Genomic DNA, 72,089 nt, shown 5'->3' with positions numbered 1-72,089 from the left:
AGCTACTACTGGTTTTCAAGGAAAAATGTTATGAATATCGTCTCTCATGGTTTCAGTGTTGGTAGCAGGTAAATGTAGATGTTCTCCTATAAAATGCTTCTATAACTAATATTTTTAAAGATAACTACTAATATAAACTGATCTGAAGTAGTATTTGTCAATTTGGAAGTAAGAAGTTTTGCAGTCACCCTGCTAAACAGTCTACAGATCATTTTGGATGAAGTCATTTACAAATTAATGTGGCCCTCAACATTTCCTTCATCCTCCCCTAGTCCACTTATACACTTAATTTTTCCTATAATATTCACCTCCTTTTATTTTCTAAGCTAAAAGAATTTAGCTCTCCCCCTTCATAAACACTAATCTAAATAGACATTTCTCCAAAGAAGACATACAGATGGCCCAAAAGCACATAAAATGATGCTCAACATATCTAATTATTAGAGAAATGCAAATCAGAACTACAATGAGGTATCACCTCACACCAGTCAGAATGACCAACATCAAAAAAATAAATGCTGGAGAGGGTGTGAAGAAAAGGAAACCCTCCTACACTGTTGGTGGGAATGTAAATTGGTACAACCATTATGGAGTTTCATTAAAAAACTAAATACAGAACTACCGTATGATCCAGCAATCCTACTCCAGAGCATATATCTGGAGAAAGACATAATTTGAAAAGATACATGCACCACAATGTTCAATGCAGCACTATTTACAATAGCCAAGGCATGGAAACAACCTAAATGTCCATAGACAGAGGAGTGGATAAAGAAGATGTGGTACAGGTATACTATGATTACTCAGCCATTAAAAAAGAATGAAATAATGCCATTTGCAGCAACATGGATGGACCTAGAGATTGTCATACTGTCACCTCTGTCAGACAGAGTAAAACAAATATCATATGATATCACTCATATGTGGAATCTAAAACAATGGTACAAATGAACTTATTTGCAAAACAGAAATAGAGTCACAGATGTAGAAAACAAACTTATGGTTACCGAGGGGAAGAGTGGGAGGGATAAATTGGGAGATCAGGATTGACATTTACACACCACTATACATAAAATAGATAACTAATAAGGACATACTTTATAGCACAGGGAACTCTACTCAATGCTCTATAATGAACTATATGGGGTAAGAATCTGAAAAATAGTAGATATATGTATATGTATAACTGATTCACTTTGCTGTACACCTGAAACCAACACAACAATGTAAATCAACTCTACTCCAATAAAAATTATTTTTTAAATAGTGGGGAAAAAATAGATCTATTACACTCCACATACCCCCTCAATCTCATTGTTTTGCAGAATCAAGGCACACCTAAAGAGTGATAGGAAAAAAATATTTTTTTTAAGTAAAAACTTCTTCCTGATCTCTATGGGCAACATCCTGGATGTTAGACTATTTTCATACTGATTCAGAACAAATACATGAGGCCATATGTATTTTCATACTGATTCAGAACAAATACATGAGGCCATATGTATTTACCTGTAATACTGGGGAGTCTGATTTGGTAAAAAAAAACACAAGAATCCAGAAGTGTCTAAATCTAATGTCAATTCTGGGATAAATTGATCTCAAATTCCCACATTTTTCACATTTAAAACTTGAAGTAGGGTGACTTGGAGGCAGCCCATAAAAACCATAGTAAGTAATTCTGTAAGTATAATAGGAAAGAAACAAGAATGCAAAACAACGCCAAACTTATTTGATTTCATACTCCCAAAAATTTTTAAGATTTTCTTGTTATAGCTTTCTCAGATTCTTTTCTTTTAGAGAAAATTTAAGGTTAATGTGTTAAATAACACATGAAGAGCGATGAGAATAGGTGCCCAAGGTGCAAACTGCACATGACACAAATCACCTCATTTGGCATTTAAAGATCATTAAACAGCATCACCTCATAGCCACATCACACATTAAAGGTAAAAAGACATCCTAGGCTGTCTGAAATAAACCCATACATGTATACAGAAGGGTTGACAGCAGAATAAGGGAGGAAATGGGAGAAATGAAGGAGCACCTACATTTGCTGAGTGCCTTTCACAGGCTATGTGCTCTGTAATCCTCACCACAGCACCCCGTATTCACACCAGTCTTAGCACTGCTCACAGGAGTGGTGGTTGTTTACTTATCTGTCTTCGCCACTAGATTGTAAATTCACTGAGGATAAGATAAAATATTATTTAATATCTACTTGTGACAAAACATTACCTACAGTGACCAGCACAAAACAGGCAATCAATACAGATTTGTTGACTGAATGAATAAGGCCATGTTCTAACAATTAATATTCCCAGGAGATGAAGAAGGAGACAAAGGCTGAGAGCAATTAAGTAATTTACCCAGTAATTTACAGAGATCAGACAATTTAGTAAGTAGCTGAAAAGGGTACAAATCCAAGCCTGTTTGACTTCAGAGAACCAAGCTTTCTATGACACCATGCTGCTTCACAGAAACCAAAGTAGGACCAAGCCTCAGAGAAAGGTCTCAGATTTTTGATGGAAAGATGGCAGTAGGAGAAAAAAGTTATACATCCCTGCCTGAAACTGAAAAATTTCAGAGAAGTAAAAGTGGATAATATTTTCTGGGTATAGTCCACACTAGGATAAAATCAGAGCATCAGGGTGGGGAGATTCTTGTATTTTTGTCCTGGTAGCTTCTTCAATAATATCTTTTCCTCTCCAACTGCTCATGTTAGTTTCCTTTTCTTTGTTTCTCTTCTCCCTCTCTCATCACAGCTTCTTTCCTTGCGTGGTTCAAAATCCCAGGTAGACAACTCTATTCAAGAGTCAGAAGAAGCAGTCAAGAGGTCATGGATGATAGCACAGACTATGGAGTACAGCTGCCAAAGTTCCATTCCAACTCAGCCTTATTCTAACCAGGTGACATTGGGCAAATTATTTAATCTCTCACTGTCTCAGTTGCTTCATCTGGGGAATGAGGCTCTTAGTAATACAACCTAGCTATTGTTATAGGAACTAAAAGAGTTAACACATATCAGTTGCTTAGCACAGTATCTGACACAAGGTAGGAACTTAATTAAGGGTAGCTATTACCATGCTCTTATCCCTTAATTCAAGAGCAGAGCCAGCTGCATGCATACTACAGCCCATTAATCCCCAAATATATCTGTCATATTCCAGATTAAGATTGATTCATAGGATCCAACAGCAGCTCTTCTCTCAAAGGCAGCAGTGAAGTGTCTCTGGAAGTAAATGAAATAAATCTGAATCATTTCTTCTATCTTCTGATTTAAGTGGCCAGTGGTTTGGGACATTGGCAGGTGTAGTTGGGGGTCTTTTCCTCCATACAAATCACTACATGCAAAAGCCTCTCCTGTGTCTGGATAGAGAAACAAAAAGAACAGTCTTTCTTTGTTGTTCTCTGAGCATGTGCCTTTCTAATAGTATCACAAGTTCATTTCAATCCAAGAATGAATCCCCCCACCCTTCAATCTGGAGAGCTGAGGACTAGAGGTAAGGGAGAGTGCCAATAGACAGGAAACCAGCCACATTTATTTGGAGCCATTTTCTTAGCTATGAGTCATCATCAACTAGAGCAATGGTTAGGGCAGGAGAGGGGCTAGACTAACTAAACAGAAGCTAATTTTTCTAATGTAACAACGTCCAGAGGTATGCAGTCCAGGCTTTGTGCAACTGCAATTCCAGTTATTGGGTTAAAGATCACAGAAGAATAAGTGAGGGAAAATGGTAGAGGACAGAAGGTTGTAAAAACAAGCAAGCACAACATATCTCCTAAAAGGGAACCCTCCTGCACTGTTGGTGGGAATGTAAATTGATAAAACCACTATGGAGAACAGTATGGAGGTTCCTTAGAAAACTAAAAATAGAACTACCATATGACCCAGCAATCCCACTACTGGGTGTATACCCTGAGAAAATAATGATTCAAAAAGATACATGTACCACAATGTTCATTGAAGCACTATTTACAATAGCCAGGACATGGAAGCAACCTAAATGTCCATCGACAGGTGAATGGATAAAGAAGATATGACACATATATACAATGGAATATTACTCAGCCATAAAAAAGGAATGAAATTGAGTTGTTAGTCATGAGGTGGATGGACCTAGAGACTGTCATACAGAGTGAAATAAGTCAGAAAGAGAAAAACAAATACCATATGCTAACACATATACATGGAATCTAAAAAAGTGGTATTGATGAACCTAGTGGAAGGGCAGGAATAAAGATGCAGATGGAGAGAATGGACTTGAGAACACAGAGTGGGAAGGGGAAGCTGGGACAAAGTGAGATAGTAGCATTGACATATATACACTACCAAATGTAAAATGGATGGCTAGTGGGAAGCAGTTGCATAGCACAGGGAGATCAGCTTGATGCTTTGTGATCAATTAGGGGAGTGGGGTAGGTAGGGTAGGAAGGAGGCTCAAGAGGGAGGGGATATGGTGATATATGTATACATATAGCTAATTCACTTTATTGTACAGCAGAAACTAACACAACATTGTAAAGCAATTATATTCCAATACAGATATAAAAAAATATTAGGTTTGGTCACATAATTATTGTTCATAATCAATTATGCTTACATATAAAAAAAATATAGTATATGATTCAACCTAATGTGGCATATGGCAACCACTAGCTGCAAGAGAGGCTGGGAGAAAGGGCGTTTATCTGGACCTATTGCCCCTCTGAACAGAATCAAAGTTCTGTTAATGAGTGAATGGCTAAACAAATACTAAGTAAGTAACTAGCAGTGTCTCCCATGTTCACCAAAGAGAAAGTCTGTATATTGAATGCATTTCCTAATCAGAATTTTTCTAAAATAGCCGAGACACTATGACTTAGGAGAACAATGATGAAATGTATTCCCTCAATGGAATAGAATAATCCTGCATTTTAGCAGAGCATGTGCCCAGAGACAGGGTAAAAATAAATGAATTAATAAACACAAATATAAGCCTACAAAAGCAGAGTCCTATTACAGCAATGACTTGTGCTGCCAGCTTCCTATCCTTTCATCTCCACTTGCCAAAGATGGCTAATACAAACTTACCTTACTACTTGGGTTCCAAAGAAAAGATTCAAAAGATTCCCAAGGAAAAAGTGATAGTACTCAAAGAGAATCAACCTGCAATTATTTTTCAGCAACAACATAAAAGAAAATGCAGATTCCACTGAGTGAAAGAGAGAGAGAGAGGGAGGGAGGGAGACATGATGAGATTACATACAAGAGTTTTAGGGAAAGGCAAATGGGCAACACAGCAAAGATAAGCTGAAAGAGACAAAGAAAGGAATTCGAAAAATCACTGTAGAAAGGTAATAAGTAAGATGGATAATGGGATTTAGCAACTCACACAAAAGGATCATGGAAAAGGGAAGAAAGGCAATCGAACACAAATGATAGACATGAAAGTTATTTCATGAGATGAAACATAAAAATAATTGCTATGTATAAAAAACAGTCACAAAAACTAACTCTTTAAGAAATATTTCTACTTGAGGTAATATTGAGAACTATATTTCCTTAAAAAAATCTCAGTACTAAAAAATTATAAATTCAGAATAAAATATGATTTTTTTAAAAACTTATAAATATGGAGCTGAAGTAGCAAAACCATAAAGGAAATTCTCAAACACCAAAATAAGTAGATGATACAGAGAGGGAGAGAGAGAGATGTCTAAGCAATAAAAATGAAATAGAATGAGGGGTTTAAACTAGAATAAAGCTTCAGTTGTCCTGAAGTCATTGACAGGTATCTAGGATGGCAGAGTCTGAGTTTTAATGATCCAGAGGACAAATATAAGGTATTAGATATGAGAAAAGTGAAATTCTTTTAACTCCTGAATTAATTGGGAAAAAAGGAAATAAATAATAAAAGAGAAATTAGGACAATAGAAAACATAAATGAAACTATAGAAATAAATTTTAAAATATATCCACATTTGGCAAATGAACTGGTTTCATTTCTAGAGTCTACCTTATAAGAGATAAACCTAAAATACACAGAAAAAATTTAAAGTAATAGAAAAATATTATAGCAAAATATCTTTTAAAATAAATCTATATTAATCAGAAAAAAATGGACTGTAAAACAGAAAACATTCTTTAGGACAAGGAGGACTTGGCATAATGATAATAAGTGCAATTAATAAGAATGCATTGAAAAACATAGGTTCAAAATATATAAAGCTCTGTTAACACAAAAACATGAAAATATTGATAAGCTCACCTTCAAAGTGGGAAATTTCTACATATTTTCTCAGTAATTGATACAATAAGCTGACAAAAAATAAGCAACACAATTAGTAAACTGGATCCATGGATAATATGCCAAACTCTGTTCCCAAGAGAGGACTCATTTTCTCTCAAGCACTGGAATATTTCAGAAAATGAAACAGGTTGAGCCATGAAACTCATCTCAATATATATCAAAGAATTAATATACACAGTCCATTTCTCTGATAGATGCAATTAAGTTGGAAATTAATTTTAAAAAGAAATCACTTTTAAAATATATATAGAGAGAGAAATTAATGCATTCCTTAAAAACTCAGGGATTAAAGATGAAATCACAATATAATTAGAAAACACTTATAATTAAATGATACCAAATATGATACATATCCTATATAGTGGTATATAGCCAAAGTGGTACATAGAGTAAAAATTATAACCTTAATTACATCTATTAGAAAATGGAAATGAAAAATTAGACAGCAAAACACTAAGCTTAAGTTACAAAAAAACACAGAAAAACTTAAGGAAATAAGAGAGATAAAAGTAAAAATTAATGTTTTAAAGAAATATTGTTTGAAACATGGGAGACCAATGTTACTATTGAATATTTGAAGACACATAAAATACTCAATCTGTCAAAATTGATCATGAAAAATAGGATAGAAGGTAAAATTAAATATTAGAAAGGGAAAAGGGACATATTATAGATAGAGTAGGTATTCAAGCAAATAAGAATACTATGCACAATTTTATGCTATCCAAATTGAACATGCAACTGAAAATCACCACCTCCTAGAAAAATGGTACTTATAAAACTGAATGTAAGAAGAAATAAAAAACTTTAAAAGATCTCTAATCATTTTAAAATATAAAATGATAGTTCAGAATCTACACACACACACACACACACACACACACACACACACACACACACAAAGCCCAGACAGTTTCACAGATGAATTCTACCAAACATTAAAGAACAAATAATTCCCATCATAGAGAAACTCTTAAAGACAATAAAAATGAAAAAAAAAAAAACATTCCTTTTATGAAGTTAAAATTTTGTGACATTAACATAATCATAGTTTCAAAATCTAACTGGAAATAAAATTAAAATCCAGTATGATTACCATAGAAACACTAAAAGCTTACTTGAAATTAGTGGACATGAAGTTAAAGTGAAATCACCCCTCATGGTTTTGTGTTTTCCCAGCCACATTCAGTTTCAGGAATGCAGGTGCAAAGCATGTCGAGCGTTAAATTTAACCAGGCTGGTGGTTTTGCCAAACACACTGGAAGGAGCAAAAGGAGGAAAGGAGTTGAGAGCACATGAAAGGGAGTCATTATAATGACAGGTCACAGAATTTTTCTGAATAAGAAAGAAAGAACGTCAACATATGAGGGATGGTTAAAAAGGCCTAGGAGCAATGAACTGTAGTCCCTGATGGAAATTAAAAATTAACTTTATCCATAATCCTCACAAGTGGGAAAGGCAATATAATAATCACATTCATTCATGATGAACCTGAGACTCAGGTATGTTAATGGACTTTTCTAAAGTAAGTATAACCTGAATACTCTCGCTCAAGGTCACTTTCCTGGTCCTATTCCATTATTCTTCAGCCCTATCCTACACTGGCTTGCAGATCTTCCTGATCTTCCTAGTTATTGCTATTTCTCAGGGGTTAATTCTCCCCTAGGGTTAACTCAGGATTCCCACATCATCAGATATTGTTAAGGTTCAGACTTTATTGTTATTTTACCAGTGTTTTAAATTCTAATTTTACAAAATAAATATTTACTTTCAGAAGAGAAGAAACATCTTTTTAAAAAATAAAATTAGTTCTATTGCCATAAAATGTTAACTTCATAATGGATAAGAATGGAAATTGCAAGCCAACATTGTCAAAATCCATTCATATTCTATTACAATTTAATTTTCCTTCAATCTTTCTCCTCCATTCACAGGGTCATTTTGCTCCTTTCTGGAATGTTAAATTTTGAACACACTATTTACTACTGACAGTTTTGTTGTTTCTTGGTTCTGTATAGCTGTTTGACTAAAAGTGCCAAGAATTTTCTTCCCTAGGTGCCTATAAATCTCATCATAATGTCTATTTTTTTGGCAACCTTCCTCTGCCTTGCTAATCTTACCAAGAATTCCTTCAAGGTCATCAAACTTGAAATATGCATTTGTAATCACTATGTAATAAGATCTTAAGAAAGGGGGGACTTGTTTGGACATTTTTGTTTTTTTTACAAACTGACATTTATTCTTCTGCCAGTATCAATAAATAAGAACAGGTGCAATTTATGTGTGTGTCATCATTCAGAAAATTGATAAAAATGACTAGAGAGTTGTCTCTTAAGTAAACCAGTTATAATTTAGTGTCTGGGTCAGAAAATGTATAGTGGTTACATTGATTTATCTTCTACTGTTGTGTGCCAGCTTCTTTGTATCATCTGTTTCCTAAGTGTAACCTATCAACTTTGAGAGACACACTTTCAGGCTCAACAAAAACAGCAATGTGTTAACATCTTTGAGGGCGTTCATCAGATAGGTAAAAATCAAGAGTAAATTCCTTCCAATATTATGTTTCTAAAATATTATTGTAAAGGAACAAAAAGTGCTCTAGAGAAATAAAAGCAAAATACATTTTATAATTGGAAAGCAGAATTCTGACTGTCCTCACTGTCCAACTGGAGGTTCTAAGAAGAATCTGTGTTTATAAAACACGGTTGTTATCTTGATATTTTCTCCTTTTTTTATCACTCTTAAAAGGCCTTATTTGCTTCTTATTTTCATTTATCCTCCCTATTCCACCATATAATTTTTTCTTACACTTACTTACTTTTGATTTCTCAGTACTTTACTCTACTTGATTTTCTATACAATATTAAATCCCTACCAGTTCTGTAAAACTCATTTCATATTGCTTTAATGTGTGATTTTTCTCAAACCCCAGATGCAGTCAATGTGAAACACTGTGCCATGTGGAAATTCCAGTCTCTACATTTGTGTGTTTAAGACAACATAAATGCTTGCAGAGGCAGCTCCACTTTCATCTAGGAAAACAAGTTCATTGATCATTGTAAGGTGAGAGCAAAAGAGAAATAATCCATCAACTGTCTGCCAGTGGCTTTTCATAGTACCTCTCACTGTCAGGGAGTCAATGCTGGAGGGAGGGGTTGTCAAAGAGAGTGAGAATGAAGAATTGACAACTAATGTTCCTATGAAATTATTGCTGAAACAGAGGTAGAAAAATACTATCAAGCAAATGTTTCAAATAGGAGACAGCTGCACACAAGAGACAGCTCTGAGAGCTTTTGTCACAATAAAATGTATTTAAAAAGAGGAGAGTGTTTCTTAGAATTCTGAGCTTCTAGAGGGATCAAATCAAAGAGATCTGAAAAGCTGTGACTAAAGCAGAAAAGCAATTTGACATTGCCCAAGATTTACCAAAAAAATTTTTAACATATACGTTGTTTTGAAAATTCATTACCCTTCTTCTCTAACTCAGAAATGTATATGGTGTATTTAGGAGAAGACAAACGTTACAAGGTGAGAAGCAGCTGAGTGTAATCCCAACCAAACCACATGGCAGTTCCACAGTTTTGAGGAAGCATGAAATGGATGTTGGTGAGCGAATCCCAATGTCCACTACAACCCTATATCTACAGATCATCTGCAGATGTATAGGAGTTTGGGGAAGTAAAGGGAACAGCAAGAGAAATCTTAGGGAAACGGGATGTCTACTTTGGGGAAATAATATATTTTGATGTCCCCTAAGCTTTACTTCCACTGAAGGGCATGCTCAAAAGAGACCATAGTGCTTAGATGGGTAATACTGGCAAGAATTCTGCTGCCAGGCAAGGTAGCATATGCCTTTGAGCAGTCCCTAAGGATACTGTTTATTTCTACCATTTGATGGGACCTGTGAGGGCCTGGAATATTACAGCTCCCTTTTGAGGGTGAAGTACATGAAAAATTAATCAAGGAGAATGCAGAAATTCTCCTGTCTAAATTGAGCTGATAATAGGTAGCAGTTTGTAGAGCTGTTCACTGGACACTGGACAAACATCCTTGAAAATATCAAAATAAACGGCATCCAGTGACTAACTTTGCAAACGAGTAGGAACACAAAATATCATGGAGAATTGTTTCCCAAAACTGCCTTTCACTAATGGATGTCCAGGAGATTAATTCTCTTCCAAAAATATTCATAGACCAAAGCGAGAACACCCCACCACACTTTCTACCCTCAGAAAGAGGTTGTCTAAAAACATATTCAAATGCACTTTTCAGGACCTGATGTAATTGTTATCTCCTCATGCTCTTATCTACCATTTCACAATAACTGAGTAACTCTATTTCATAGTAAAATGCTCCATAATATTTACTGGATCTTTTTATATGCCAGGCATCTTGCCAAGCATGCTACATGCCTTATATCATTTAAAGCTTGCAATGAACTTATAACTGAAATATTATTATCCCTATCTTATAAATAAAGAAACAAGACTTCCAGTCAAGATTGCATGGTAAATTCTCTGTGAGCTACATACACTTACACACACATGCACACATACACACATACACATAGGCAAACATTCATGCACATACACGTGCAGTAAACATACACATATTCAGCCAGCTGCTACTGATATTCCAAAAAGAGCTGAAAAAATTTAAAAAGAAACATTATAAATATGTAACCTTTCTAAAATACAAAATTAATACCTTTATATACCTGGAGGGTAACAGAAATAAAAAGCAGTAGTTAGAGGTAAAGACAACTTCTTGGGTTCCACATCTGAAAGTAGGCAATGAAATTTAACTCCTGAAGGGGATTGGAACTAAAATTACTCCCAAACATGGTGAGGTTCCAGAGCCAAATTCATTATTTAAAATAAGGTCCATTCTTTGAGAAGACAAAAAAAAATTAATAAACCATTAGCCAGACTAATCAAGAAAAAAAGGGAGAAGACTCAAATAAACAGAATTAGAAACAAAAAAGGAGAAGTAAGAACTTACACTGCAGAAATACATAGGATCATGAGAGACTACTACAAGGAACTATATGCCAATAAAATGGACAACATGGAAGAAATGCACAAATTCTTAGATAAGGACAACCTCCCAAGACTGAGTGAGGAAGAAATAGAAAACATGAACAGACCAAACACAAGCACTGAAATTGAAACTGTGACTAAAATTCTTCCAACAAACAAAAGTCCAGGACAGATGGCATCATTGGTGAATTATATCAAACATTTAGAGAAGAGCTAACACTCACCCTTCTCAAACTCTTCCAAAATATTGCAGAGGGAGGAACACTCCCATACTCATTCTATGAGGTCACAACCACCCTGACACCAAAACAAGACAAAGATGTCACAAAAAAGAAAATTACAAGCCAATAACCCTGATGAATATAGATGTAAAAATCCTCAACAAAATACTAGCAAACAGAATCCAACAACACATTTAAAGGGTCATACACTATGATCAAGTGGGACTTATCCCAGGAATGCAAGGATTCATCAAACTATGCAAAGTAATCAATGTGATACACCATATTAACAAACTGAAGGACAAAAACCACATGATCATCTCAACAGATGCAGAAAAAGCTTTTCACAAAATTCAACACCCATTTATGACAAAAACCCTCCAGAAAGTGGGCATAAAGGGAACCTACTGCAACATAATAAAAGCCATATATGACAAACCCACAGCCAACATCATTCTCAATGGTGAAAAAGAGAAAGCATTTGTTCTAGGATTGGGAGCAATACACGGGTGCCCACTATCACCACTATTATTCAGCATAGTTTTGGAAATTTTAGTCTCGGCAGTCAGAAAAGAAAAAGAATATAAATTGGAAAAGTAGAAGTAAAACTTTCACTGTCTGCAGATGACATGATACTATACATAGAAAATCCTAAAGATGCCATCAGAAAACTGCTAGAGCTAATCAATGAATTTGGTAAGGTAGCAGGATACAAAGTTAATGCACAGGAATCACTTGCATTCCTATACACTAACAAAGAAAAATCAGAAAGAGAAATTAAAGAAACACTCCAATTTACCATTGCAACAAAAAGAATAAAATACCTAGGAATAAACCGACCTGAGGAGACAAAAGACCTGTATGCAGAAAACTATAAGACACTGACGAAAGAAACCAAAGATGAAACAAACAGATGGAAAGATAAACTATGCTCTTGGACTAGAAGAGTCAACACTGTGAAAAAGACTATACTAGTCAAAGCAACTACAGATTCAATGCAATTCCTATCAAATGACCAATGACATTTTTCACAGAACTAGAACAAAAAAATTTACAATTTGTTTGGAAACACAAAAGACCCCAAATATCAAAAACAATCTTGAGAAAGAAAAACAGAGCAGGAGGAAGCAGGTTCCCTGATTTCAGACTATACTACAAAGCTACAGTAATCAATACAGTACAGTACTGGCACAAAAGCACAAATATAGATCAATGGAACAGGATAGAAAGCCCAGAGATAAACCCACACACATATGGTCACCTTATTTTTGACAAAGGAGGCAAGAATATACAATAGAGAAAAGACAGCCTCTTCAATAAGTGGTGCTGGGAAAATTGGACAGCTACATGTAAAATAATTAAATTACAACACTTCCTAACACTATACACAAAAATAAACTCAAAATGGATTAAAGACCTAAATGTAAGGTTAGACACTATAAAACTCTTAGAGGAAAACATAGGCAGAACACTCTTTGACATAAATCAATGCAAGATCTTTTTTGACCTACCTCCTAGAGTAATGGAAATAAATTCAAAAATAAACAAATGGGACCTAATGAAACTTAAAACCTTTTGCACAGCAAAGGAAACCCTAAACAAGACCAAAAGACCACCCTCAGAATGCGAGAAAATATTTGCAAATGAAGCAACTGACAAAGGATTAATCTCCAAAATCTATAAGCAGCACATGCAGCTCAATATCAAAAAAAAAAAAAAACCCAATCCAAAAATGGGCAGAAGACCTAAATAGACATTTCTCCAAGAAGATATACAGATTGCCAACAAACACATGAAAGAATGCTCAACATCATTAATCATTAGAGAAATGTTAATCAAAACTCCAATGAGGGGCTTCCCTGGTGGCTCAGTGGTTGAGAGTCCGCCTGCTGATGCAGGGGACATAGGTTCATGCCCCGGTCCAGGAAGATCCCACATACCATGGAGTGGCTAGGCCCATGAGCCATGGTCGCTGAGCCTGCGCATCTGGTGCTTGTGCTCCACAACAGGAGAGACCACAACAGTGAGAGACCCACGTACCACAAAAAAAAAAAAAAAAAAAAAAATTACAATGAGATATCATCTCACACTGGTCAGAATGGCCATCATCAAAAAATCTAGAAACAATAAATGCTGGAGAGGGTGTGGAGAAAAGGGAACACTCTTGCACTGCTGGTGGGAATGTAAATTGATACAGCCACTATGGAAAACAGTATGAGGTTCCTTAAAAAACTACAAATAGAACTACCATATGACCCAGCAATCCCACTACTGGGCATATACCCTGAGAAAACCATAATTCAAAAAGAGTTATATACCAAAATGTTCATTGCAGCTCTATTTACAATAGCCAGGAGATGGAAGCAACGTAAGTGTCCATCATCAGATGAATGGATAAAGAAGATGTGCACATATATACAATGGAATATTACTCAGCCATAAAAAGAAATGAAATTGAGTTATTTGTAGTGAGGTGGATGGACCTAGAGTCTGTCATACAGAGTGAAGTAAGTCAGAAAGAGAAAAACAAATACCATATGCTAACACATATATATGGAATCTAAGGGGGAAAAAAAGTCATGAAGAACCTAGGGGTAAGATGGGAATAAAGACACAGACCTACTAGAGAATGGAATTAAGGATATGGGGAGGGGGAAGGGTAAGCTGTGACAAAGTGAGAGAGTGTCATGGACATGTATACATTACCAAACGTAAAATAGGTAGCTAGTGGGAAACAGTCGCATGGCACAGGGAGATCAGCTTGGTGCTTTGTGACCACCTAGAGGGGTGGGATAGGGAGGGTGAGAGGGAGGGAGACACAAGAGGGAAGAGATATGGGAACATATGTATATGTATAACTGATTCACTTTGTTATAAAGCAGAAACTAACACACCATTGTAAAGCAATTATACTCCATTGAAGATTAAAAAAAAAAAGTCCAATCCAAAAATGGGAGAAGACCTAAATAGACATTTCACCAAAGAAGACATACAGATGGCCAAGAGACACATGAGAAGATGCTCAACATCACTAATCATCAGCAAAATGCAAATCAAAACTACAATCAGGTATCACCTCACACTGGTCAAAATGGCCATCATCAAAAAATCTACAAACAATAAATGCTGGAAAGGGTGTGGATAAAAGGGAACCTCCTGCGTGGTGCATGGAAATGTAAATTGATACAACCACTATGGAGAAGAGTATGGAGGTTCCTTAAAAAACTGAAAATAGAGCTACCATATGACCTAGCAGTCCCACTACTGGGCATATACCCTGAAAAAAACATAATTCAAAAAGATACATGTACCACAATGTTCATTGCAGCATTATTTACAGTAGTCAGGACATAGAAGCAACCTAAATGCCCATTGACCGAAGAATAGGTAAAGAAGATGTGGCACATATCTATATTGGAATATTACTCTGCCATAAAAAGGAACGACATTTAGTGATTTGTAATGAGGTAGATAGACATAGAGTCTGTCACACAGAGTGAAATAAGTCAGAAAGAGAAATACCGTATGCTAACACACAAATATGGAATCTGAAAAACAGTACTGATGAACCTAGCGGCAGGGCAGGAATAAAGATGCAGACGGAGAAAGGACTTGAGGACACAGATGGGGAAGGGGAAGCTGGGACAAAGTGAGAGAGTAGCATTGACATATATACACTACCAAATGTAAAATAGACAGCTAGTGGGAAGCTGCTGCATAGCACAGGGAGATCAGCTTGGTGCTTTGTGACCACCTAGAGGGGTGAGATAGGGAGGGTGGGAGGGAGGCTCAAGAGGGAGGGGATATGGGGATATATATATACATATAGCTGATTCACTTTGTTTGTTTTACAGTAGAAACTAACAACATTGTGAAGCAATTATACTCCAATAAAGATATATTTTTTTAAAATAGGGGTCCAGTATAAATCTACCAGACTGGTAAAAGAGGACCATAAAAACAGACCATTGTCACAGAAGAAAATGTAGATACAAGTTACATTTTGACAGAAATATAAGAGAAAAAATGCCTACCAAGAACCTGGGCTTAGTTGCCCAGTGGTTCAGTGACTATTCTGTGATATGCATTATAACTACAGGGGCCAAGAGCTTGGTACGTATAAAACATAGTTCTAAAACTGGAAGTCTCAGAGTGATGACTGGTGAAAATAAATAAAAACCTGAATATGAGGTGGGGGGAAAGAATAACAAGTAGGAAACTAAAACAGAGTGATGGACTTAAACCCAAACAGATCCATAAGTATACTAAATTTTAATACAATAAACACTTCAAATAGAAGGCACAGATTTTCAGAATGGATTTTTTAAAAACCCAACTACATACTGTTTACAAGAAACTTATCTTAAGTATAAAGACACAGATGGGTTAAAAGAAAAAATGGAAATACATATACTATTAAAACACTATTCAAAATAAAACTTGTATGATTCAATTAATACAGGCAGGGGAGACTTTAAAACAAAGAATATATTTTCCTCAAGATGGCAGAGTAGAAGGACTTGCTCTCACTCCCTCTTGTGAGAATACCGGAATCACAACTAACTGCTGAACAGTCATCAACAAGAAGACACTGGAACTCACCAAAACAGATACCCCACATCCAAACACAAAGGAGAAGCCACAGTGGGATGGTAGGAGGGGTGCAATCACAATAAAATCAAATCCCATAACTGCTGGGTGGGTGACTCACAAACTGGAGAACACTTATACCACAGATGTCCACCCACTGGAGTAATGTTCTGAGCCGTACATCAGGCTTCTGAACCTGGGGCTCCTGAAATGGGCAGAGGAATTCCTAGAGAATCAGACTTTGAAGCCTAGTGGATTTGATTGCAGGACTTCGACAGGACTGGGGGAAACAGAGACTCCACACTTGGAGGGCACACACAAAGTAGTATGTGCATCGGGACCCAGGGGAAGGAGCAGTGATCCCATAGGAGACTGAACCAGACCTACCTGCTAGTGTTGCAGGGTCTCCTGCACAGGCAGGGGGTGACTCTGTCTCACCTTGAGGACAAGAACACTGGCAGCAGAAGTTCTGGGAAGTACTCCTTTGTGTAAGCCACCCCAGAATCTGCCATTAGCCCCACCCAAGAACACGGGTAGGCTCCAGTGTTGGGTTGCCTCAAGCCAAACAACCAACAGGGAGGGAACCCAGCCTCACCCATCAGCAGTCAAGCGGATTAAAGTTTTACTGATCTCTTCCCACCAGAACAACAGCCAGCTCTACCAACCACCAGGTCCTCCCATTAGGAAACTTGCACAAGCCTCTTAGATAGCCTCATCCAACAGAGAGCAGACAGCAGAAGCAAGAAGAACTACAATTTTGCAGCCTGTGGAACAAAAACCACATTTACAAAAAGATAGACAAGATGAAAAGGTAGAGGGCTATGTATCAGATGAAGGAACAAGATAAAACTCCAGAAAAACAACTAAACAAAGTGGAGATAGGCAACCTACCAGAAAAAGAATTCAGAATAATGATAGTGAAGATGATCCAGGATCTTGGAAAAAGAATGGAGGCAAAGATCAAGAAGATGCAAAAAAATGTTTAACAAAGATCTAGAAGAATTAAAGAACAAACAAACAGAGATGAACAATACAATAACTGAAATGAAAAATACACTACAAGGAATCAATAGCCGAATAACTGAGGTAGAAGAACGGATAAGTGACCTGGAAGACAGAATGATGGAATTCACTGCGTGGAACAGAATAAAGAAAAAAGAATAAAAAGAAATGAAGACAGCCTAAGAGACCTCTGGGACAACATTAAACAAAACAACATTTGCATTATACTGGTCCCAGAAGAAGAGAGAGAGAAAGGACCTGAGAAAATATTTGAAGAGATTATAGTCAAAAAATTCCCTAACATGGGAAATGAAATAGCCACTCAAGTCCAGGAAGCTCAGAGAGTCCCATACAGGGTAAACCTAAGGAGAAACACGCCAAGACACATAGTAATCAAATTGGCAAAAATTAAAGGCAAAGAAAAATTATTGAAAGCAGCATGGAAAAAATGACAAAAAATGTACAAGGGAACTCCCATAAGGTTAATAGCTGATTTCTCAGCAGAAACCCAACAAGCCAGAAGGGAATGTCATGATATGCTTAAAGTGATGAAAGGGAAGAATGTACAACCAAGATTACTCTACCAGGCAAGTATCTCATTCAGATTCAATGGAGAAATCAAAAACCTTACAGACAAGCAAAAGCTAAGAGAAATCAGCACCACCAAACCAGCTCTACAACAAATGCCAAAGGAACTTCTCTAAGTGGGAAACAAAACAGAAGAAAAGGACCTACAAAAACAAACCCAAAACAATTAAGAAAATGGAAATAGGGACATACATATCAATAATTACCTTAAACCTGAATGGATTAAATGCTCCAACCAAACGATGCAGGCTTGCTGAATGGATACAAAAACAAGACCCATATATATGCTGTCTAAAAGAGACCCACTTCAGACCTAGGGACACATACACACTGAAAGTGAGGGGTTGGAAAAAGATATTCCATGCAAATGGAAGTCTAAAGAAAGCTGGAGTAGCAATACTCATATCAGGTAAAATAGACTTTAAAATAAAGAATGTTACAAGAGACAAGGAATGACACTACATAATGATCAAGGGATCAATCAAAGAAGAAGATATAACAATTATAAATATAAATGCACCCAACATAGGAGCACCTCAATATATAAGGCAACTGCTGAAAGCTCTAAAAGAGGAAATTGACAGTAACACAATAATAGTGGGGGACTTTAACACCTCACTTACACCAATGGACAGATCACCCAAAATGAAAATAAATAAGGAAACAAAAGCTTTATATGACACAATAGACCAGATAGATTTAAGTGATATTTATAGGACATTCCATTCAAAAACAGCAGATTACACTTTCTCCTCAAGTTTGCACGGAACATTCTCCAGGATAGATCACATCTTGGGTCACAAATCAAGCCTCAGTAAGTTTAAGAAAATTGAAATCATATCAAGCATCTTTTCTGACCAGACGTGATGAGATTAGAAATCAATTACAGAGAAAATACCCCATAAAATACACAAACATATGGAGGCTAAACAACACGTTCCTAACTAACAAAGAGATCACTGAAGAAATAAAAGAGGAAATCAAAAGATACCTAGACATAAATGACAATGAAAACACTATGATTCAAAACCTATGAGATGCAGCAAAAGCAGTTCTAAGAGGGAAATTTATAGCTGTACAAACCTACCTCAAGAAAGAAGAAAAATCTCAAATAAACAATCTAACATTACACCTAAAGGAACTAGAGAAGGAAGAACAAAGAAAACCAAAACTTAGCAGAAGGAAAGAAATCATAAAGATCAGAGCAGAAATAAATGAAATAGAAACAAAGAAAACAGTAGCAAAGATCAAAAAAACTAAAAGCTGGTTCTTTGAAAAGATAAACAAAATTGATAAACCGTTAGCCAGATTCATCAAGCAAAAGAGAGAGAGGCTCAAATCAATAAAATTAGAAATGAAAATGGAGAAGTGACAACAGACACCACAGTAATACAAAGCATCCTAAGAGACTACTACAAGGAACTCTATGCCAATAAAATGGACAAACTAGAAGAAATGGATAAATTCTTAGAAAGGTATAACCTTCCAAGACTGAAGCAGGAATAAGTAGAAAATATGAACAGACCAATCACAAGTAATGAAATTGGAACTGTGATTAAAAATCTTCCAACAGGGCTTCCCTGGTGGCGCAGTGATGGAGAATCTTCCTGCTGATGCAGGGGACACGGGTTTGTGCCCCGGTCCGGGAAGATCCCACATGCCACGGAGCAGCTGGGCCCGTGAACCATGGCCGCTGAGCCTGCATTTCCAGAGCCTTTACTCCACAATGGGAGAGGCCACAACAGTGAGAGGTCCGCATACCACAAAAAAAAAAAAAAAAAAAAAATCTTCCAACAAACAAAAGTCCAGAACCAGATGGTGTCACAGGTGAAATCTACCAAACCTTTAAAGAAGAGCTAACACCCACACTTCTCAAACTCTTCCAAAAAATTGCAGAGGAAGGAATACTCCCAAACTCTATCTTTGAGGTCACCTTCACCCTGATACCATAACCACACAAAGATAGTACAAAAAAAGACAATTACAGACCAGTATCACTGATGAATATAGATGCAAAAATCCTCAACAAAATACTAGCATACAGAAACCCACAACACATTAAAAAGATCATACACCATGATCAAGTGGGATTTATCCCACGGATGCAAGGATTCTTCACTATATGCAAATCAATCAATGTGATATACCATATTAACAAACTGAAGAAGAAAAAACATATCATCTTAATAGATGCAGAAAAAGCTTTTGACAAAATACAACACCCATTTATGATAAAAACTCCCCAGAATGTGGGCATAGAGGGAACCAACCTCAACATAATACAGGCCATATATGACAAACCCACAGGAAACATCATTCTCAATGGTGAAAAAATGAAAGCATTTCCTCTAAATCAGGAACAAGACAAGGATGTCCACTCTCACCACAATTATTCAACATAGTTTTGGAAGCCCTAAACACGACAATCACAGAAGAAAAAGAAATAAAAGGAATACAAATTGGAAAAGAAGAAGTAAAACTGTCACTGTTTGCAGATGACATGATTCTATACATACAGAATCCTGAATATGCCACCAGAAAACTACTAAAGCTAATCAATGAATTTGGTAAAGTTGCCAGATTCAAAATTAATGCACAGAAATCTCTTGTATTCCTATACACTATTGATGAAAAATCTGAAAGAGAAATTAAGGAAACACTCGCATTTACCATCGCAACAAAAATAATAAAATACCTAGGAATGAACCTACCTAGGGAGACAAAAGACCTGTATGCCAAAAACTATAAGACACTGATGAAAGAAATTAAAGATGACACCAACAGATGGAGAGTTATACCATGTTCTTGGATTGGAAGAATCAATATTGTGAAAATGACTCTACTACCCAAAGCAATCTACAGATTGAATGCAATCCCTATCAAATTACCAATGGTAGTTTTTACAGACCTAGAACAAAAAACCTTAAAATTTGTATGGAGACACAAAATACCCCGAATAGCCAAGGCAATCTTGAGGGAAAAAAGCAGAGCTGGAGGAATCAGACTCCCTGACTTCAGACTATACTACAAAGATACAGTAATCAAGACAATATTGTATTGGCACAAAAACAGAAATATAGATCAATGGAACAAGATAGAAAGTCCAGAGATAAACCGACACACCTATGGTCAACTAATGCATGACAAAGGAGGCAAGGATATACAATGGAGAAAAGACAGCCTCTTCAATAAGTGGTGCTGGGAAAACTGGGCAGCTACATGTAAAAGAATGAAATTAGAACACGCCTTAACACCATACACAAAAATAAACTCAAAATGGATTAGAGACCTAAATGTAAGATCAGACAGTATAAAACTCTTAGAGGAAAACATAGGAAGAACACTCTTTGACATAATTCACAGCAAGATGTTTTTTGATCCACCTCCTACAGTAATGGAAGTAAAAACAAAAATAAACAAATGGGACCTAATGAAATTTAAAAGCTTTTGCACAGCAAAGGAAACCATAATTGAGACGAAAAGACAACCCTCAGAATGGGAGAAAATATTTGCAAATGAATCAATGGACAAAGGATTTATCTCCAAAATATATAAACAGCTCATGTAGCTCAATATTAAAAAACAAACAACCCAATCAAAAAATGGACAGAAGACCTAAATAGACATTTTTCCAAAGAAGACATACAGATGGCCAAGAAGCACAGGAAAATCTGCTCAGCATCACTAATTATTAGAGAAATGCAAATCAAAACTACAATGAGCTATCACCTCACACCAGTTAGAATGGGAGTCATCAGAAAATCTACAAACAACAAATGCTGGAGAGGGTGTGGAGAAAAGGGAACCCTCTTGCACTGTTGGTGGGAATGTAAATTGATACAGCCACTATGGAGGTTCCTTAAAAAACTAAAAATAGAATTACCATATGACCCAGCAATCCCACTATGGGCATATACTCTGAGAAAACCATAATTCAAAAAGACACATGAACCCCAATATTCAATGCAGCACTGTTTGCAATAAACAGGTCATGGAAGCAACCTAAATGTTCACCAACAGACAAATGGATAAAGAAGATGTGGTATATATATACAATGGAATATTACTCAGCCATAAGAAAGAATGAAATTGGGTCATTTGTAGAAATGTGGATGGATCTAGAGACTGTCATACAGAGTGAAGTAAGTCAGAAAGAGAAAAACAAATATCATATATTAACACATATATGTGCAACTTTGAAATATGGTACAGATCAACTGGTTTGCAGGACAGAAGTTGAGACACAGATGTAGAGAACAAATGTATGGTCACCAAGGGGGGAAAGTGGTGGGGGGTGGTGGTGGTGGTGTGATGAATTGCGATATTGGGATTAACGTGTATACACTGATGTGTATAAAATGGATGACTAACAAGAACCTGCTGTATAAAAATATAAATAGGGCTTCCCTGGTGGCGCAGTGGTTGAGAGTCTGCCTGCCAATGCGGGGGGCACAGGTTTGTGCCCCGGTCTGGGATGATCCCACATGCCGTGGAGTGGCTGGGCCCATGAGTCACGGCCGCTGGGCCTGAGCATCCGGAGCCTGTGCTCCGCGGTGGGAGAGGCCATAGCGGTGAGAGGCCCATGTACCGCAAAAATAAATAAATTAATTAATTTAATTAAATTAAAAAACTCAAAAGAAAATTTAAAAACTCCCCCCCCCACAAAAAAAAACAAAGAATATCTCCCAAGACGAGGAAAGGCATTTCATAATAATAAAATGGTTAATTTATGAAAAAAACAGCAATTCTTAATGCATAAGAACCTAAAACAGCACATCAACGTAAATGAAACAAAAATTAACAAATCTAAAAGGAGAAAAAGATAGATCCACAATCATTGTTGGAGACTTTAATATTCCTCTATTAATGATTGATAGAACAGCTAGACCAAACAATCCATACAAATTTAAAGAAAATTTTGAATAACACTCTCAACAAACTTGTCCTAATCAAATAATAATGCAACACGCCCAGCAGGTACGGGATTCAGAATCTTCTCAAGTGCCCATAGAATATTCACCAAGACAGACCATATGATGAGCCACAAAATAAGCCTCAAAAATTCTCAAAGTATTGAAATCATACCAAGTATTTTTGACCACAAGGAGTTTAAGTAGAACTCATCAGCAATAATGTATCTAGAAAATCTCCAAATACTTGGAAACTAAGCATACACTTCTTAATAACCTAGAGGTCAGCAAAGAAATCACAAGTGAAGTTAGAAAATATTTTGAATGTAATAATAGCAAAATCACAATATGTCAAATTTTGTGAGATGCCACTTATGGTATCACCTTAAGAAGATATAGAAAAAAGATTAAAGTTACCTAAGGAAATAGAAGGAATAAAATAATGAAATAGATAAAAGTATTTTTAAAAATAATAAAGATCAATAAAATAGAAAACAAAAAAGAAAGAATCAACAAAATTTGGCTCTTTAAAAAGATTGTAAAATTGACAAATCTCTAGCAATTTTGATCAGGTTTAAAAAAAGAGAGAGAGAATCACAAACTACCAATATAAAGAATAAAAACTGGTACATCAACACAGATATTATAGCCATTAAAAAGATAATAAGGAACTATAATTAACACCTTTAGGCCAATGCATTTGATGAAGTAGATTAAATGGACAAGTTCATTGACTTACACAACTCATCAAAATTAAAACAAGAAGAAATAGACAGCCTATATAGCATTTTCTTTGATAAAGAAATTCAATCAATCATTTTAAAACTTCCTGAAAAGAAAACTCCTGTCCAGATGGCTTCTATGAATTCTATCAAACATTAAAGGAAACAAATACCAATACCACCCACACACTTTCAGAAAATAGAGGAAAAGGAAACACTTCTCAACCTGCTTTGAAACCAATAATACTCTAAAATCAAAACTTGACAATGACATTACAGGGAAAGAACATGACCGTCAAATATCTTTCATAAACATAACTGTGAAATACTTAAAATATTAGCAAATCAAACCAACAGTATGTTGAAAAGATAGTAAAATAAGAAAAGGGGGATTAATTCCAATAATACAAAGGGAAGAACTACATAATCTCAATAAATGCAATAGAAGAATTAGTCAAAATCCAGCATTAAGTCTTTTTTTAAAAAAAACTCAGAAAGCTAGAAATAAAAGGAAATATTCTCAATTTGATAGGAGACTTCTACAAAAAATCTACAGCAAACTTCACAGCATTAAAATATTAAACACTGTCACTAAGTTCACACACACACAAAAAGCCCAGCATGTCTGTTCTCACCACTTCTTTTCCCACTGTACTGGAGTTCTAGCTGATACAGTAAGGGAACAAACTTAAATAACAGTAATGAAAATTGCAAAAGAAAAAGTAAAACTGTCATTATTTGCAAATTAAATAAATTACACCTAATAAATTCATAGGAGTCTATCAAAAAAAGTATTAGATCTCATACATGAATTCTACCAAGTCTTAGGTACAAGGTTAACATACAAATTATATTTGTTTATGCCAACCACAAACAATGGAGATTTAAATAGTTTTAAATCAGTACATTTTGCAGTAGCAGGAAAAAATCCAAAACAGCTGGCAATAAACAAAAAAAAAGACATAGAAGATCACTATATAGAAAACTATAGAACATTACAGAATATTCTGAAAGAAATTGCAGAAACCCTAAATAAATAAGAAGGTATACCATAGCAATAGGTTAGAAGACTCACTATTATAAAGATATTTTTGTCCGAATATTGATTTATAGATTCAACACAATTCCAGTCAAAATCCTAACAGGTTTTATGTAAAAATTGGCAAGCCAATACTAAAATTTATATAGATATACAAAGAACCTAGAGTAAACAAATCAATCTTGAGAAAAAAGAACAAAGTTGAAGAAAATACACTGCTTGATTCTAATAGTTACTACAAAACTACAGTAAGTAAGATGGTGTCATATAGACATAAAGGTAGGAAAATAGAATAGAACAGAATAGAATCCAGAAGTACATGGGAAAGGTAGCAAAGAATATCTTAAATCAAACCTAAATAGCACTAAACATAGAAAAATCATAACTGTACTTTGGGAAAATTAAAAGCTTCTGTTCATCAACAGACATTGTTAAGAAAAAAGAAAAGAAAAGAAAAGAAATATTGGGAGAAAATATCCACAATATATACATTCAACAACATAACTTTTACAAATCAATAACAAAAAAGACTGACAAATCAATTAGAAATGGGCAAAAGAATCCAGAAAGGTACTTAAAAAAAACTAGACCTACAAATAAAAGATGATATTCAAATAAAAATGTTTCATATCATAGGTCACAAGTGAAATATAAATTAAAACCATGAGATACCACTACACACCCACTAGAATGGTTACCATTAAAATGACTAGAACAAAAGGATGTGAAGCAATTAGATCTAATGGATCTAATGATACAATCACTTTGGAAAATGATAGCAGGTTTTCAGATACACTTATGATCTAGCAATTCCACTCTTGGTTATTTACCAAAAAATTGAAAACTTAGGTCCATAAACATCTTAATTGCTGCTTTATTTATAATAGCAAAAGGCAGGGGTGGTATCTATCAACAAGAGAATGTGTGGTGTCCTGAAATCCAAGTGAAGAAAATATTTCAAGAAGTAGTAATAAATTGTATCAAATTCTAATGCTCCAAGTAATATGAGAACTGAATTGACCACTAGATTTAGATAAGTCATTGAAACCTAAATAGTATTGAATAACTTATAATTAAATACAATTTTTAAAAGTTATTTTGTTTAGTGTCAAATATTTCAATTAGAATTGCATCACAATCTATTTTCCATTTTTCTGCCTTATAACTTCATTTCAATACAAGTTTGGGGAACAAAAAGCGTATAGTGTTCTTCCTAAAATTAGCTAATCTATTCTTTTAGAGTTTCCATAATAATCAATCCATTTATATCATATTATTTTAATATCCTTAATAGTCAATATTTGCACAAAAAATTAGCAGCTTTCACAATCAATAATTTTTACATTTCTCTGTTGCATTAATAAGTTTACACTTATACTCCCAAGTCACTCATGGAAATTTTAAGATATAAAGCATAAGGGAGATTTTTGCATTTCATTATAGATATATGCTTACTTATATTTGAAAGTGAAATTTTCAGATGATAAAAATCCAAATGAAGTTCTTTGATCCCTTACCGATATTGGTATGCTGATGAGATAAGATGATAACTTGCATGAGCACATAAACATGCCAGAAATTACTTTTAAATGGACATTTAGTTCTCTGACTTTCCTACAAGCAAGTATAAAAAATATGATACCTGGATGGAGAGTTGGTTGGGGCCAGTCTGTGGAAGACCTGAAATGTCATTACAGAAACCTGATCTAAAGCATCGAGTGAATGGTTAACCTGGATTACATTTAAATACCTCTAACTTTGAATGTTTATAGCTCTGTAGTTCTAAGATTATTTCTCCTGGAATCATTATTCACAAGAGAAAGATGGTGTATCAGTTCCAGCAAAATTTCAGTAAACACTTAAGGAAACCATTCACCAAGTATTGCCTCCTTTAGAATAGTCTCCAAAACATTTGAAAGTGAAAAGTTGCAATTCTTGCCCTCAGTACTAAAGAAATCGGACTAAAAGGGTAAATAAGAAAGTCGATGACTTTATAATAATTTTGTGGTTGGTTTTGTCCCATGTGTTTGAGCCATGCATATTGTAAAAGAATTAGTATACTACAAAGTTGATTTCTCTCACAATTCTTAGTCATCTTTCCTCCATCCAGGGCCTGGCTCCTGCCTTCTGGAAATTGAAGCTCCTGTAAGCTCAAGACAAACCCAAATACACAGGATCTGTGTTGATCAGGGAAGCCCAGAGGCCCAGTTGTACTACATGGAACATTAAAGTGCAGCCCTCGACTAGGATCCAGAAGAACTATATCTTAGTCCTGATAAATATTTGTTGCAATAGAAAAGAATAGTCTCTGAACTTCCATTTATTTGAACATTTTTTCACACCTTCTCTTATATGTCTCTACTTCCCACAGGACTTTGAGTTCCTTGAAGATAAGAATCATGTTTATTTCATCACTTTCCCTCATATCTTAGAACAATGTATGCCTGGTTCTTTGCCTGGAAATGGAGTAGTGAACATAAAAGATATTTACCTCCCAACATGTAAGTAACAGTAATAACACATGATAAATGTTCGTAAGTTACTAACAATGTGTCACCAAAGCACAAAGATTCACCAGGGTCAGTGCAACTTATCCCTGAAAATTAACCTAGCATCTAAAATGGAGTTAAGGGACCCTTCTTTAAATCCCCTACATTTCTCTGGCCTATCTATATCAATGATTTTACTAAATTTTATTGGAATTATCTCTTTATGGTTCCTTTTTCTATGTATTCTTGTAAGGCAGGGGCTGTTTTTAGTTTCTGTATCACCCAGCGTGTATCACAAGATCTGACACTTTGTAGGTACTCAAAAATACTTGCTTAGCAACAAGTTTATCATTTGTTGATTCCCAAGAAGAGAATCAACTTCTTTTTACATATGAAGTACCTGCAGGACATCCAAGTGATGATACTAAGTAGACATTGAGAAACACAGCATAAAAGAACATAATGGGTTCAGAAGTCAAGTAAAAATTGAAATCATAAAATTTGAAAAGAAAAAATTACCATGTAATCTTTCTATGGTTATTTTCAAATTCTACATTATACAGTACCTATGTAATTCCTGCCTTGATGACTTTCACTTGGTTTGTTGATTGGCTATTTGATACTTCAATATTCAGCTTTCTCTGTGTGTCCTACTGAGTTATATGCTTTCGCATTTATTTTACAAAAATTGGCTCCTATGTAAACTTTTTCCTTTATAATAAAATCCCCCCTACTCAGCTGGTGTAGATCTAACTCATCCTTACCAATGGTTACATAATGTTTAATGGTATGTTATTCATTAGAGTAAATGACTAAACTGTGAAAATGAAGAGATTTTAAAACATCAATGACAAAAGCAAAACAAAACAAAAAACCCATAAAGTTTCTCTTTCATCTAACAGTTCCAGCCAGTTGCTCCCTGTCCACGCCCAGGGTCCTTTGTTTCATACAGTTGTTCAGGGGTCCGGGTTGATGGCGGTTCTCCTATCCTCAACATCTAGCATCCAAGGTTGCTCTAGTCATTTCTATTTCCACCCTGAGTGGAGAAACAAGCATGAAGGAACACATGTGGGAGGTGTATGGGTCAGCCTGGGAATTGCACAGGTCATTTGCAGTCACATTCCATTGACAAGAAATGATTTACAAGACCACACTTAGCTGCAAGGAGGCCTTGGAAGACCCTGGCCAGGCAGCCACATCCATCTCAGCTGTTACTTGATTTGTATAGAAAGAGAGGATAAACTTTGGTGGACAACTTGCACTTTCAGCTTCAATATGGACTTACCAAAATGTCTTCAACCTTACCCCGGATGACGGGTCTTTAATTTATGTCTTATTTATCCTTACTTACTAGTGTTTTATTTACAAGGACTCCAAGGAATGGAAGTATGACTTAATAAATGTGGTCACATTGCTTTCCCAAGTGTGTTGTAATATTCCACATTTCCACTAGTGTTGTATGTGACAGGGCTCTCTTCCCCCACCATATTTGCTCCAGCAGGAGATGTAGTCATTCATTATTCCATTGCCATTCTATTGAGTGGCAAAAAATAAAGTAATAGCTCATTGTTAACTTTAATTTACAGTATCCTGACCACTATAAAACTTTAGTCTCTATTATATATTTACTGATCATTTGGATGACTTTTTTCTGAATTGGTTCTTTATATCCTTTACCTATGAGTTATTTGTCTTTCTGTTATCCATTTTATCTTGCTGACGTTATATTTTAAAAAATACAAAGAGATTTGATAGCCATGAAAATATGTATTTGTAGATTTATCTCTTCCCCCAATCTTCTCTCTATTTCATGAAAATCATAGACATTAATATATTCTAAAGAGTAATGTTTCAAATGCATCAGAATGTTTCCATGATCCTTTATAAATCTGAATATACAATCCTGCACTTAACCTGTTCTTTAAGAATAATGAATAATCTGGGCTTTCCTGGTGGCGCAGTGGTTGAGAGTCCACCTGCCGATCCAGGGGACGCGGATTCATGCCCTGGTCCGGGAAGATCCCACATGCAGCGGAGAGGCTAGGCCCATGAGCTATGGCCGCTGAGCCGGTGCGTCAGGAGCCTGTGCTCTGCAACAGGAGAGGCCACAACAGTGAGAGAGGCCCGTGTACTGCAAAAAAAAAAAAAAAAGAATAATCAATATTGCATGCTGATATTTTATTTAACAGTTTTAAAATACCTCCACAAAAGGTAGGCATCAACAAGCCTTCTTTAGTCAAGAAGCACACAATCCAAGGCCTGCTAAACTCCCACTCTGTCAGTCCACACATTGTAGAAAAGCTAATTCGTTTGGAGAGGAAAGTGATCATCTAGTAAATAGAACACCAGGCCCCTGGTTCAAGTACAGCGTGATTTGAGATTGATATGCAAGGCATTTGATGGTCTTAATTTGATCCCCAGTGATATGTAATCAGCATTACAAAACTTCTCACACATCACCAGGATGAATTTGGATAATCTTCCATTCTGCATTCAGAAAAACCCCTAAGCAAAGTATATCTGTAAGACTGAATAATTATGTCTACCCTATTTCAGAAAGCTCAGGGAAGTTTGCAAGCAATAATTAAGCCCTAGAACATTTATAAGGCATGGGAAAAAATATTTTCTTTTTATACACAAACTGCAGAATGAGAACAGTTAAATGATTAAATGAAACAGCTAGCTGAAGACAGAATCCCTGAAGTGCTGATGTCAGAATAATACTCTAGCCACTAGACCTCTCTTCTCTCCTTGTTATTTAAGAGGCAGGTCTCCTCAGGTCCTGGTTTAGCAAATGCAAGCAGCATAAAGAAGCCTACACTGGAGCTAGTCAGCAGATAAATAGGATAATTTCACTTTGCTGAGCTGCCAGACTTTACCCTTCATAAATCTAGGCTGTATCACACAAAGGAAGATAAAATAAATAAATAAAAACTTTTTTGTGGGACTTAAGATACCCTCTTTTGAAGATCTGATAAAATTTGTCCAATTTTAAATAATATTAATTGGATTTAGAATAATTTGACTAAAGTATGAAAATCATTTTACTTTCATTTTCAAGGCATTTAAAAAGGGTTATTTCTAGGTAGGTTGGCAGAATTCAAATAAATTCTGTTTTAAAATACATATGGCCAATAGAAGAATAATTTTCTTTAGTTTTGATATATTTAATAATTATAATAAAATTATTATCTTATTTGTATTTAATATATTTTTAAGTATGGTAAAAATAAATAATATAAATAGTTTAGATGTCTGTGTTTTATTTGCAAATTTTGCATAATTATATACACCTTGAATGAATGTTTATTTAGCTTTTGGCTTTTTAGAATTTGTCTTTTTCTTCACTATACTTAGGGGACTTGTGAAAAAATCATTTATTAATTCTGTTAAAAGTTTTCAAAATGATTTTCACTCCACTGGGTAGAAGAAAACAGTTTATTTTTAGCTGCACCCTGCATTCTTGATATAATAATAATATTTAACATACTGATAACCATTTTCACAACTAATACTTAGATGGGATTGTATGACTTGCAGACCATTTTCCATACATGTCATTTCACTTAATGATCACAACAATCTCATGAGTTACATTTGAATATTATCCCCCTTTCATTGAAAGAGAAGTGACAATTCAGACAAAGTAAGCAATCTTTTCCAAGGTCACATAGTTTAGTGACATAGCAGGGACTGGAAAGCAGGTCTGCTGATTCCAAATCTTATTCCTTCCTAGCAACTTGTTAGTTGTTATGAATTTATTTCCAAATAGAATTTTTGTTAAGGCTAAAGTTCTCTTTAACTGAATCATAGACTGCTGATTACTTTCACATTGAATTTATCACCATAACCTCATAGATTCTCAGAACTGCCTAGCAATCCTACTTCTCACTAGTAAGTTTGCTCTTCTACTCTCTGAGATAATTTCATATTTTTCCCTATCTCTTCTGTCCTCAAACTTTAACCCCTACATCCTCCTTTTCCCCTTCAAACTTGACTCACACTTCCCTGAAAAAAATCCTATGGGAACCTCCTAACCTCCCATCAAATCTACCAGGCTACCGCATCTGTTCCCTCACTCTCAGCCTCCGCTTCTGTTTCAGTGGACGACAACACTTCATTTCTATCAAAGAAGAATTCCCCCAATGGTCCTCTACATCGCATGTCCTTTCATTTTCTTAAAAACCTACTGTCTCCAATAATCCCATTTCCCATCTTAAATAAAAAAAGAAAATCAAGAAATCTTCCCATGACTTCAAGTCCCATTTCCCTTTACACCCCCACCCAGAGTAAAATTTATGAACTGTTGCTTATACTCACCAACTCCAATTTATAACCATCTTTTCATCTCTCAGGCTCCCAGTCCTTCTATTTCATACAAAAGTTTTTTTTCTAAAGTCAAATACAATCTCTTTGTTACCAATCCAATGGTCACAACTCTGCCCTCTTCTCCCTCAAATGCCCTGCATGAGACATCTTCTTTGGTGCTAAACTCTTCCATCTCCCTCCAACCTTTCTGGCCATTCCTTCTCAGTTTTACTTGCTAGTTCCTACTCCACTGCCAATTTCTTTGCAATGTTCCACTTCTCTATTTTCTTGCCCTAGGTCATCTCATCTTCCTCTCCCCATTGGCTTTGATTATCATCTATATGCTGAAAATTCCAAATATTTGCAACTCTGCCCCCACCCCTGCTTTCCAAGCTCATTCACAAATATGTTCACTTGACATCTATCAGACTTCTGCAACTTGAAAGTACAAGATAAAATTCTTGACTTTTCTTTTGCAAACCCATCTCACTATCATATTCTCCATCTCAATAAATAGCACCACCAATAATCCAGGTATTCACATCAAAAACCTAATAGTCATTCTGGAAACTTCTCTTTCACTCAAATCCCCAATCTAATCGATCAGCAAGCCCTGTAAACTTTGCCACTGAAACATATCCCAAAACTTGCTTTTCTCCATCTCCACAACTGCTGTCATAGCAGAAATTCTCACTGTTCTCACCTGAACAGCTAACTGCAGGAAAACTAGTCTTCCTGTCTTCATTCTTGCCCTCTCATAGTACATTTTCCCCAGCTAACCAAAGTGATACTTTAACAAGATAGATACGACCATGTCACCATGAACTGAAAATACTGATTTTTTTCCCATTGCACTAAAACTGAAATCCAAATTTCTTACCGTAAGTAATAAAACCCTATATAATATAACCACTACATAATTCTACAATTTAATTTTTGTTTTTTGGTTCTTTTGGCCATTCTGTGCATCTTGTGGGATCTTAGTTCCCAACCAGGGATCAAACCCAGGCCCCCTGCAGTGGAAGCACGGAGTCTTAACCACTGGACCACGAGGGAATTCCCTACAACTTAAATTCTTACCTCTTTCTCCCTTGCTCATTATTCTCCAACCTCACCAATCTCCTTTCAGCTCCTCAAACACATCAAGTTTATTTCCACCTCAGGATCTTTACACTTGCTTTTTCCTCTCCCTGGAATTCTGTTTCCCTGCATAGTGACACCTCTAATGATTTCAGATCTCAGTTAATATGCAACTTTCTCAAAGAGGATTTAAAGATTGCTTTATGAAATATTGTCCTTTCTTAGCACTGAATTTATTTTATCAATTTTTACAGTTATGGTTTTGGGCTTTCCTGACTACTTCTATATTTCCCAGACTAATACAATATCAGTGACAACAGTAATATTGTCTGTCTAATTCATAGCTTCATCTCTGATGCCTAAAATACTCTGAAGCATTCAAGGTGTGCAATAAAGTTCCCCTACATATGAACTTTCAAAGATGCGAACATGTGTTCCATCAATGTCAGGCATGAGTGAAATTGCATCTTGCCCTCTGTCTCTTATTGCTGATGATCCTTCAGCTGTACCATCTCCCACCTCCTCTCCTTCCTCCAGTCAGTAACTCTTCTTGCCTGTTCTGCCCCTGTATGCCAGCTGTTGTACTGTACTACTGTACTTTTCAAGGTACTGCACTGTAAGATTAAAAATGTTTGCTTTATTTTTGGTGGTTTTTTTTGTTTTTTATGTATTATTTGTGTGAAAAGTATTATTAAACTATTACAATACAACACTATATCGCTGATTGTGTTAGTTGCATACCTAGGCTAACTTTGTTGCACTTACGAACAAGTTGGACCTACGAATGCACTCTTGGAAAGAAACTCATTTGTATGTAGAAGACACTATAAATATTTGGTGATGAAATAGCTTCAAGTGTATGAGTATTTCATCACACCTATAGGGGGAAATTCTAGAAACAATCCAGTCCAAAGCATGTGTACAGTAATTTCTAGTCTTCCTTTAAAACTCCTTACTTTTGGATGTAAAAAGTCCTTTATAAATAGAGAGCTCATCTATCCTATCTACCACCACCTTAGCCCAAGCTTCTTTTGTATAATTCCTATACTACATCAATAGGCTTATTATATTCTTCTTACTGCCACTTTTTTCTCTTTCCAATAAATTCCACAGATATCTTCAAATTAACTTTTAAAACATAATCCTGTATACCATTCAAAAGCTTCAATGTCTCTCCTATGTACAAAATAATGTCCTATCTCTCCACGGTCTAGTTCCTAAACCTCCAAGATCACACCTCATTATGCTCATACTGTGTTTATTTCTAAAATTTACACTTCTTTCATGCTCTTATCCAAATCTTAGTGACCCTTAAAATCATATTTCACCTCCTCACAGACCTCCCATCTGTTCCAGCCACCACTGATCTACCATTGCCCTGGATGTAATCAATATCTGTATGATATTGCAGCAATATCTGTCTGACTCTTGATACTAACTTATTTACTGCTTTGCATTATTACTCATGTTTATGCAACACTTTTTTCACTCATTCATTCACTGAGTATCAACTATTGCCAGATATATGCTGAATGCTAGAGCTATATAAATATCAAGAAGTCACTCACAACCTACTAGAAGAGAATAATACTTGTGCTGTGTTCTTTTAATCTTTTCTAATACATGCATTAAATACTATAAATTTCCCTCTAATCACTGCTTTCACTGCATCTCACAAATTTTGACAAGTTGTGTTTCCATTTAGCTCATTTTTTTAAAATTTCTCTTAAGATTTCCTCTTTAATACATGTATTATTTGGAAATGTATTGTTTAATCTCCATATGTTTTGAGATTTTCCAGTTATCTTTCTGTTCTGATTTAATTCCATTGTTGTCTGAAAGTAGAAATTTTACCATTTCTACTCTTTCATATTTGTTAAAATATGTTTTGTGGCCTGAAATGTGATCTATCTTGGTGAATGTTCTGTGTGAGCTTGAGAAGAATGTATGTTATGCTGTTGTTGGATAAAGTAGTCTATAGATGCCCATTATATCCAGATGATTGCTGGTTTTGTTGAATTCAGCTATGTCCTTACTGATATTCTGCCTGCTTGGTATGTCCATTTTTGATACAGGGGTGTTGAAGTCTCCAAGTAATAGTGGACTCATCTATTTCTCTTTGAAGCTCTATCAGTTTTTGCCTCGTGTGATTTGGCACTCTGTTGATAGGTGCATACATGTTAAGGATTGTTTGTATTTTTTGAGAACTGCCCACTTTATCATTATGCAATGCTTTTTATCCCTGATAACTTCCCTTATTTGAAACCTACTATGTCTGAAATTAGCATAGCAATGCCTGTTTTCTTTTGATTAGTTTCAGTATAGTAAAAGTTCCCCCTCTATTCGAAAGTAGAGCATTCCTGTAAAATCTTTCCTAAGCCAAAATTACTTATAGCGGAGAATATCCTCTGCTTTCCAAAAGTTTGCATTACACCACTCACTTTTACAAAAAAACCTACGTTAGTACCTGTTTTTTGCTGACTGAAAGAAATCCAGAGAGGATATTCACTTTTACAAAAAAAAGCTGTCACCATACTAATGTAGGTCTTTCATAAAAGCGAAGTGATATAAGCACTTTCAGAAAGCAGGGGATAACTGTATGTTTCTCCATTCATTAACTTTTACTCTATGTCTGTATTTATATTTAAAGTGGGTTTCTTGTAGGCAACATATCATTGGGTCTTATTTTTTAATCCACTCTGACAGTCTCTGTCTTTTAACTAGTGCATTTAGACCACTGACCTTCAAAGTGATTATTGAGGAGTGACATCAGCATCATGATGTCTTAAGTCATTTTTTTTCTCCCCGCTTTGACTTACAACTAATTGGACATTTATAACAGAACAAAAGTGCCTCTGCACTTTACACCAGGACACCCAATAACCAAACTCAAAAGGCATGGAATATTGTGACCTAACTGATAAAGAATTAAAAATACCTATTACAAAAGAAAAAATTCAACAAGCTGCAAGAAAACTCAGAAAGGCAATTCATTGAACTCAGGAATAAAATTAATGAGTAGAAGGAGTTCTTCACAAAAGAGATTGAAATTACAAAAAGAAAAAAAAGAACCAAAAGACATTCCACAGCTGAGAGAATACTGAGAATATAACCTTGAAAAATCACCAATTTACAAAGGTAGAGAGAAACAGAGGGAAAAAGAAACAACGGAGATACAAAACCACCAGAAGGCAAATAATAAGATGACAATAGTAAGTCCTTACATATCAATAATCACTCTAAATGCAAACTGAATGAATTCACCAGTCAAAAGGCACAGAGTGGCTGGATAGATTTTTTTTAAAAAAGACCCAACTGTATGCTGCCTACAGAGACTCATTTCAGCTCTAAAGACACACATAAGCTCAAAGTGAAAGGATGGAAGATAATATTCCATGCAAGTAGAAACCAAAAGAAAGTGGAGATAGCCATACTTACATCAGACAAAATAAACTTCAAGCCAAAAATTGTAACAAGAGACAAAGAAGGACATTAAATAATGATAAAGGGGTCAATACATCAAGAAGATATAACAATTGTAAATATATATGGACCCAACATCAGAGCACTGAAATATAATAAGGAATACTAAGAAGTCTAAAGGGAAAAATAGACAACAATACAACAGTAGTGGAAGACTTCAATACCCCACTCTCAGCAATGGACAGATCATCTAGACAGATAATCAACAAGGAAACTTTGGATTTGAACCATACTTTAGACCAAATGGATTTCACAGGTATATATAGAACATGCTATCAAACAATAGCAGAATACACATTTTTCTCAAGTGCAATGGAACATTCTTAAGAATAGATCATACAATAGGAAACAAAAGAAATCTTAGCAAATTTAAGAGGATTAAAATCATACCAACTATCTTTCCTGACCACAGTATGAAACTAGACATCAACAATAGGAAAGCTAGAAAATCTACAAATATGTGGAAACTACACAACAGACTTCTGAACAACCAATGGATCAAAAAAGATCAAAGGAGAAATAAAAATTTATCTTGAAACAAACGGAAATGGAAATATATCAGAACTTAACAGGGTACAGCAAAAGCAGTTCTGAGAGGAAAGTTTAGAGTGATGAATACATACATTAAGAAATTAGAAATATCTCAAATAAATGAACTAATTTTACACCTCAAGGAACTGAAAAAAGAAAAAACCAAGCCCAAAATTACAAAAGGAAGGAAACCATAAAGATTAGAGCAGAAATCAACGAAATAGAGACCATAAAAATACTAGAAAAGATTGATGAAACTAAGACCTTGTTCTTCCAAAGAATAAACAAAATCAACAGCTCTTTAGCCAGAGTGCCTAAAGAAAATAAAAGACAAGACTCAAATAAAAAAAATTAGAAGTGAAAGAGGAGGGCTTCCCTGGTGATGCAGTGGTTGAAAATCTGCCTGCCAGTGCAAGGGACATGGGTTTGAGCCCTGGTCTGGGAAGATCCCACATGCCACGGAGCAACTGGGTCCATGAGCCACAACTACTGAGCCTGAGCATCTGGAGCCTGTGCTCCACAACAAGAGAGGCTGTGACAGTGAGAGGCCCATGCACCAAAATGAAGAGTGGTCCCCACTTGCCGCAAATAGAGAAAGCCCTCGCACAGAAACGAAGACCCAACACAGCCAAAAATAAAATAAATAAATAATAAATTTATTTTTAAAAAAAAGAAAAAAGAAGTGAAAAAGGAGTAATTTTAAGTGATACTACAGAAATACATAGAATCATTAGAGGGCACTATGAACAATTATATGCTAACAACTTAGATGACCTAGAATAAACTTATAAATTCCTCAAAATACACAACTGAAACAGAAAGAGATAGAAAATCTGAACAAATAATGGGTAAAGAGATTGAATCAGTAATCACAAGCCTCCCTACACTGAAAACCCCAGAACCAGGGAGATTCACTGGTGAATTCTACCAAACATTTAAAGAATTAACAACAATCTTTCTCAAACTCTTCCAAAAAATAGAGGAAAAAAGAACACTTCCAAGCTCATTCTATGAGGCTAGCATTATGCCAACACTAAAGCCAGAAAAGAACACCCCAAGAAAAGTATAGAACAATATCCCTGATGAATAAAAATGCAAAAATTCTCAATGAAATATTAGCAAACCAAATTCAAGAACATATGAAAATGATTATTCATCATGACCAGTGGAATTTATACTCAGACACAAGAATGGTTCAACATATGCAAGTCAATATATTGTAATACATCACATAAATAAAATGAAAGATAAAAGTCACATGATTATATCTCAATATATGCAGGAAAAGCATTTCACAAAATATAGCATATTTTCATGATAAAAACCCTGGATAGATTAGGTATAGAAGGAATATACCTCAACCTAATAAAGGCCATATGTAACAAAACCACAAACTTTATACACATTAGAGAAAAATCAAAAATTTTCCATGTAAGATCAGGAAGAAGACAAGGATGTCCACTCTCACCACAGTTATTCAATATAGTACTGGAAATCCTACTTTGTCTTGCAAGTAGGCAAGACAAAGGAATAAAAGGCATACAAATCTGAAAGGAAGAAGTAAAATTGTCACTATTTGCAGGTGATGTGATTCTGTATATATAAAATCCCAAAGACTAAACCAAAAAACTATTGGAACTAATCAACAATTTCAGTAAACTTGCAGATTACAAAATGAGCATACAAAAATCAGTTGCATTTCTATACACTAATGATGAAACATCTGAAAAAGAAGAAAACTATCCCATCACAATAGCATCAAAAGCAATAAAATACCTAGAAATAATTTTAACCAAGGAAGTTAACAAAAACTACAAGACTGCTGAAAGAAATCAAAGGAAACACAAACAAATGGAAAAACATCCTGTGTTCTTGGATCAAAAGTATTAATATTGTTAAAATGTCCATACTCTCAAAGCCATCTATAGATTCAAGACAAGCTTCATAAAACTCCAATGGCACTCTTCACATAAATAGAAAAAAAAATCCTAAAATTTTTATGGAACCACAAAATACCTGAATAGCCAAAGCAATCCTGAGGAAAAAGAACAAAGCCAGAAATATTACACTCTTGATTTCAAACTATACTACAAAACTATAGTAATAAAAACAGTATGGAACTGGCACAAAACAAAACCAATGGAACAGCATAGAAAACTCAGAATTAAACCCCCATATATACAGTCAACTAGTATTTGACTAGAGAACCAAGAACACCCAGTGGGGAAAGGATAGTTTCTTCAACAGTGAGGTTGGGAAAACTGGATAAACACAGGCTGAACAATGAAATTGTACCGCTATCTTATACCACTCACAAAAATTGATTCAAAATGAATGAAAGACTTAAACATAAGATCTGATATCATAAAACTCCTAGAAAAAAAGTCTAAGGAAGAAGCTCATCGATATTAGTCTTGACAGTGATTTTTTGGATATGACACCAAAAGTAAAAATGACAAATCAACAAATTGGACTGCATCAAACTTGAAAGCTTCTGTACAGCAAAGGGAACCATCAATAAAACAGAAAGCCAAACCACAGAATGGGATAACATTTTTGCAAGCCATATATCAGATAAGGGAATAATATCCAAAACATATAAAGAACACAAAAAACTCAATAACAAAAAAAAATTCAATTTAAAAATGGGCAGAAGAACCAAATAGACAAATTTTTCTAAAGGAGACATCCAAGTGGTCAAAAGGTACTTGAAAAGATGCTCATCATCAGTGATAATCAGGGAAATACAAATCAAAACCAAAATGCAATTATCATCTCACACTTGTTAGAATGGGTATCTTCACATAAACAAGAGATAACAAGTGTTGACAAAGATGTTGAGAAAAGGGAACACTTGTACACTGCTGATGGAAATGTAAATTGGTTCAATTACTATGGAAAACAACATGGAGATACCTCAAAAAACTAAACATATATCTACCATATGATCCACCAATTCCACGTCTGGGTATATACCTCAAGGAAATGAAAACAGGATCTCAAAGAGATTTTCTTCCTTATGCACACCCGTGTTTATTACAGCATTATTCATAATGGCGAAGATATGAAAACAACCTAAGTGCCCACCAAAGGAGGAATAAATGAAATATTACTCAATGTCCTTCCTTTCTTTTTACAGATCCAAGTTACTAACCTATACTATTTTCCTCCTCTCTAAAGAACTTCTTTTAACATTTCTTGCAAGGCAGGCCTATCAGCAACAAATTCCACCAATTTTTGTTTGGGAAAGTCTTTATTTCTCCTGCATTTTTAAAGGATGTTTTCACAGGGTACAGAATTCTGGGTCAGTGGTTATTTTCTCTCAGCACTTTAAATACTTCACTCCTTTCTCTTCTTGCTTGCGTGGTTTCTGAGGATAAGTCAGATGTCATTTTGGTTTTGGTTCCTCTCTAGGTAAGGTTTTAGTGGTTTCTGTTGAGATATCCTTGAGCACAGAGATTCTTTCCTCAGTTGTGTCCACTCTACCAATTAGATCATCAAAGGCACTCTTCACTTCTGTTACAATGTTCTTGATCTGTAGCATTTCTTTTTAGATTTTACTTAGGATTTGCATCTCTCTGCTTACATTGCCCATCTGTTCTTGCGTGCTGTCTGCTTTATCCATGAAAGCCCTTAGCATAGTAATCATAGTTGTTTTACATTCTTGGTCTGATCATTCCAACATCCCTGCCATGTCTGGTTCTGAAGCTTGCTCTGTCTCGTCAAACTGTGTTTTTTGTCTTTTGGTCTCCATGTAATTTTTTCTTGATAGCAAGACATGATGTACTGGGTAAAAGGAACTACTGTAAATATGCTTTTCATAATGTGGTGCTGAGGCATAGGAGGTAAAGCATTCTATAGTCCTATGATCAGGTCTCTGTCCTTTAGTGAACCTGTTCCTCTGCACTGTGAATTTCACAGGTGTTTTTGTCATTGTCTTCCTCCCCCACTTAGGTAGAAGAGGATGGCTGGAGTGGGCTGGACTTGGGTATTTCCCTTGTCCCAGGTCAGTTAGGCTCTGGTAATACCCCAGCAGATTCGGCTCTAGGTAACTAAATTCCCTAAGGGTAGGCCTTGTTAAGAAGAAAATAGTGGTCTGGCATATTTCATTTCAAAATGGTTCCTTTTTCCCTCCCTCTGCTAAAGCATGAGGGGATTTTTCTCTGATATTTACTATGAAAACCTGATTTTCTCACAAAAATATAGGGGTCTCCCTCATACTGCATCCCCTTGGAGTTTTTAACTCTCAGACTTCTCAACACTAAGCCTTCAGCAATTTGTCAATTACAGTTCTGGTTTTCCTATCCCTGTACTAGTTCTTTGGAAGTTTCTGCTCAGGTGAGCTGGGATCCCCTGTATTCTCTTATCTGTGTCTCCAATCTTGAGGGCCATGGTTAGCCCTGATATCCTCACCTCTCTAATAGATAAAAGAAGAGTTGTTGATTTTTTAGTCAGTCAGCTTTTTCATTTGTTGTTAAGACAAAATGGTGACTTCCAAGCTCCTTACAAGCAGAAATATAAACCAGAAGTCTGTTCTTTTAATCCTCACAAAAGGTAGTTTATTGTTATTTCCATTTTACAAATAAGGATATGTAGTAAATGAGATTTGCCTAATGTCACTCAACTGATAAAAGAGATTCAACATAAAGAGCTGGTTCTGAATGACCATAAAGCTCATTTTTTACATTGCCCCGAGCAAATATTTTACAGATATTAATATAATTTTTACATTATCTTAAAGAAAAACATTGAAAGGTTTTATATGCAAGTACAATAAAACCTCAGAAACATAAAATATCCTTCTGTAGAATAAAGTCTCACACACACACAACACAAAACAACAACCATGCGTTCCATTTTGAAATGAGGGACATGCTCACTGAAATAGCACTCTGAAGGAATTTGATATTTGATCTGAATTAACATCTATCTGTTGACAAGAAGTTCCACAAATCATAAGGCCTTCCTGAAGTCTTCTTCCAATTTTTCTAAACAGTACTGGATTCTAGGATTTTAGAATACTGGCAGGTTGAATTGTAAACAGCCTTTCTGAACCTTTAAACTCTCCTGAGTGTCTGGTGCCAGTAGGTAGGTTGGACGTGGAGAATGTAATAGAGCCTCAGGCTCTCTGGTATTCCTACAGAAAGGCCTGGGATGGGATTTTCTCTGCCTTGGGCTGGAAAAGAACCAGGGAACTAACATTACAGGGGCTCAGTGAAAGGATATTGAACAATGGGTGTGCCCTTGATTGAGTGAAAGAGAAGGTGCACAGGTGAATGGAGTCCTCTAAACCCATAAGGCTATGAAATTCCAAGGAAAGTACATTGCAGATGTTTCTCCTGGTGCCCTTTAGGCATAGGAAACTGACAGCCTGCCTCCTGGTATCCCACCAGCCCAGGTCCAACATCCATCACAGTGGCTCTACTTAAGTTATCCTGACTTTTCAAAATTAGCAATAGAAGCTGGTAGTTAGTGAAAAAAAATCTTCCAAGTGCTAAGATAAAATACTAAGAGAATTCCAGCTGGAATTCTATGCCACACTAAACTAGTTTTTTAGAATGGAGAAATGAAGACGTTTTCACACAAACAAAACTAAATGAATTTATTAAAAACAGAACTCACTACAAGAAATTCTAAAGGGTATTCATGCAGAAAGAAAATAATTCTAAATATGACATCTTGAATGCAAGACAGTGCAAAGATTTGATAAGTACATGGGTAAATCCAAACTTATGTGACCATGTAAAAATAGTAATAACGTCTAATTTGTGAGGTAGAAAGGGGAACAGGATCAAACTAAAGGACTGAAAATATGTATTGGACATATTTAAGGCATATATATTGGGAGAGCAGTGATCTAAGTTAGTGTTCTAAGTGTTTCAAAGCTTTGCTTGGGAAGAAGGTAAAGATCTTGTTTTACTTCAGAATTTGCCAAGGGATAAATAAATATGGGAAGAATAACTTCCAAACAAGTGAGGCAGGGAGCTGTTTGTCCAAACCCAGGAATGAGATGCTGTTTATGTCAGGCTACCTATGTTGGAAATATTACAAGCAGACTTAATTACGTTTGAGGATAAAATTGGGATAAGATCTACCTAATGTGTATGTCCACTATTAACTAAATTTTATCAACTTGCTTATGGAAAATTAGAATTTTTATATCCTCTATCATATCTTCCCATTCATTATGCATTAGAAATTCCTCAAGTCTTTTTCATTAAAAAGCAACCTCTCTATTTCTCTGCAGATATGTATTTAATGCCATAGACTCAACAGATAAAGTAATGATTTTTGAAGATTATTTTCTTTAGTAATATTGAGCATTGTAAACTCACAAAGTCACAAATGGATTGTCAAAAATTTGACCTACAAAACAAACAAAAACTTTCTATACATTAAAATATAGAACTTCCCTGACATGTTAATTTTTTACTAGAAAATTACCTATAGCATCACACAGTAGAAAACAGGCTTTAGGATTAAGCCAAGTTAGAATCATATCTAAGTCAGTATCTTAATCAATTAAAATGGGATAAAAATACTTACCTCTTATCACTGACTTTTAAAATGGAATAAAGCATGTAAAGCAGCTAGGACACTGCTTGCAATATAAAATATTTGGAAAACTTGTTAGCTTCCCTTCTTCCAATAAAACAGTAACAAACCTATTCCATGTAGAATCTTGTGACTTTTCCCTTTATTTTTTATTTTTTCCTATTAAAACAAAGTATCTGGATCTGGGCTTCTTTGAGATTTGTGTTCATTTCAGCGTCTCAACTTTCTGAACCAAAGAGTTAGATCCTTATCTTAAAAGAGAATTTTTAGTGACTGGTACAAGGAAAAGTTCTCTCTTCAGTTTTATTTTTGGCTCTTTGCAATCACTTTCTCTTAACAAAGCATTTCTTTCTTGGATCCTGATGTGCTTGACTCTCATTCAAGGTTTTTGCTCTGACCTGATGTAATTTAATTTACTACAGTTTCACTATCAGCACTATTAGACAGGAACGTTTCATTTTTTAACATTTATGTAGCCATTTTTAAACTTTTAAATGCTTTAACAATCTTCCTTTAAGTGACAATTTTACTGAATAGCCCTTTGTAATAGTTAAGCTATATTTGAAAGAATGTGGAGAAATTGGAAATGGTCCAAAGAAGAGCAGGGAAGATGATTAAAGGGATAGAAAATAAATTCTCTCAGAATAAGCTACAGAGTTGGAGTTAAAAAGAGAAAGCAAAGGTGTGATGTAACTAGTCTAATTCTCCAAACCCTCATACAAATCAGTTAGTGGCATTGGAAAACTATGTGGAAAAGCTAGCACACACGCTTCTGAACCACAAGGGTAGAGGCAGTCTTCAAGGTCTACCTCTAGTTCCAACTCCTGATTACTCTAGTCCTTTTCTGATTGCTCACTGAAATTATAAATCAGAAGCCGAAAATGAGCTGCATTATATGAGCTAACTCTAATTAATTGGTGACAGTTGATATTTTGAAGACCGTGAGTGCATTTCTATAATTACTAGGGTCTCCTTAAAAATTTGGGGGATTAACTTCACATCTAGTTATGAGTCATCAAGAGACTAGGATCTGTGAGAATCCTGTGATTATTAGTACCCGAGTCATCCAAGGAAAAAGCTTTCTTATGTTCCCACTCAAACACTTGTCCTTATTCTGGGAACAAAGGAAAATATATAGCTAACAGAACTCTTCTAGGATCTAGTCCCCAGAATCAGAACCAACACTAGTTCTCTCATATTTGCCCTCTGCTCTTTTGTCTCTATGTTCCTGGGATACCTGGGAATCTATAGACTTCATGTCTTTTGGCTCCCAATAGGAGGTGCTGGCAGATCAGAGGGCAAAAGGAGAGTGAAACCAAGATATCTCCTTCTTGGCTCACTGCCTGCTACATAGCATGAGTTAGCTAAGGCTCCACCAAAGCCCATTGTTCCTTTCAACAGGTGTTTCCCATACAGCTCTCTCTCCACATTCTGTAACCACTTCATCTCCTTGGTAACAGTTCCCTCTGTTGCTAGGTCTAGGGTCCTGCACTCTCGTTTGTTGGTTTCTTTAACTCTGGTCACAAGTTTGTAAGCACTCTCTTTGTTAAACTCTGCTTAAATTGCCCAGATCAAATGTGCAACCTGTTTTCTTCAAGAATCTCAACTGATACAATTCCCCATAAGGATAAAGTTGTACACATGTATATATACTGTCCCCATAAGGATAAAGTTGTACACATATATGGATGCTTCTGCAAGCTTTTCCTTAAGCTCCATAATTGAGAATTATGTTATATATACGTGTCTAAGTGGTGCTAAAATGATTAATAACCTAAAAGTAAATGTCACAATGTTATCTGGTCTTAAAATGATAGAAATAGCAGCCCTCATTTTATTTTGTATATCTCCAGATTATTCTGTTTATAAACTGGAAACCATCATTGGCCAGTACAGTTCTGTGACTTATTGTCTTTCTGAAGCATCTGATTGAAAATAGTTTTCTCCAAGGGCTGAACAATGTACTGATGTCTTAGAAAAAAACTCCCTGTTTTACTTTGACTGTCACACTCACAGTACTCCTGACACCAAATGTGTGGGATTTTCCCCCCACATCAACAAATTTTCCAACAATAGATGTGTGTCCTACAACAATAGCTGAATTGTCCTACAATTCAGTTCTGACACTATCTACCTGGAGTTAGTATAAGAAGGCTCAGTCACCCAAGTCTCCTCCCATTTCAGATGCCAAGCCCAAGCCCCAGGTTGTCACCTGCGCTTCTGAATGACCACCTCTAAATCAGGGTTCCCATGACCCTCTCCTCAAGTTTGATCATTTGCCAGAATAGCTCAAAGAACTTGTGGAAATAATTACTTACACTTACTGGTTTATTATATAATAAAGGATATTATAAAGGATATGGATGAACAGCCAGGTGAAGAGATACATAGGACAAAGTCCAGAATTGTCCTGAACATGGGAGAAGCTGTATCCATGGAATTGGGATACATCATCCTCCCGGCACTTGGATGTGTTCACCAACCTGGAAGTTCCACAAATTGCATTCTTTGGCTTCATCGTGTAGGCATGATTGGTCATTAACTCAGTCTTCAGCCATTCTCCCCTTCTTTGAGGATGGGTAGTGGGACTGAAAGTTCCAAGCTTCCAATCATGGCTTGATATTTCTGATGACCAGCCCCCATGCAAGAGCCTACCAACCATCACCTCATTAGAACAAAAGACATTCCTGTCACCCAGAAAATTCCAAGGGGTTAAGAAACTCTGTGTCAGGAACCAGAGTCAAAGACCAAACATTAAGAGCAAAACATGCTCCTAGTGACCTTATCACATAGGAAATTACAAGGATTTTAGGAGCTCTGTGCCAGGAACTGGGGACAGAAACCTATATATAAATATGTTATATTTCACACTGGACTATTTTCTTAACTTTCTTCCAGGATTAAGCTCCCCAGTTTTTCTATATTCAATCAAAGTTTGCTGAACTCCTAATACTGCCAAGTAATATATTACCAGGGGTGTAGTGAAAATCCAGAATCCAGAACAGAATTAAGTGAAAGTGTCAGTTTTCCTGGTATCCCTCCCTCAAAGAGCTCACAATCTAGTAAATGAGGTAGAAATATAAGTTATTAAATATAAGACAAGACAGAATGAACTAGTAATTCAATATTCATTTATTGAATATTTTAAAAAGTGCCAGGTATTGAAGATAAGATTAGTAAAAATGGTCCATGCTCTCAAGATGCTCACAGATCTAGAGCATCACACATTGCAATTCAGTGTGATGAGTTCGTAAAAAGATACAAACAAAAAAACAACTAATTCTTGTGATGGAACATTTAAGAAAGATCATGAAGGAGATGGCATCTGAGGAAGATGAGGGACCTGCCTAGGCAAAATCAAAGAAAAATGAAATCATATGGAGTGTTTAAAGGCGAAAAAAGGAAACTGGTGTGAGTAGAGCATGAGACAGGGATGGGAGAGGCAAAAGTAAAAATAAGAATTTGGGGGTCTAGACACTGGAAGAGTAAATGGAATAGATAAAGTTACCACCAAGGATGAATTATCCATGGGGCTACTGCAGCTGTTATAAGAAAAGTAGTAATGACATGCATTTGAATGACATAAAAATAAGAAAACCAGCAAATAGGTTGAGTTTTTCTTCCCTGCTACACAATCAGTTCATATTCACTCCTACATTACTTCTTCTTTCCTGCCTTATGAAGAAAGAAACAGATAAAAGAAAGAAAGTAAAAGGCCAGCACATGTACAGATGAATGGTTCTGACTTCTCTTTAACAAAAATATTGATACCCTACTCTTTCTGAAGCACTATGCTAAGCACTAAGGGAATACAAAGCAACAAGATATCCTCTTGCCCCTCATTTTATAAAAGAGGGAAAGGAGAAGAGTGCTGTGAAATAACTTGTCCAAGGCATTCAGCTATGTGAAAGCAGCCTTAGTTATATTCCAGCTACTAGGATACTACAAATAGCATCATCTTGCTTCCCTAATTGTTTTGAAAGTATCTATATACTATATATAATACTAGTCAAATTGTACATTCCATCAACTGTGATAGTGATAAATTAAGACTCTTAAAACCATTACATGTTGATATTGATCTTCACCAGTGATTCCCAATGGAAAGCCCAGCTGGAAAGCAATACAAGGAAGCCTGAGAAATGTAGTTTGCAGTGGTCAGATCAAAACAGGGAAATGCAGGGAATGGATCTGAGGTCAAACAGGCCAACATCCTGCACACTCTATAAACTTTCTCCCTTGCCATCAGTAAGGTGTCTCCATCTCCTTGCCCTTCTTTCTGCCTGTTTGTAAGTCTCCCTCTAAGGAAGGTCAAGGGCTGTGTTCTTAGCTACTCATTCATGAGGAATCGCTGGTACCTTAGGAATATAGCGCACCTAGACAGAGGTTACTGCAGGAAGAGTGCTGTAATCACCTACAGAAAAGCAAATCAGAGATGGTTTACTGGACAGTTTCATATTTCAGAATCACCTAAAAGAATGTTTAATAGCATCATCAAGCAGTTTCATGAATATTAGTTCCTAAAAACAGTGACGATCTCTAATAGATTCAGGACATTAAACGTTGTGTCCTCCTTTTATGAACTATTTCTTAAAGCCACCTTTCCAGTACAGTTAACCACTCCCTCCTGTGAAATCTAACTGTGTACACTGATGATATCGTAATCCCTAGCATCCTCTGAGCACTTTAGAGTACCAGGTATTGGGCTAAACACTTTTATGAATCATTTAATTCTCCTAAACACCTCATGAAGTATTTACCAGTAAAACACACAGTTTAAAGATAAATGAAGTGAGAGGAGGTTAAATAAATTATCAAGGTTACATGGGTTGGCAGATTAATACTCTAACCTGGGACTTAAAGACACTAGAATTCCCCCCATTTAACCATTATACTTGCTGGTAAAATGCTGTACACAAGTTATTTCTTTGCATGTCTCGCTTCTCTCATAGAACACAAGCTAAAGGGAGGAATTATTTTCTATAAGTGTGTGTTGAAGGAATAAAACCTCAATATGTTTCTATTTTTGTACAAAAGTGAGCAAGGTAAAAGAACAACACACAAAAAAATGCATTCTCACCAAACATACAAAGCCAAAATATTACAATTGCCTTCTTTAATCTCACAACAGATTTATTCTAGAACTCAATTTTTGCCTTTAATAACTCTCAAGCCACCTAATTTTGAAACATTTATTACCAAAATTCATTTACATGACTGTGCATTCTAATCTCAGATCAATAAAACTCAAATTGCTTTTTAAAAAGAGATTCTAAGACTTATATTTTAAATATTTCAAAAGCAAGATCAAGATTACAAACTCAGAGGAGGGGGCCGGGAAGATGGCGTTAGAGTAAGATGCAGAGATCACCTTCCTCCCCACAGATACATCAGAAATACATCTCTATGTGGAAGGACTCCTACAGAACATCTACTGAACGCTGGCAGAAGACCTCAGACCTCCCAAAAGGCAAGAAACTCCCCACGTACCTGGGTAGGGCAAAATAAAAAACAGAGACAAAAGAATAGGGAAGGAACCTGCACCAGTAGGAGGGAGCCTTGAAGGAGGAAAGGTTTCCACACACTAGGAAGCCCCTTCGCAGGCGGAGACTGCGGGTGGTGGAGGGGGGAAGCTTCAGAGCCGCGGAGGAGAGCACAGCACCAGGGGTGCGGAGGGCAAAGCGGACAGGTTCCTGCACAGAGAAATGGTGCTGACCAGCACTCACCAGCCCGAGAGGCTTGTCTGCTCACCTGCCGAGGCCAGGGGTGGGGGTGGGGGGGTGCTGGGAAGTGAGACTTGGGCTTCGGCTTCTGTCGTATCGCAGGGAGAGAACTGGCGGCGTGAACACAGCCTGAAGGGGTTAGTGCACCACGGCTAGCCGGGAGGAAGTCCGGGAAAACTCAGGAGCTGCCGAAGAGACAAGAGACTTTTTCTTCCCTCTTTGTTTCCTGGTGCGCGAGGAGAGGGGATTAAGAGCTCTGCTTAAAGGAGCTCCAGAGACGGCGCAAGCCGTGGCTAACAACACGGACCCCAGAGACGGGCATGAGATGCTAAGGCTGCTGCTGCCGCCACCAAGAAGCCAGTGTGCGAGTACAGGTCACTCTACCCACCTCCCCTCCCGGGAGCCTGTGCAGCCCGCCACTGCCAGGGTCTCGTGATCCAGGGACAACTTCTCTGGGAGAACGCATGGCGCGCCACAGGCTGGTGCAACGTCATGCCGGCCTCTGCCGCTGCAGGCTCGCCCTGCACACCATACCCCTCGCTCCCCCCAGCCTGAGTGAGCCAGAGCCCCTGAATCAGCTGCTCCTGTAACCCCATCCTGTCCAAGCAAAGAACAGATGCCCTCAGACGACCTACACGCAGAGGCAGGGCCAAATCCAAAGCTGAACCCTGGGAGCTGTGTGAACAAAGAAGAGGAAAATCTCTCCCAGCAGCCTCAGGAGCAGCAGATTAAATCTACACAATCAACTTGATGTACCCTGCATCTGTGGAATGCCTGAATAGACAACGAGTCATCCCAAATTGAGGAGGTGGACTTCAAGAGCAAGATATATTATTTTTTCCCCTTTTCTTCTTTATGTGAGTGTGTATGTGTATGCTTCTGTGTGAGATTATGTCTGTATAGCTTTGCTTTCACCATTTGTCCTAGGGTTCCGTCCATCTGGGGTATTTTTTTTTTAGTTTTTTTTTTCCTTTTTAAAAAATTGTTTTTCTTAATAAATATTTATTATTTTAATAACTTTATTTTATTTTATTTTATCCTCTTTCTTTCCTTCTTTCTACTTTTTCTCCCTTTTATTCTGAGCCATGTGGATGAAAGTCTCTTGGTGCTCCAACCAGGTGTCAGTGCTGTGCCTATGAGGTGGGAGAGCCAACTTCAGGACACTGGTCCACAAGAGACCTCGCAGCTCCACGCAATATCAAATGGTGAAAATCTCTCAGAGATCTCAATCTCAACGCCAAGACCCAGCTTCACTCAATGACCAGCAAGCTACAGTGCTGGACACCCTATGACAAGCAACTAGCAAGACAGGAACACAACACCATCCGTTAGCAGAGAGGCTGCCTAAAATCATAATAAGGCCACAGACACCCCAAAACACACCACCAGACGTGGACCTGCCCACCAGAAAGACAAGATCCAGCCTCATCCACCAGAACACGAGCACTAGTCCCCTCCACAAGGAAGCCTACAAAACACACTGAACCAACTTTAGCCACTGGGGACAGACACCAAAAACAATGGGAACCATGAACCTGCAGCCTGCAAAACGGAGACCCCAAACACAATAAGATAAGCAAAATGAGAAGACAGAAAAACACACAGCAGATGAACGAGCAAGGTAAAAACCCACCAGACCTAACAAATGAAGTGGAAATAGGTAGTCTACCTGAAAAAGAATTCAGAATAATGACAGTAAAGATGATCCAAAATTTTGGAAATAGAATAGAGAAAACACAAGAAACATTTAACAAGGACCTAGAAGTACTAAAGAGGAAACAAGCAATAATGAACAACACAGTAAATGAAATTAAAAATAACCTAGAAGGAATCAATAGCAGAATAACTGAGGCAGAAGAACGGATAAGTGACCTGGAAGATACAATAGTGGAAATAACTACCACAGAGCACAATAAAGAAAAAAGAATGAAAAGAACTGAGGATAGTCTCAGAGACTTCTGGGACAACATTAAACACACCACCATTCGAATTATAGGGGTCCCAGAAGAAGAGAAAAAGAAAGGGACTGAGAAAATATTTGAAGAGATTATAGTTGAAAAATTCCCTAATATGGGAAAGGAAATAATTAATCAAGTCCAGAAAGCACAGAGAGTCCCATACAGGATAAATCCAAGAAGAAACATGCCAAGACACATATTAATCAAACTGTCAAAAATTAAATACAAAGAAAACATATTAAAAGCAGCAAGGGTAAAATAACAAATAACACACAAGGGAATCCCCATAACATTAGTAGCTGATCTTTCAGCAGAAACTCTGCAAGCCAGAAGGGACTGCCAGGACATATTTGAAGTGATGAAGGAGAAAAACCTACAACCAAGATTACTCTACCCAGCAAGGATCTCATTCAGATTTGATGAGAAATTAAAACATTTATAGACAAGCAAAAGTGAAGAGAATTCAGCACTACCAAACGAGCTTTACTACAAATGCTAAAGGAACTTCTCTAGGCAAGAAACACAAGAGAAGGAAAAGACCTACAATAACAAACCCAAAACAATTAAGAAAATGGGAATAGGAACATACATATCAATATTACACTAAAGGTAAATGGATTAAGTGCTCCCACCAAAAAACACAGACTGGGTGAATGGATATAAAAACAAGACCCATATATAAGCTGTCTACAAGAGACCCACTTCAGACCTAGGGACACATACTGACTGAAAGTGCTGGGATAGAAAAAGATATATACATGCATATGGAAATCAAAAGAAAGCTGGAGTAGCAATTCTCATATCATACAAAATAGACTTTAAAATAAAGACTATTACAAGAGACAAGGACACTGCATAATGATCAAGGGATCAATTCAAGAAGAACATATAACAATTGTAAATATTTATGCATGCAACATAGGAACAGCTCAATACATAAGGCAAATACTAACAGCCATAAAAGGGGAAATCGACAGTAACACATTCATAGTAAGGGACTTTAACACCCCACTTTCACCAATGGATAGATTGTCCAAAATGAAAATAAATAAGAAAACACAAGCTTTAAATGATACATTAAACAAGATGGACTTAATTGATATTTATAGGACATTCCATCCATAAACAACAGAATACACATTTATCTCAAGTGCTCATGGAACATTCTCAGGGGTAGATCACACCTTGTGTCACAAATCAAGCATTGGTAAATTTAAGAAAATCGAAATTGCATCAAGTATCTTTTCCAGCCACAATGCTATGAGACTAGATATCAATTACAGGAAAAGATCTGTAAAAAATACAAACACATGGAGGCTAAGCAATACACTACTTAATAACGAAGAGATCACTGAAGAAATCAAAGAGGAAATCAAAAAATGCCTAGAAACAAATGACAATGGAGACACGACGACCCAAAACCTATGGAATGCAGCAATAGCAGTTCTAAGAGGGAAGTTTATAGCAATACAATCCTACCTTAAGAAACAGAAAACATCTCAAATAAACAACCTAACCTTTTACCTAAAGCAATAAGAGAAAGAAGAACAAAAATCCCCAAAGTTACCAGAAGGAAAAAAATCATAAAGATCAGATCAGAAATAAACGGAAAAGAAATGAAGGAAACGATAGCAAAGACCAATAAAATTAAAAGCTACTTCTTTGAGAAGATAAACAAAATTGATAAACCATTAGCCCGACTCATCAAGAAAAAAAGGGAGAAGACTCAAATCAATAGAATTAGAAATGAAATAGGAGGAGTAACAACTGACACTGCAGAAATACAAAAGATTATGAGAGATTACTGCAAGCAACTCTATGCCAATAAAATTGACAATGTGGAAGAAATGAAAAGATTCTTAGAAATGCACAACCTGCCAAGATTGAACCAAGAAGAAATAGAAAATATGAACAGACCAATCACAAGCACTGAAATTGAGACTGTGTTTAAAAATCTTCAAACAAACAAAAGTCCAGGACCAGATGGCTTCACAGGGGAATTCTATCAAACATTTAGAGAAGAGCTAACACCGATCCTTCTCAAACTCTTCCAAAATATAGCAGAGGGAGGAACACTCCCAAACTCATTCTATGAAGCCACCAAAACCAGACAAAGATTTCACAAAGAAAGAAAACTACAGGCTAATATCACTGATGAACATAGTTGTAAGGATCCTCAAACAAAATACTAGCAAACAGAATCCAACAGCACATTAAAAGGCTCATACACCATGATCAAGTGGGGTTTATTCCAGGAATGAAAGGATTCTTCAATATACGCAAATCAATCATTGTGATACACAATGTTAACAAATTGAAGGAGAAAAACCATATGATCATCTCAGTAGATGCAGAAAAAGCTTTCGACAAACCTCAACACCCATTTATGATAAAAACCCTGCAGAAAATAGGCATATAGGGAACTTTCCTCAACATGATAAAGGCCATATATGACAAACCCACCACCAACATCGTCCTCAATGGTGAAAAGATCACCATTTCCACTAAGATGAGGAAAAAGACAAGGTTGTCCACTCTCACCACTATTATTCAACATAATTTTGGAATTCTTAGCCACAGCAGTCAGACAAGAAAAATAAATAAAAGCAATTCAGATTGGAAAAGAAGTAAAGCTGTCACTCTTTGCAGATGACATGATACTATACATAGAGAATCCCAAAGATGCTACCAAAAAACTACTAGAGCTAATCAATGAATTTGGTAAAGTAGCAGGATACAATATTAATGCACAGAAATCTCTGGCATTCCTATACACTATTGATGAAAAATCTGAAAGTGAAATTAAGAAAACACTCCCTTTTACCACTGCAACAAAAGCAATAAAATATCTAGGAATATACCTACCTAAGGAGACAAAACACCTTTATGCAGAAAATTATAAGACACTGATGAAAGCAATTAAATATGATACAAATAGATGGAGAGATATACCATGTTCTTGGATTGGAAGAATCAACATTGTGAAAATGACTCTACTACTGAAAGCAATCTAAAGATTCAATGCAATCCCTATCAAATTATCACTGGCATTTTTCACAGAACTAGAACAAAAAATTTCACAATTTGTATGGAAACACAAAAGACCCCGAATAGCCAAAGCAATCTTGAGAACAAAAAATGAAGCTGGAGGAATCAGGCTCCCAGACTTCAGACTATACTACAAAACTACAGTAATCAAGACAGTATGGTACTGGCACAAATACAGAAATATAGATCAATGGAACAAGATAGAAAACCCAGAGATAAACCCACACGCATATGGTCACCTTATCTTTGAAAAAGGAGGCAAGAATATACAGTGGAGAAAAGACAGCCTCTTCAATAAGTGGTGCTGGGAAAACTGGACAGGTACATCTAAAAGTATGAGATTAGATCACTCCCTAACACCATACAAAAAAATAAGCTCAAAATGGATTAAAGACCTAAATATAAGGCCAGAAACTATCAAACCCTTAGAGGAAATCATAGGCAGAACACCCTATTACATAAATCACAGCAAGATCCTTTTTGATCCACCTTCTAGAGAAATGGAAATAAAAACAAAAATAAACAAATGGGACTTTATGAATCTTAAAAATTTCTGCACAGTAAAGGAAAACCTAAACTAGACCAAAAGACCACCCTCAGAATGGGAGAATATATTCGCAAATGAAGCAACTGACAAAGGATTAATCTCCCAAATTTACAAGAAACTCATACAGCTCAATAACAAAAAACAAACAACCCAATCCAAAAATGGGTAGAATACCTAAATAGACATTTCTTCAAAGAACATATACAGATGGCCAACAAAAACATGAAAGAATGGTCAACATCATCATTAGAGAAATGCAAATCAAAGCTACAGTAACTTATCATCTCACACCGTCAGAATGGCCAGCATCAAAAAATCTACAAACAATAAATGCTGGAGAGGGTGTGTAGAAAAGGGAACACTCTTGCACTGTTGGTGAGAATGTAAAATGATACAGCCACTATGGAAAACAGTATGGAGTTTCCTTAAAAAACTACAAATAGAACTACCATATGACCCAGCAATCCCACTACTGGGCATATACCCTGAGAAAACTATAATTCAAAAAGAATCATGTACCAAAATGTTCATTGCAGCTCTATTTACAATAGTTAGGAGATGGAAGCAACCTAAGTGTCCATCATCGGATGAATGGATAAAGAAGATGTGGCACATATATACAATGGAATATTACTCAGCCATAAAAAGAAATGAAATTGAGTTATTTGTAGTGAGGTGGATAGACCTAGAGTCTGTCATACAGAGTGAAGTAAGTCAGAAAAAGAAAAACAAATACTGTATGCTAACACATATATATGGAATCTAAGAAAAAAAAGAAAGGTCATGAAGAACCTAGGGGCAAGACGGAATAAAGACATAGACCTACTAGAGCATGGACTTGAGGATACGAGGAGGTGGAAGGGTAAGCTGTGACAAAGGAAGAGAGTGGCATGGACATATATACACTACCAAACGTAAAATAGATAGCTAGTGGGAAGCAGCCGCATAGCACAGGGAGATCAGCTCGGTGCTTTGTGACCACCTAGAGGGGTGGGATGGGGGGGGGAGCGAGATGCAAGAGGGAAGAGATATGGGAACATATGTATATGTATAGCTGATTCACTTTGTTATAAAGCAGAAACTAACACACCATTGTAAAGCAATTATACTCCAATAAAGATGTTAAAAAAAAAGAAAATACTTAAAGAGATACATGGTATACACCTATATTCCTGGGGGTAACAAAGTCATGGATAAATTATTTTATGTAAAAATTCTTTATGGTGGAATGAATGATTAATAAAACCTTTAAGACCTTCAAAACAAAAATTCACAGAAATAAAAAAGACAAAATCTTACCACTCAAAGATAACTATTATTAATATTTTAATGTATTTCTACAGGTCTTTCCTCTGTATTTCTTATTTGTTTACATAGTTGTGTATAGTATGTATAATTTGGAATTCAGTTTTTCTACTTTACATTGATAATAAAATATTAATTTTATTTCCTATCTTCACATTTTTTATCATTATACTACAGATTAAATGTATTTAACCCTTCTCATAATGTTAAAATTTTAGGCTGAATTAAATTTTCAATAATAAAGAATTCTGTAAATTAAAAAAATAAATAAGAAAATAAAAAATTTTAAAAAGATTACAAATTGAGTCCAAAATATATAAAAATGTTAAGGAATATCAAAGGGTTTTCCCAAAACAAGCCAATTTATGCTTGGAAGTTAGGAAAATAAGAAAGATAAGCATTCTTAATAAAGTCAAACAGCAAACATAAGAGACCATGTGCATTTAAATAGGCGTTGTTTTTCCTAATTATCCTTTGTAATTCTCCACAATTAATTCAGCTATGTGAACATTGTTAAATAATTTTTGAACTTCTTCCAAGAAATAACTTCAGAATCATACCCCCAAAAGTTATTCTCACTAATATCCACCTCACTATCCATCTGCATTCTTAGCCTTGTAGGGTCAGTGACTATATCTGGTTCACCGTTGTACTCCCAGCAGCCCACAGAGCAGGTGTGGGTCACAGTCAATGTTTATAGTATGCAAAATTAAAGAATGAATGCATCCACACCTGAGAAAGATTGAGATGTGCTTCATTCATTATCAAAAGAGAGTATAATTTGATGAAAAAACAGTCATCCACTGACCCTTATCCTTTCATATCAACTATCCCCTGAGGTCAATACCTTTCTTAATACTTCCATAGCAGTTTGAAAAATAATTTCTTCCTTGTTGTACTACAATGGCCATCCCATTAAGAAAAGTGATTGTAGGGAACTTAAAAAAAAATTAAAGAGCTAGAGATAATCCTAGATCTACTAATTAGCACTTTATATGCCAGTTATAAGTAGTGATAACAATCTGAAACAAAAGATTTGGAAAGAGTACTTTGGAACAGTTCACATATCACCTATTGTCCTGGCATGGTTATTTGCTGTGTCCCTTTCAAAACTCTAAAAAGTACCTAAGTTTAGGTGACTATATGACTGCTCTAATTTTAATTCATTAATAATTCAGAATACCCCAAATCTCCTTAATTGGTTCTGTTTTCATTCTATTTTTCTAAACCGTTTTCTTTATTTTCCAGAATGCCTTTCTCTCCCACTCTGTATTTATTTTGTCATTACCAAAGTTAATGAGCAATGAAATAAATAGTATTTATTATTAAAACAAATTGCCAAAACTTACGCTTTTAGTAAATAAGGTTGAACTCTGCCTAAATCAAGATCATAAAGCTGGGACAAAGTGAGAGAGTGGCATGGACATATATATACACTACCAAAGATAATAGAATTTTTATGAGTTCTGGAACAAATGAAAACTCTCATTAGAAAATACAGCATCAATTTATGGCCAAAAGAATGGACAGCTCATGATTTATAAAGATTTCTAGCTTCTTTTAAGCAAAGTGTTGTTTTTTTTTTTTCAGTGCTACAAGTTTAAGGCCAATTTTACTACAAAATTAAGGAATTTGCAGCACAGTTGATTCATTCTTTTCAACTATCTTAGCCATCCATGCAAGTCACTCCAAAGTCAATGAGGCCATGAAATCAGTATTGATCGTAGAGAAAATTGATATTAATAAATCAAACTCATAAGAAGATTATATGCATGACCTTGCTTCAGTGGAGAAATAAATACATATTTTTAATGTGTCTTCACAAAAGATGTTTCATAGGTCTTTGGTAAAAATGAAATTTTTCTGAACGTGTTCAGTGGCAGATAATTCAGGCCATTCCATGCATTCTCATTTGCTCATTCATTCTTGCATAAACTGTAATTTTCTAAGGCCCTAATAAGTGCCAAGCATTGTGTCACACACTGAAGATAGCAAAGACACCATCTAGGAACCGAGTGGAGGAGACAGATACGTAAAGATCATACAATATGGTAAAGAGAACCATGCTACAAATGTGATGCAATCACAGGAAAGAAGTGATTAGCTGTACAATGGGGGAGATGAGACCTCACAAAGAAAAAATAAAAGTTTCCCTAGCATTGAGGGTTTTCCCTGATCTGCCCAACTTTCTTCTCTAACTTCATTTATATCTTCATCTAACTTTTCCCCTCCCTGTAATACTGCACCACTGACAGTTTCCCATATATACCGTGCTATATGGGATATCTATACACTGTGCCTTTGCACACGGAAATTCTTCTAACTACTGTGTCCTCACCCCAAAACGTGCTTGATGTACTCCCATATCTCCTTTAAGATTCAGTTCATGTCTTTCCTGACCACCAATCCTGAGAAATTCCTCCTTTGAAGTTTTTGCCCTTTTTTTCTGTGTGCCTTAAGTAGGTTTTTTTTACATTCACCTGTGACCCCCTGGTGTTTTGCACAGTGCATCCAATAAGTATTTATTGAATGAATAAATGAAAATTTAAGCTAGATCATAATGAGCACCACAAAATAATTAAAAGTTAAAATTCTACATGTATATAATACTGACCATATGGCCCAGCAATTCCACTTCTCGTTATTTACTCAAAAGAAATAAAAACATGTCCACATAAAGATATGTATATGAATAGCACTTTATCCATAATAGAAAAAAACTGGGCATAACCCAAATGTCTGTAAAGAAATACTACTCAGCAATAAGAAGGAATTAACTATTGATTCTTGTAGCATCGTGGGTGAACATCAAAAATGTTTACCTGAGCAAAAGAAACCGGACAAAAAAAGAATACATACTGTATGATTCAATTTATATGAAACTTTAGAAAAGACAAGTCTAATCTACGGTGATAGAAATCATATCAGTGGTTGCCTAGAGATGGGGGTAAATAGTAGTATTGACTGAGAAGGGACACAAGGACACTTTTTGAGGTGAATAAAATATTCTATATCTTGATTGTGGTGGTGGCTAAATGGCTATTTACACTTTTCAAACAGCATCAAACTCTACACATAAAATGTATACATTTTATTATATATAAATTATACCTCCATAAAGTTCATCTGTAAAACTTTAAGATAATTTGCATCTACAGAGTCATATCATATTTGGGGAACCAGAAGCTTTCAGAATTTGAGTAGCCTCCTTAATAAATAATAAGAAATTAGGTTAACAGCTACCATTTACTTAGAATGAGAAATGAAACCACACAAATTTCAGATATTTTAAAAAACCTGACAAACTACAAACATTACAAAATAAAAATGGATAACATTTTTATTAATTAACTGATTCACTTCTGGGTACGTTTTTTCCTACATTTTTGGCTACATACTCATTAATTCTTCATAGAAAAATGATTTTTGTAATATTTACCATAGAAACAATGATAAGCTCATCGAGTCTTCCCTCTAGCCTGCTTGACTATAATTTGGTTTTATTTTTATGTTATTTTATTTTTTAAAGGAAATTGATTTTTATGTTTTATTTTATTTTTTCTACATCTTTATTGGGGTATAATTGGTTTACAATGGTGTTTTACTTTCTGTTTTATAACAGAATGAATCAGTTATACATATATATATGTTCCCATATCTCTTCCCTCTTGTGTCTCCTTCCCTCCCACTCTCCCTATCCCACCCCTCTAGGTGGTCACAAAGCGCCGAGCTGATCTCCCTGTGCTATGTGGCTGCTTCCCACTAGCTATCTACTTTACGTTTGGTATGTGCATACATGTCCATGCCACTCTCTTCCTTTGTCACAGCTTATCATTCCCCCTCCCCATATCCTCAAGTCCATGTTCTAGTAGGTCTGTGTCTTTATTCCTATCTTGTCCTTGGTTCTTCATGATCTTTTCCTTTTTTCTTAGATTCCATATATATGTGTTAGCATATGGTATTTGTTTTTCTCTTTCTGACTTACTTCACTCTGTATGACAGACTCTAGGTCCATCCACCTCACTACAAATAACTCAATTTCATTACATTTTACAGCTGAATAATATTCCATTATATATGTGTCACATCTCCTTTAACCAATCCTCTGTTGATGGACACTTAGGTTGTTTCCATGTCCTGGCTATTGTAAACAGAGTCGCAATGAACATTTTGGTACATGATTCTTTTGGAATTATGGTTTTCTCAGGGTATATGCCCAGAAGTGGAAGAGCTGGGTCATATAGTAGTTCTATTTTTACTTTTTTAAGAAACATCCATACTGTTCTCCATAGTGGCTGTATCAATTTACGTTCCCATCAACAGTGCAAGAGGGTTACCTTTTCTCCACACCCTCTCCAGCATTTATTGTTTGGAGATTTTTTGATGATGGCCATTCTGACCGGCATGAGATGATATCTCATTGTAGTTTTGATTTGCATTTCTCTAATGATTAATGATGTTGAGCATTCTTTCATGTGTTTGTTGGACATCTGTATATCTTCTTTGGAGAAATGTCTATTTAGGTCTTCTGCCCATTTTTGGATTGGGTTGTTTGTTTTTTTGATATTGAGCTGCACGAGCTGCTTGTAAATTTTGGAGTTGAATCCTTTGTAAGTTGCTTCATTTGCAAATATTTTCTCCCATTCTGAGTGTTGTCTTTTCGTTCTGTTTATGGTTTCCTTTGCTGTGCAAAAGCTTTTAAGTTTTATTAGATCCCATTTGTTTATTTTTGGTTTTATTTCCATCTCTCTAGGAGGTGGGTCAAAAAGAATCTTACTGTTATTTATGGCATAGAGTGTTCTGCCTCTGTTTTCTTCTAAGAGTTTTAGAGTGTTTGGCTTTATATTTATGTCTTTAATCCATTTTGAGTTTATTTTTGTGTGTGGTGTTAGCGAGCGTTCTAATATCATTCTTTTAAATGGAGCTCTCCAGTTTTCCCAGCACCAATTACTGAAGAGGCTGTCTTTTCTCCACTGTATATTCTTGCCTCCTTTATCAAAGATAAGGTGACCATATGTGCATGGGTTTATCTCTGGGATTTCTATCCTGTTCCATTGGTCTATATTTCTGTTTTTGTGCCAGTACCATACTGTCTTGATTACTGTAGCTTTGTAGTATGGTGTAAAGTCATGGGGCCTGATCCTCAAGCTCCGTTTTTCTTTCTCAAGATTGCTTTGGCTATTCAGGGTCTTTTGTGTTTCCATACAAATTGTGAAATTTTTTGTTCTAGTTCTGTGAAAAATACCAGTGGTAATTTGATAGGGATTAGACTGAATCTGTAGATTGCTTTGGGTAGTAGAGTCATTTTCACAATGTTGATTCTTCCAATCCAAGAACATGGTATATCTCTCCATCTATTTGTATCATCTTTAACTTCTTTTATCAGTGTGTATAACTTTCTGTATACAGGTGTTTTGTCTCCTTTGGTAGGTTTATTCTTAGGTATTTTATTCTTTTTGTTGCAATGGTAAATGGGAGTGTTTTCTTAATTTCACTTTCAGATTTTTCATCATTAGTGTATAGGAATGCTAGAGATTTCTGTGCATTAATTTTGTATCCTGCTACTTTACCAAATTCATTGATTAGCTCTAGTAATTTTCTGGTAGCATCTTTAGTATTCTCTATGTATAGTACATGTCATATACAAACAGTGACAGCTTTACTTCTTTTCCGATTTGGATTCCTTTTATTTCTTTTTCTTCTATGATTGCTGTGGCGAAAATTTCCAAAACTATGTTGAATACTAGTGGAGAGAGTGGGAAACCTTGTCTTGTTCCTGGTATTAGTGGAAATGCTTTCAGTTTTTCACCACTGAGGATGATGTTGGCTGTGGGTTTATCATATATGGCCTTTATTATATTGAGGAAAGTTCCCTCTGTGCCTACTTTCTGCAGGGTTTTTATCATAAATGGGTATTGAATTTTGTCAAAAGCTTTTTCTGCATCTAATGAGATGATCATATAGTTTTTCTCCTTCTATTTGATAATATGGTGTATCACATTGATTGATTTGCATATCTTGAAGAATCCTTGCATTCCTGGGTTAAACCTCACTTGTTCACCGTGTATGATCTTTTTAATGTGCTGGTTGCTAGTATTTTGTTGAGGATATTTGCATCTATGTTCATCAGTGATATTGGCCTGTAGTTTTCTTTCTTTGTGACATCTTTGTCTGGTTTTGGTATCAGGGTGATGGTGGCCTTGTAGAATGAGTTTGGGAGTGATCCTTCCTCTGCTATATTTTGGAAGTGTTTGAGAAGGATTGGTGTTAGCTCTTCTCTAAATGTTTGATAGAATTCGCCTGTGAAGCCATCTGGTCCTGGGCTTGTTTGTTGGAAGATTTTTAATCACAGTTTCAATTTCAGTGCTTGTGATTGGTCTGTTCATATTTTCTATTTCTTCCGGGTTCAGTCTTGGAAGGTGGAGCATTTCTAAGAATTTCTCCATTTCTTCTAGGTTGTCCATTTTATTGGTATAGATTTGCTTGTACTAATCTCTCATGATCCTTTGTATTTCTGCAGAGTCAGTTGTTACTTCTCCTTTTTCATTTCTAATTCTATTGATTTGCGACTTCTCCTTTTATTTCTTCATGAGTCTGGTTAATGGTTTATCAATTTCACTTACCTTCTCAAAGAACCAGCTTTTAGTTTTATTGATCTTTACTATCATTTCCTTCATTTCTTTTTCATTTTTTTCTGATCTGACCTTTATGATTTCTTTCCTTCTACTAACTTTGGGGTTTTTTTGTTCTTATTTCTCTAATTGGTTTTGGTGCCAGGTTAGGTTGTTTATTTGAGATATTACCTGTTTCTTGAGGTAGGATTGTATTGCTATAAACTTCCCTCTTAGAAATGCTTTTGCTGCATCCCATAGGTTTTCGGTCATTGCGTCTCCATTGTCATTTCTTTCTAGATATTTTTTGATTTCCTCTTTGATTTCTTCAGTGATCACTTCGTTATTAAGTAGTGTATTGTTTAGCCTCCATGTGTTTCTATTTTTTACAGATCTTTTCATGTATTGATATCTAGTCTCATAGTGTTGTGGTCGGAAAAGACACTTGATACAATTTCAATTTTCTTAAATTTACCAAGGATTGATTTGTGACCTAAGATATGATCTATCCTGGAGAATGTTCCATGAGCACTTGAGAAAAATGTGTATTCTGTTGTTTTTAGATGGAGTGTCCTATAAATATCAATTAAGCCCATCATGTTTAATGTATCATTTAAAGCTTGTGTTTCATTATTCGTTTTCATTTTGGATAATCTGTCCACTGGTGAAAGTGGGGTGTTAAAGTCCCCTAGTATGAATGTGTTACTGTTGATTTTCCCTTTTATGGCTGTCAGCATTTGCCTTATGTATTGAGGTGCTCCTATGTTGGGTGCATAAATATTTACAATTCTTGTATCTTCTTCTTGAATCGATCCCTTGATCATTATGTAGTGTCCTTCTTTGTCTCTTGTAATAGTCTTTATTTTAAAGTCTATTTTGTCTGATATAAGAATTGCTACTGCAGATTTCTTTTGATTTCCATTTGCATGGATATATCTTTTTCCAACCACTAACTTTCAGTCAGTATGTGTCCCTAGGTCTGAAGTGGGTCTCTTGTAGACAGCATATATATGGGTCTTGTTTTTGTATACATTTAGCCAGTGTGCGTCTTTTGGTGGGAGCATTTAATCCATTTACATTTAAGGTAATTATCGATATGTATGTTCCTATTCCCATTTTCTTAATTGTTTTGGGTTTGTTATTGTAGGTCTTTTCCTTCTCTTGTGTTTCTTGCCTAGAGAAGTTCCTTTAGCATTTGTTGTAAAGCTCGTTTGGTGGTGCTGAATTCTCTTCACTTTTGCTTGTCTGTAGAGGTTTTAATTTCTCATCAAATCTGAATGAGATCCTTGCTGGGTAGAGTAATCTTAGTTGTAGGTTTTTCTCCTTCATCACTTTAAATATGTCCTGGCAGTCCCTTCTGGCTTGCAGAGTTTCTGCTGAAAGATCAGCTGTTAACCTAATGGGGATTCCCTGTGTGTTACTTGTTGTTTATCCTTTGCTGCTTTAAAATTTTTTTCTTTGTATTTAATTTTTGATAATTTGATTAATATGTGTCTTGAAGTGTTTCTTCTTGGATTTATCCTGTATAGAACTCTCTGTGCTTCCTGGACTTGATTAAGTATTTCCTTTTCCATATTAGGGAAGTTTTCAAGTACAATCTCTTCAAATATTTTCTCAGTCCCTTTCTTTTTCTCTTCTTCTTCTGGTACCCCTATAATTCGAATATTGGTGCGTTTAATGTTGTCCCAGAGGTCTCTGAGACTGTCCTCAATTCTTTTCATTCTTTTTTCTTTATTCTACTCTGCAGTAGTTATTTCCACTATTGTATCTTCCAGGTCACTTATCCGTTCTTCTGCCTCAGGTATTCTGCTATTGATCCCTTCTAGAGAACTTTTAATTTCATTTATTATGTTGTTCATCAGTGTTTGTTTGTTCTGTAGTTCTTCTAGGTCCTTGTTAATCATTTCTTGTACTTTATTCTATTTCCAAGATTTTGGATCATCTTTACTATCATTATTCTGAATTCTTTTTCAGGTAATTTCCTCTTCATTTGTTAGGTCTGGTGGGTTTTTTCTTTGCTCCTTCATCTGCTGTGTGTTTTTCTGTCTTCTCATTTTGCTTATCTTACTGTGTTTGGGGTCTCCTTTTGGCAAGCTGCAGGTTCGTAATTCCCGTTGTTTTTGGTGTCTTTCCCCAGTGGCTAAGGTTGGTTCAGTGTGTTTTGTAGGCTTCCTTGTGGAGGGGACTAGTGCTCGTGTTCTGGTGGATGAGGCTGGATCTTGTCTTTCTGATGTGCAAGTCCACATCTGGTAGTGTGTTTCGGGGTGTCTGTGGCCTTATTATGATTTTAGGCAGCCTCTCTGCTAATGGATGGGTTTGTGTTCCTGTCTTACTAATTGTTTGGCATAGGGTGCCCAGCACTGTAGCTTGCTGGTCGTTGAGTGAAGCTGGGTGTTGGCATTGAGATGGAGATCTCTGTGAGAGTTTTCCCATTTGATATTATACAGAGCTGGGAGATCTCTTGTGGACCAGTGTCCTTAATTTGGGTCTCCCACATCAGAGGCACAGCCCTGACACCTGGCTGGAGCACCAAGAGCCTTTCATCTACACGGCACAGAGTAAAAGAGAGAAAAAATAGAAAGAAAGAAATAAGATAAAATAGTAAAATAAAATAAAATGAAGTTTTAAAATAAAAACTAATTATTAAGAAAAAAAATTTAAAAAGTAATTTAAATAAACCAAACAAATATGGACCAACAGAACGCTTGGACAAATGGTAAAAGCAAATCTATAAAGACAACATCACACATAGAAGCATACACATACCCATTCACAAAATGATAAAAACGGATATATATATATATATCTTTGCTCCCCAAGTCCACCTCCTGATGTTAGGATGATTCCTTGTCTATTCAGGTATTCCACAGATGCAGGGTACATGAAGTTGACTGTGGAGATTTAATCCTCTGCTCCTGAGGCTGCTGGGAAAAATTTCCCTTTCTCTTCTTTGTTCGCACAGCTCGTGGGGTTCAGCTTTGGATTTGGCCCCACCTCTGCATGTAAGTCTCCTGAGGGCGTCCGTTCTTTGGTCAGACAGGACGGCGTTAAAGCAGTGGCTGATTCAGGGGCTCTGGCTCACTCAGGCCGTGGGGGAAGGAGGAGTAGTAATGCAGGGCGAGCCTGCGGTGGCAGAGGCCAGCTTGACATTCCAACAGCCTGAGGCATGCCATGTGTTCTCCCAGGATAGTTGTCCCTGGATCACGGGACCCTGGTAGTGGCAGGCTGCATAGGCTCCCGGGAGGGGAGGTGTGGATAGTGACCTGTGCTTGCCAACAGGCTTCTTGGTGGCTGCAGCAGCAGCCTTAGTGTCCCATGCCCGTCTCTGGTGTCCACGCTGATAGCCACGGCTCGCACCCATCTCTGGACCTCCTTTAAGCGGTGCTCTTAATACCCTCTCCTTGTGCACCAGGAAACAAAGAGGCAAGAAAAAGTCTCTTGCCTCTTAGGCAGCTCCAGACTTTTTCTCGGACTCTCTCCCCGCTAGCCGTGGTGCACTAGCCCCCTTCAGGCTGTGTTCACAGCCAACCCCTGTCCTCTCCCTGGAATCCGACCTCTGAAGCCAAAGCCTCAGCTCCCAGCCCTGCCCACCCCGGCGGGTGAGCAGACAAGCCTCTCCGGCTGGTGAGTGCTGGTCGGCACCGTTCCTCTGTGTGGGAATCTCTCCGCTCTGCCCTCCGCACCCCTGTTGCTGTGCTCTCCTCCATGGCTCCGAAGCTTCCCCCCTCCACCACCTGCAGTCTCCACCTGCGAAGTGGCTTCCTATGTGTGGAAACCTTTCCTCCTTCACAGCTTGCTCCCACTGGTGCAGGTCCGATCCCTATCCTTTTGTCTCTATTTCTTTTGCCCTACCCAGGTGCAGGGGGAGTTTCTTGCCTTTTGGGAGGTCTGAGGTCTTCTGCCAGTGTTCAGTAGGTGTTCTGTAGGAGATGTTCCACATGTAGATGTATTTCTGATGTATTTGTGGAGACGAAGGTGATCTCCGCATCTTACTCTTCCGCCATCTTGAAGCTCCCTGGTTTTATGTTGATGGCTTATGAAAGTTTCTTTTAGCATCATTGCTCATTATTGTTCATGTCATGTGACCTTTTAAGAAGTTCTCAAATTTGGAGAATATCTCTACCATGCTTCTTTTATATATGAGCTGTTACAGATGTGCTCACTCTTTGTAGTAATGTTACCTGTTTTGTGCCTTTATGAATTCTGATAAATTCTATTTTATGAAATTCTCATTTAAAAATTTTAAAGTATGGTACATTTATAATTTAATACAGGTTTTCCCCACTCTCCAAAAGTAGAGTATTCCTATGAAACCTACCATAAGCCAAAATAGTGTAAACAAAGTTCGTAGAAGCAAAAATCCGCTTCGGATTTCTTTCAGTTAGCGAAAACAGGGACTAACATAAGTCTTTCATGAAAGAGAAGGGCCGTAAAGTGAACTTTCAGAAAGCAGTGGATACATGTATTCCATTATCAAGTATATTACTAAAAAGAGGGAATCATTTTGACCAGACATCAATGAGAATTGAATCCTCTACTTAAGATTTTACAATTCTGGTGTTTGGGAAAATTCTCCCCAAGTTAGCTTCTAGTTTCTACTTTTCAAATGTTGTATCTTCTCTGCTACCCACACACTTCTGGTATCAAGTACTGTAGGGGACTTTCACATCACCATGAGATCTCTAGCACTAGATTTTCCTGATCTAATGCTGGGTAAGTTGGCAGACAGGGCAATAGTAGACTGAAAGCCATTCCTGCAGTGACATCTAGCAATAAGTTATCTACACCAAGAAGTGACTGCAAACCATATAAACATCCCATCAAACCCAAACCAAATGTGTCTGCAATTCCATTTCCTCTTAGATTCCAAGAATGCCCACAGCCACTCCAGTGTCACTGACATGAGGGTAATGTAGGGGAAAATCAGAGGAGAAAGAGACAGCAACTAGATTTTAACTGATTGCTCTTAGAAAGTACGACTTTTGCAAATTTTCCAAAAACATATGACCATATGAGTACATTGCTAAATCTCATTCATTAGGTGCACAGTAAATACACTCCTGATATTGTTTTTTTCATTCCTAATAATTCTTACTCATTCATTGATTCAACAAATATTTGTTTTATGGAAACTATTAGCTCATAAATCTTTTCCCTTTAATTCTGACATTTTGGAAAAACATAGCTAGAAAATTTACATGTACACTTTATTTTTCTAGCAAAGAGAAATTTGCAAGAATTCTTTCTGGACCTACTCATGAACTTGGTAACACTTAGTGAAATTCAGCATGAAGCTATATAATTCTAAATTGATGATATAGGTCAAAATCTTTCATATAGGGGACTGAAGAGGACTGAAAAATTAGTTTCTTGGTTGGTTTCAATCATGAGAGTTACAATATATCTGCCAAATATCTGAATATTTCACAGGCATCTTGTGTCAGACACATAACAGCTTCATGGAAACATTGAAAAACAAAGTACTTGCTGTGTAGCTAGGGAAATATATTTCGTGAGATTTGAAATCTAGAGACAACGTTCTTCAAACAACTTAAAGAAGGGAATGACCAGCTTTCTGAAAAGATTTTTCCAGTAAACACTTCTCAAGAGGTTAGACAATCTGTATATATAATATAAAGATGTATAGACATTTACAAACACTCTTTTTCATTGTTTCTGGGGAAATGATCTTTCTCTGAGATTAAAATGGCTATAGTAAGTTGATATGCTGATTGATCAGTCTAAGGAGACTAGAATGGTGAATTGGAGTAATATTTGCAATAAGTCTTGTGTTTTTCTCAACATCTTGGGATTACTCAGAGAGCACAACTCTGCCTGCTACATAGTTTGGTGGCTTCACATTTTATTGCATTGAAGCTAAAGTTTTGTTTAAATTATTTTTTTTTAATTTTAGAAAGCAAATTTTATTAAATATTCTACCTCAAAAAATGTAGGTTAGCCTTCAAAGACACGAAGTGTTTATGTCAGTGATATTACAACATGTAGATGGTTCATATCTCATGAATTTTAAAGATTAGGCAAATATAAAACAGGGAAATTGGCAAACTATTTCCTGCCCCAAAAGAAATACCATCTTTGGTGCCTCTCAGTTTCCTTCCCCAGCCACCCAAGTGATCGACTAGGACCACCAGTTGTGGATTCTCTCTGCATCAGCACCATTCAATTTCTGCTATCTACATGTTCAAATCTGCCTCACAGGGGGAAAAGGGCCTTTTTTTTTATTAGATACTCACAACCCGACAAGTAATGTGGCATGCAATAATTCGCAGTCCTATTTTAGATCAGTGGACTGCCTAGAGGAACATCACAGAAGCCCATAATAACCATGATCTACAGCTCACTCATTGGACAGCTGGACTTCTGCTCTCCTCTAAACTCCAAAACCAGCTCTGTGTCTGTGTCATCCCCAGTCCCCATTCCCATTCCCCTACCCTTAAGCACTTAACCTCCCTGGTAAATGGATGCTAGTTTTATCCATGGACCAAGATTATGAACTTGGACTCTTTCTTCCCTTAAGACTAAGTCGTTCCCAGAGGGATTCTTCAGCCCCTGTTGCTAGGAATACATCCCACCTGCCTTACAGATATGTCAGGACACACCTGAATCCTGAGCGGAGCATAGTTTAGCTTCAAGGGATGAACCATACTACATTACGATTTGAAGTTGAGACAGAAAAAAGCTTTTCAACAAACAACTCATATAAACACATTAATGAAAAAGAGATTAAGTGTGTGTATGTTTAAAATAAACTGAGTTTATATATAAAGAACTTAAAAGCCTTATTTTCTAAACACTGGCAGGAATAATTCATTATTTTTGGAAAGTACCTGTTGCTATAATGTACATTTGCTCTTTTAGAGCCTCAGTTACCTGTTACCTCTTTCAGAAAACTGAATGGTACCCCAGAGCTCCCAAAGAAATAACTTACCTTCCAATGAGTGGTTAACTCATCTTAACACAATGCTAAATCGGATCATTTACAAAAAGAATAAAACCCACAAAAGCTGCTATTGTTTCATTGTATGTCACAAAACAATGTTGTTGAATAATACAATTCTATTAAGCACAAAAGAATTCAAAAATTGGTTATATTTCCCTTTACAGCAGAAAAAAATAGCATATAATAAGGATATGGAAATTAAATTTTCTGTATGAGAATTCTAGGACTTCTGCTCAATACTGCTATTTGCACACAGGAATGAAGATTTCTATGAACTCTAATAATTTATCTTTATTTCCATTTTTAAATTGGATTTTGTGGCTATTGCCATCTCAGGATGAAGACAATTTCTAGATCTCAGCGTTCAAAAAATAAATGGAAACAAGATAGAATTATGTAAAAGCATGCCGTTTTTTCTTCTTCCTTTTTTGATAGAGGTTATTGAAACTGATTAAAAGTTAATCAACTATACCATAACATCAAGAATTTTCCAAAAGTTTGTCAAATCAAAGAGAAGTAAAAGGAAATATAAAATTAATGAACCACAAGGAAAGCAGTAAACTTACATGTATAGAACACATACCATGTACAAGACACTACAAATACATCTCTCATTAAATTTTTGACACAATATTTTTTAAAGTGACATTATCCTGAATTAACAAACGATAAAATTAAGAATTTTAAAAAAAATTTTATGTAAACTTCTCATGCTATGTGATTAATAAATAGCAGAGCAAGAGTTTGGTAGTTTTGCTTAATTCAAGATACAGGCTTTAGAGAGGAAGGGGGTGGGATGAATTGGGAGATTGGGATTGACATATATACACTACTAAGTATAAAATAGATAACTAATGAGAACTTACTGTATAGCACAGGGGACTCTGCTCAATGCTCTGTGGTGACCTAAATGGGAAGGAAATCCAAAAAAAGAGGAGATATATATATTTGTATAGCTGATTCACTTTGCTGTACAGCAGAAACTAACACAACATTGTAAAGCAACTATACTCCAATATTTTTTTTTTTAAATCTCTACTTTAGAGGTCTAAGAAACATAGAATTATTCTCATAACCCAATTGTCAGTGTGATTACTGACTGTTATTTTATTTCCTACAGCAATGCCATTTGAATAAAAGTAGCACTGAAGTGAAATAAAAAATAAATTCAAAATTAAATAAGTAAAAATTTTAAAAAGATACAGGCTTTTTCTACCACACTATGCTGCCTTCAAGAAAATTAACTCCTGGGAGGTAATCAAAACATTTTCTAGGTTAACTGTTGTTATGTTTTGATTTATTTTACAGGTTACAAACCCCAATAGTGGGTAAAAGACTTTTTAGATCCCATGATGCCAAGGTTAATAGATAGTTGCTTCTCTACTGGTTTCAGTTGTGTTAATGTGTTGACTTCAGCAGGTTCACTAAATATCTTCAAGTTCCCATGTTAGCATTTGCCAAGTAATGTGTTCAATTCAAAAGTCCCAATGAGGGTCCTCTGCTACAATGTTCCCATTGATCCTTTTATCTAAAAATAAAATAATGAGATCTCATGGCATTCATATGCATTAGTAAGGCAAAGAAAGTAGAATTTGCTTTTTGATTTTCAAAAGACTGACTAATGAACTCAGTATGAGTCTTCTGAGTCTGTTTCACTCATCTATCCATTCTTGCATTCATTCAACAAAATTTACTGGGCACCTCCTGCATGCCTTGTACTATTTTTGCTATATATATAAGTAAATGAGACAAAGTTTCTCTCCTCTTAGAACTTGTATTTTAGGAGATCATAAGGTAGAGAAGAATAAAGTGGGGGTATTTATTCACCAGCTCCCTCTTGATAAGGTAAGTATGTTGGCTATGTCCCTCCATCTAAGTCTATCGCTTCTTCAGGTGACCCTCTCTACACAACTAGTTTTCTCCTGATACTAGGTCTTAGAGGTGATAACTTGTCCTAACTGATGCTACTGCAGCATCCTTTGTGGGTTATTTTAACCCTGCCCACACCTTTATTAAACTCCTCTCATGACCCTGTTTGGGTGTGCCATATATTCCTCACTATCTTAGAGCCCTTGATTCTTGTCTGCTTTTTCTACTGTCTAAATCTTTTCTACTGTCTGCTGACATGTCTAAGAATTTACATGAGGAAGAGACATGTAGGCTAATTATAAATATGACATCTTCAGAAGAAAAGCTAAAGTGCATGAAGGTGAGGGGAAAAGGAGTGTGGTTAATCAAGTGATAAAATGAAAAAAGTCAAAGAAATAAGGGAGTTATGGCAACAATATGAAACAGGCTATCCTAGTTTACTGGCCCCTTCTCAGGAGCCTTCCCTGAAATAGTCATATAGTCACTCGGTAGTCAATCAATCTGTGTATGTGTGTTTGTGTGTGTGTGTGTGTGTGTGTGTGTGTATGTGTGTGGTGTGTCCCTCCTTCCCCTTATGGTTAGCTCAGTCTTCTCTGAAAAGCTCTGATGTTTTCTTTTCAGCCATCACAAAGCTGCCTAAACCTATGAAGGATGTGTCTGCTCTACCAAGCCATTCCATTATCTTAGGTCACACACCTGTCAAAGTGGAGGGAATATCTGTACAGAAGAATGTCCATGAATAAATATACAGAGAATAACAGAATTAGAAAAATCATCATTTTCCAGATAAAATGTCATATATGATTTAGGCAAGGGGTATCAATGGATACAAAAACATTGATAAAAAATGTTGTTAAGAACAAGATATTCACAAATTCTAATGTATTACACTATGAATTATTTTAAATTTGCAAAGAGAAAAATATACCTTTAAAGTTATGACTTCTAGGAGCCACCATCTTCCTGGGTGATCAAACTTATCATCACTTATCAAGAACAATCTGATATTATATGCTTTAGAATGGAGTGTGTTATGAAATATAGATTATCACCTATCAAGCACTCTTACCAAAATGCTTAACTTATATAATGTCAAAACTCTGGACCTAACTTCCAGTTTCCAAGAGAGACAGAGAATAGAGGAACAAGTTAATCAACAATGTGAGGAAAATAATCAGATGAAAGGCACAAGAAAATGACAAGACAGCTGTTCAGAGTTC

Source organism: Globicephala melas, chromosome 8, assembly GCF_963455315.2.
Source record: "Globicephala melas chromosome 8, mGloMel1.2, whole genome shotgun sequence".
Taxonomy (NCBI): Eukaryota; Metazoa; Chordata; class Mammalia; order Artiodactyla; family Delphinidae; genus Globicephala; species Globicephala melas.
Note: the sequence above shows the minus strand (reverse complement) of the source record.